The following is a 72,089-nucleotide window of genomic DNA, read 5'->3' on the forward strand; positions in this document are numbered from 1 at the left end:
AGAGAGGGCTCGGCTTTGAACGATGCTTTGACCAGATGAAAGAGACAACTTGGGAGGGTGGACTGTGAGAAAAGGGGAGAACGGAGAGAAGAGAAAGACTGAGGTAGGGCGAAGGATGGCTTTAGAAAGATAACTAGACAGAGACAGAAAAAAGAAGAGAGAGAAAAATGGCAAGCTGTGTGAAACGGTGGGTAATCGGAGAGAGAAAGAGGAGAGGAGGACAGAGGAGGTGAAAGGGATTGCTTTGGAAAGATGAGTGAATTAAATCCGAGTGAGAAAGTGGAGAGGGGTGCGGGGGAAAATGGAGAGGAGAAAAGGATGACTTCAGAGCGACGAGCAGACGGTGTGAGAGGAGAGAAAGGTGTGGAAGTTTGGCGTCGGTGTAAAGAGTGATTTATCCCCAGATGAAGACAGAAGCCGACCCCCCCTTCTTCCTCCCGCTCCTCCCAGCTCGTCCGGCGCGCTGGGCCGCTGGCGTACCTGCGGACAGGCTGCTGCTGCTCTCCGGTCGAGGGATAAGTAAACAAGGCTGTTGCTCGCAGATGGGACCGTCTGAGATGGATGGCCTTGTCTCCGATACAAGCATGCGTGCAAACGCACACAAAAATCCACACGCGCTCACACCATGCCAAGTATGAAAGGGGAAAACAAACACGCGAACAAATCACATTGGAAAATTCACTTTAGGAAAGGGATATTCGGCTTGATTTGCTTGGGGGGCATTTTTACCAAGAGACAGGAGGCCAGCGGCCAGCAGCTCCGTACATGTTTACAGGGTTTTAGGACATTTATACGATTAAACGAAGTTTGTAGGATTTTAGAACATCTCCAGGATTCGGGACATTTCTTAGTTTTAAGGATTGTTTTTGGGGCTTTTGTTGCCTTTAATTGACAGGTCAGTGTGAGAATGAAGACACGGGAGACATGCAGCCGAGGCCGAAGTCGAACCCGCGGCTGCTGCGGCGAGGACACAGCCTCCATACATGGGGCGCCGCTCTATCCACTGAGCCACCAGGCGCCCCAGGATTTTTGGACATTTCTGAGATTTAAGTACATTTCTAGGAATTTAAGATGTTTCGAGTAATTTATTACATTTCTAGGATTTCAGGACATTTTTAGGATTTCAGTGTTTTTTTTTTTAAAGGTTTTTACTGGACTTTTCTAGAATATTAGAATTTTAGGATGTTTTTAGGATTTTATTACATTTCTAGGATTTCAGGACATTTCAAGGATTTTAGGATATCTCTTGGATTTAAGCACATTTCGAGGATTTTAGGACGTTTCTAGGATTTCAGGATATTTCTAGGATTTCAGGACATAAGGGTCTCTGTTATGGGTTGCGGGGGATCACACATTGGCACTTTTTGAGCTCTATTTTGTTGCTGTTTTTTGCACACTGGCACCTCATGTATACTAAAAGTAAAAAAATAATTCCCAGTGCAAATCACTAAATCTAAATTGTCAATTAGAAAATGGTTAGGGGGCCAATCGGCACCCTGTAAAGGGTATCAGAGTTGAGTATCGCTGCTTTAGGCAAAACAAGTCTGTTCTTTTTTTTCGGTTATGGGCAAGGCCACAGAGGAGGAGATGATGCAGTTTTTGATTGAGCAGAGGTGAAGCTGGGACTGAAGCTGGTAACAAACCAGCGTGGCTCGCCTGCTGTGATTGATTGTCGCCATGTGTGTGTGTGTGTGTGTGTGTGTGTGTGTGTGTGTGTGTGTATGGGGGGGAAGGAACAAATTAGATGGTATACTGAGTTCATGTCGGCATGCTCCTGTCTTAGTGTGGCTGAGGTTTTTCTTTCGTTATCCAGAGACCCATTACCTACACACTTCCTTTTAGCATGTCTGTCTGCCGGTATTGTGTTGGTGTCTCGTTTGCATGAGAAACCTGTAATCTTCCAGTAATGTGAGGAAAGCATTGATAACGAGCAGGTACCAAACACAGGGTCCCCGGATAGACATCGCTACATCACGGGAGGAAGCGCGGAGAAACAAATAAAAAAGTCGTCATCGACATTACATTTTTCATTTGTCAGCGAGGCACAAGCGTGACAGCGTCGCTCCCCACATGAAAAGAGGATGTGAATGCAGAGAACTGCAAGCTTTGTCACTCCGCCATCTCACGCGTCGGACAGCCCTGCTCGCCGGGGAGAAAAATTGTAGAGGGGAATTCATTATCTCTAATGTATTCTAATGCACCCAAGTGCCAGGTTTCATCACAGCTGGAGGGGGTATAACACTCCTCTTCTGTTAGCTTTGGTGTGTATAGAAGTTCCTGTACAGTCTCTACTGTAACCGTACAGCTGCTGAAATGTTTCCGATGCAGCAGCTCTGTCTTTACGTGGTCGTCCCTGTTTGCACGCATGACAGTTTAGTGATGAACACACAGTGATGGATGTAAAAAAAAAAAAAAAAGACGCCACGTGCCACTTCAACACCAAAGTGTATCAAACTGACGACTGCATCACTTTTATTTAAGCTCAAGTGTTCGTGGGATTTGGTAGTTATATTCAGTCCAGGATGTGCGATGACAGAGGAGGTAAATGTAGAGTTAACAAACTTCTGTCACAGCTGTGTTCAGTTTCTGTGTTAAGAGGATGTTCAGTTTTTTACAACTTTGCTCGTTTTTTTCATTTTTTGTACCATAATTTCTGTTGATGATTGTAACTTTCTACAAAATAAGTCAGTTGCTGAGATAAAGAGGGTATGCGTTGACGTCACTTCCTCCGTCAACATGGTGGAGTTTAGCAGTGGTTTAACAGCCAAACTGGAAGTAAAACAAACGATTATCTGCTCAAATTAAGTGCAGCTGGACACGACAATGACCCTTATGACTTCCCGAAGAACCAGTGGTCCATGGACACTGACGTGGCCAGAAATCGTTTACACTGACATTTATGTTTATCAGATTTTGATGCCGGGAAAATACACAATGCAAAGCCTGAAAGCATACAAAAGCCTTCATACACACACATTTTAAAATGTATTTATTTAATCAGCCGTTACATTTAAAAATAAAGCAAAACTGATAACGATAATCAGAAAAATATTAAATATCAAGTCAGTTAATCGGCTGATAACAAGTCAGCAAGCTGTAAAACTACCCACTACGTTTCTTTTGCAGGTCAAAATAAATGTACATCCAGTTTGAAACAAGGAAAAATATCATCAAATACTAAACAAATTCTGACCAATTACAAAAGAGGCTACCTTCATCTGAGTTTTCAGTCGAAACCTCCCAAAGTGATAGACATTTCTGAAGGTAGACATTGGGGATAAAGTACAGATGCAACTTAAATGTTATCCTTCTATCAAAAATGATTATTTACAGACTGACATCATCTCTGACTACTGTTTGGCAAAAATTACAGTAATTCCAGTGTTTTTTGTCATGCAACAACAGCTCTGTAAACGATTCCTGTTTCAGATTTTAACTCTTTTCTACACACCAAACCCTGAATGCCTAATTTTTGCTCTGAATCCCTCTGCCTTTGACTGTCAGGATAAGATAGTCCGTCATTTAAAATTGGAGTTCTGTCGGGGGAGATTTGTATGATTTGCACAGGTATAAGCCATGATAGAAATCCCATCCTCTAATCCAGAGTGAGTCAATTTAGCACCAAACCTATTGTATTTTATCACACTTTTTCCAGCATGTTACTGAGATATCTTTCTATATTACATCACGTAACTGGTAGTGCAGTTCCCAGTGAGATGAATGCTATGAGGTAAGATCCCAGTAACAACTGTCACTTTCACATTATCCCAAAAGAGTCTGACTCACTGAGCTTGATAATGAATTCCTATACAATTTAAGTTCACACACTGTAAAGTCGGCCGCTATCAGCAATAAATCGATACAGAAACTCCCCCCCTCTCTCTCTTACTACCTCCACATCACAGAGCAGAGGCAGAGTTTCTTTGGAGAGAGGTGTTTATATATTATATATCGCTGATCACTGCAGATTTCATCATCACAGCTGGTGGTTTCATTTTTCATTGGTTTCTTCTCTCCAGCATCTCTATTTTCTTCTTGATCTAACGAGGAGAAATGCAGACAGTGTTCACTCTGCATCTAAATGTGTCATAATTTCAACTGTTTCCCCCTCGAGGGATATAAACTGGTGTTTTCTTACCAGTGTGAATGAAGCAGTTCATTTTATTTAAAGGAATACTTCACCCACAAAATGACCATTTGTATGTCAGTGACTCGCCTAGCATTACACTGAATTCATGAAGAAATCTCAGTTTGCCTCTGTGGTGAATAGAGAATCCAAAAACTGAGAAAGGTCTTGATGAATTAAAGTAACAGGGATCTTAGTTTAACAACTGCAAAACTATATTAAAACATCTGTTTACAAACTCTCACACAACTCATGTCGAATACTCCAACTCTCAATTGAACAGTCATTTGCTTAGTACTTCTTTAACACTCACATTTTAGCTTAAACTGTACAATTTAAAAAACCTATACAAATAGTCTCAGGCACGGACAACTGGCATGCTTGGGCAGTTCCATTTTATATATACAATTGCATTTTGTGGTCTCTCTCTAATATCCAACATTTTTTGCGGGTTCGTGCGGCGCAACAGGCGGAGTTCTTTTTATCTCCTTGGCAGCTGAATGTCACTCGTGGGCTGGATAATTGATCTGTTTGTTCTGATAAAAAGGTTGTGCCACATCATATGTTGGTGTGACCAACTGAGAAAGTTTGGAGTACCAGTGCTTCCACTGGAGAAGTTCGTCTGGAGCCCTGAATTGGTTTCTTCACACAAAGAGATGGGAAGATTGATATTGGACAGATTGTTACTGATCTTCTCATTTCACTTTTTGCCTAAGCACACAGAGTTTTCCACACATTAATTTATTTTTGGCAGCCCGCCACGATTAAAACATCTGCCGCGATGTTTTGATTTTCTGTTTTGGGAGCTGGGCTGTCATTAGGAGCACTATTAGAATATAAATACTGTCTAGTTCAGTGGTTCCCAACTGGTCCAGCCACAGGGTTCACATTTCTCTTTTGTCATTAGTTCGAGGTTCACACATTAGATAAAATACCGCACTTTCAATTTTATTTTGTAAAATGTAAACAACATGTAAGCTGAGAACACATAAATGAAACATATTGCAAGAATAAATAGAAACTGTACTTCAAAATAAAAGCCCTGTGCTGGAAATCCTGGTACTACAAAATAATGCTTGTTTTTTTTTACAAACTTGACATATTCACAGGTCACTTGCGGTCAGAATGGACTCATGACTCAATTTTGGACTGCGACACTCAAGTTGGGAACCACTGATCTAGTTATTCATTACAACACCGCATTCTTGGAGTGCGGAGAGTACTCTGGGCACAGATGGAGCAGCAGTAAAAGTTAAGCCTAACTGTTTATGGCACCGGGTCTCAAAGTTTGCATAGCATCACCTCTGTAGCAGCTGCTCCTCTTTTCAATCTGTATAGCTGTGACTCAAACTCCACAAACAGCTTCTGAAAGAAACAAAAGATGTCATGAAGAGTTCTGCCTGTGTCATTACATGGGACTTGTCATGCAACACTGATTGTTCCAATTTTGGTGTTTATTAATATACAATATCAGGCTATTCACCTGACTCCTGTCCCATATTTGTGGCACTGACAGCAGCTGGATTGAATCATATGTAGCATGAAGTACTACAAAAAGTTATGCAAAGTAAACCAACATAACTGGCATTCAGGGAAATGCGTCAGTACAGTCGGCACTGAACATGTACTGTATCTTCATGTGAAATATGCAGATGTGAAGCAGAGCAGGTAGCTCTGAAAACAGATGTCGATTTGTGTATTTGTGGCTTGTGTTTTCTCACCCTGTCAGTTAATGCGTTAGCAGATGTGGGTTACGTCCCAGTAGGGATATGAATAGGAATCTGGTAAATCAGGTCCTATAGCAGCAGTGATTCAGAGTCGAGTATGGAGGCCTGCCGCGTGAACTCACCCATAGAGATCAAACCTCTCCGTCATTTACCTGCAACAAACAGCAGCGAGGAGAGACGACGAGGCCTCTGTTGAGATGTTTTCCTCTCAGACAGCTCTTTGTCACAGGAGGGCCTCGCAGCACACGCTCAGGCGCCACGCCTGTTGGTGCTTTTTTAATTTCAGGAGCGAAGTGGCGCCCAATGGGTGACAGTTTGCCTAAATCTGTTTGTTTTGTGTGAGTGTAGGGAAGGTGGTGAGTTTTCTTCACCAAAGAAGATGGATGATTTGTGTCTGTGTAGCTGTAAAAGTATTTTTTTTCTTTTTAGTTTATTTTAAACCAACAGAAGATGCCTCTCAAAATGCCTCTCTCAACATTTCCATTTTGAATCCAGCTGGATTCTTATACAACAGAGAGGAAGTTGACGTCACGTGTCAACCAACATTACATGTAATCCCCCTCTCTACTCCCATGTCTGCATGTGGAAAGAATTAATAACTCTAATTCCACCGTAGGTGGGAAATACGATGCCAAATGTTCTGTATTATAGTTGCTGATCCCTCGTGTCATTTTGTCACCCGCTCTTATAATAAGGGATGTCAGTGGTTACCTGTTAATTGGTTAAACTCCTGAGAATAAATGCGGCTTTTTCAAATTGCCTGAAATTCCACCTCATGTGAGTGTAAAACTTTTTTTATGTAATAAATGTGTTTTTTTTTTTATATTGATGTGTTTTAATCAGGCGTATTTTATAAAAGCAATCTCAATTTGCATAGTTTGAGGGTTAATGGAAACCCTGCCTACAAAACTAGTTCCCACCAGACCCAGGTGGCATGTAGGACAGAGCAGCGTTAGATAACCAGTGGAGACCTCATGATGTCCAGTGGCCATCGTGTTTCCAGTGTCAACATGACTAGCCGGCTGTTTGTCAGCAAAGCCAACAGAAGATGAAATTAAAGTCAAGACGTTTACAAAAGAAAACATTAAAATTTCACCACCTCTAAATGGGTAGCACTTTGAATTGTGGCACTAAAGCTCGCTGGATCCCTGGAGTGCCTCTTGTATTATGCATTATTTTATGTTTTTTTCTTAATAAATTAGCCTGTTAGCTACCAGTTAATGGGTGTCAGGCTATCAAAAGCAAAATTAACCAAAACCGACATCCCCACTTATAACTCACTACGAGCAGAAAGAAACACTATCTGCAAACAGTTTTAAAATGAGCTTTTATTAAAATGTTAAATTGTGAGCCAGTAACACACCCATAAAAACATTTTGTGTGGCCAGACTGTTTGTGTGAAAGCAAATGGTCCATTTTAATGAAAACAGTACTATCTCTGTCAGTGTTTACTGGCAGCATTTATGTAACTAAAGAGGGCATCATCAACACAACACCCTGCCTGTTGAAAACACAAAGATGGAGAGTGCTGTGTTTGTCGCTGGCATCGTTCCCGTTATTAGTGTTGGAGAGCCCATTCACACTTTTTGCCCGAATGAAACTCTGGTGTTGGAAGTGGACATTTCCCTCACTGGAAGTAATCAGAGCTTGAGAGTGAAATTCAAACCACCTGCTGAACAGCACTCAGTGAAAACTTTTTCTAGTTTGACTAACTTTCCTTTTTTATTTTGTTGTGTTCCTCATGGTCCAGCCGGGTTGTTAATGTGAGCCCTTTTTATGATTTCAGCATGTTTAAGTTCAAATCTTTCTGCAAGTTCACTATTTAGACCACACCATTGTTAGATGCAGCTGATGTGCAAAGTGAAGCAGCTTAGAAGTTGGTAGAGACCAATTTAGTGCTAAAAGAAGAGTTACTGTTGTTTATTATGTGGACACAAACACTACACAGAAATCTACTTGCTTGATATGTAAATGAGAAACCGTTAGCAGTTCACCGAATGAACTTTATAAGCCGATCAATACGTCAGTATTGTTTTTACAGCTCGTTGCCTATCCCATGTGGCCAAAAATCAATTAATACAACTCTTACATGACAATTAACCACCAACAGCAGGGCTGTAGCTATGGATTAATTTTGTTATTGATCTATTTATTGATATTTTTATGTAATACTAACATACCAAATGCCAAAACAATCTAATTTATATTGATCTATAATACAGAGAAAAACAACAAACCTTCACATCTCTGTTATAAGGTTTTTTCCCCTGCCATTCTAGTTTTTTGGGGGGGAGTTTTCTGTTAGTTGATGCGAGGGTCCAAAGACAGAGGGATGCTGGATGCTGTAAAGCCCTCTGAGGAAAATTGTCATTTGTGATAATGGGCTTTATAAATAAAATTAACTTGAACTGACTTGACATTTGAATGCCGTAACAGCTAATATTGACATTTTAGCCCGATAAATGACTTTAAATGGTAAATAGATTAGAGAACTTGTTGCCCTTTTATTATCTATTCTGGGACTTTTAGGATTGAGCAAAGAGAACTGCTTCCAAAACTCAGATTTCCAAAGAATCATTAAGAAATTTAAATTTAAATTCTACTTATTGGCTCCTAAACAACTACACCTTGGCTCTCTTTCTGGAGGGTTGCAAATTGTAAGCAATTTCCGTAATCCATTATTGGTAAAATTAACTGTTGATTAATTGATAAATTGTTATTTGAAAAAAAACATAAACTCTTTGCTCATTTCAAACAATAGCAAATGTGTTTTTCCTTTATCAAAGCTTACAGGAACATATTTCATATACTTCGACGGCATTGCTTAGCCTATTAAGTAATCAGTTAAATTGCACATATTCGATTAAACTCTTAAAGAACTATTAATCTATCATTGATTTATTGATATCATCCTGAGCACAAAGCAATACATTTTGATGTTTTTTCTGCCTGTGCTGCCGTGGACAGTACGTTTTTTTCTTTACTACCGTATCTCTGTATCGCTCAACCACACATTTGTTATAACTACACTTTGAGCGAAACTCTTAGGAGGGACTGTACACAACTTTTTGCACCGTCACATCTATTTTTTCAATCTAGACGTGCAGCAGGTGCTCTCATAAGTGAAGGCAATGCAGTGGTGGTGCACATGCGTTACAAGTGCCTAACTTTCAGGGTGCAACGGACGCGCCCTGACATAAACAGAGCTCAACTTTTGGATCACGGCAGATGTCATGTGACAAGAAGAGGCCAATCATGTCTGATTTTTAACCCCGCCCCTCAAAGAATCAGAATCGTTAAGAAGAAGTGTTGATAATCAGAAACAGTCTTTAAAATCCTAACGATTCCTCACCCTATTGATAATCACTAGTGTGTTATTTGCAGAAAAGCACTTGATGATTAATGCACCAGATCCCATCATGACCGAACTGTAGCAGACCCCGAACACCATTACACTCGAGGCTTTTCCTGTAACCTACAGCTTACTGCAGTGAATCCGTCTGAAATGAAATGCCCTCCTGTCTGAAAACATGAAACATGGGCACATTTGAGCTCTCGTGCAGGAGGCTTTTGATCCTGATCCATCCTTTTACTGTGGCTTCCAGGCAGCGGCTGGTATTTACTGTATGTGTCGGCGTGTCTCTGGTGTATTCTGATCTGTCTCTGTGAGCGGTGTCTTGACGCCTCTTTGCTACCTCTGTAGTACCAACTGGGCTGTTTTGGTGATAAAGGAATTTCTCCCCATGAGAACAATAATGTGTTATCAGTCCTGTTTGTTATTCTCATACTGCAAATTTATATTTTCTCATTCATATGCATTTTTACTTCATACTTATTTGGTCTGTTGGAGAGTTTTTCTCACTTTCCATCAGTCAGACTTTTCTTTTGTTGATGAAACCAACGTTAGTTTTTTCCCTGAACAAATCATATGAGTCTTACCTGTCGGATCTAAAAAATCTATCTTCTACTACAAACAAAAAATAAATTGAATATACCTGATGTTTCTTGGCTTGTTCCATGTGCAGTGTTAAAATTGACATCTGTAAACATGGAGTATTAATTGTCTTGATTTTTTTTTAATCACCGTCATGAGACTGGCTTTGGCGTTTCGTTTTTCCCTCTCTCCCCTACAGCTCTGCTCTCACAGACACACACTACATACACAGGGCTTTTGCAGAGCTCCAGAGTGACTATTTAGTCACTTTTTGCGGCCATGGAGCACCGCTATGACTTGCAAATACTATTAATATTTGAACTGGAGAGCTGTTAGTGTCACAAGTGCTTGTTGCATCACTGAAAAGACTGTATGTGACTTGAGTTTACTTCTTTTTTGGGGGCGTCTGGCCTTTATTTGACAGAGTGGAAGTGTGAAAGGGGGAGAGAGAGGGGATGACATGCAGCAAAGGGCCGAATATTTAAGATTTTAATCGGATTTGGCCTTGGACAATAACTATGCAGGTTCACACATAGTCAGGAATGATAATTTTGCTGCCTATCCTGACCAGGACTCCTTTGCAGAACAGATAAAGTATCTCAATGGGACCTTACTGGTTAAATAAAGGATACATTGAGTAAAAATAATTACATTTTTTAAACCTAATCAAAGTGCTAGGTGGGAGGTGTGTACTGTGCAACTGGCTTCAATATGTTTCCTGATTTTTTTATTTAATTTAAAATTTAATTTGATTTATTATATATATATATATATATATATATATATATATATATATATATATATATATATATATATATATATATATATATATATATATTTAATAGCTGAGCTACTCCACAATCTTTCGATATACCCCCTGGCAACTGCAGAAGCCCTGCATGTGGTACCCCTACCCCTTGTTGAGAATCATTGCCCCGAAGCACTTAAAACTGGTGAATGCTTATCACCAAAACAAGGTGAAATATTACTCCATTATCTTACTTGCCACCATTAAAGTTTTCATGAGTGAATAATATACACGTACAGCATCATAATCACCCATAGCTGCTGAAAATATTGCTGTGTGTCTTTGCAAAGATAATAATGTTTTATTTAGCCTCTGAGAGAGGTACATATCTGAGACCATAGTTTGTGCTCTTTTTGGGAATATAATTTAATTGAAATCCTTTAACTATTAAATGTGTCGTGTGGAGAAACATCCCACAATGCAGAATCCATTATGCAAGAGCACAGCGGGGACTTTTAGGCCCCTGAAAGGACATACTGTAAATAGTACAAGATCAAAGGATTGCTATAATTAAGCCTTATTAATCCAAAATTTTGGGATCTCCTCCAGATTGCATCCCTGTTGGAATCGCTGATACCTGTACATTGACAACACAACAATTTGGCGATGATTATCAGCAGTGGAGAATATGTGAAATCCTTTGAAACTGATTCGTATGGCCAAAAGGTTTACAGAGTCTCTTAAAGCTAAATTGTTCTTGATAATGTGCCACTGAGCTCAAATCAAATCACTGGCTTTTTAGAGGTAGAAGCTGTTGTGGAAAGCCACGGTCCATTAGAGCATTCATTTTTATTCTGATAACATGCCATTCGACTCCAATCAAGAGATTTCAGAACATACTGTACAGTTTATGCATCTCATCACCCTTTAATACATGATGCTGTTTCTCTTAACTGTTAAAAGGAAATGAAACCTCTGACGGAGGTTTATTGGTTTGTTTTATCCAATACATTTTATTTTTGTTTATCTTTTACTTGTTTTTTTGTTTCCATATTTCAACAGAGCTCATTATTTTAACTTTTTATTATACCTCTGTGCCAGTGAAAGCCCTGGCAGGAGGCAATATTTTTTTCAGGTTTTCTGTCCATCTAATTCTCGTAAAGGTGATATCTCAACAAGGCCTTAAGGGAATTTTATCAAATTTGGCACAAACCTCCACTTGGAATCAGGAATGAACTGATCAGAATTTAGTGGTCAAAGGTTAAGGTCACTGTGACCTTGTCTATCGTATTCGCGTGAATGCGGTATCCTAAGAAGGCCTTGAGGGAATTTCCTCAAATTTGGCACAGACACCCACTTGGACTCCATGATCAACTTGTCAGTCAAAGGTCAAGTTCACCATGACCTTGCATTCATCTCATTCTCAAGAGTGCCTGTAGGGAATTTTTTTTTGCATTTTGAACAAGCTTCATTTGTATTTAAGGATGAACAGATTCGATTTTGATATTTAAAGGTCAAGGTCACCATGACCTTGCATGTCATTCTTGCAAAGGCTATTTGCCTCAAATTTGGCACAAACATTCACTTTTTGTCAAGGATGAACTGGTTAGAGTTTTGTGGTCAAAGGTCAAGGTGACTATGACCTCATCAGTCCACCTTGAGGGGAGTTCTTCAAATTTGGCACAAATGTGCACTTGGACTTCAGTATGAACTGATAAGAATTTGGTGGTTGAAGTTTAAATTCACTGTGACATCATTATGTTCTGCAAAAATACTTTTCTGGCTGTCAGCATCATTTCTCAGGAACAGAAGGGTAGACATTTGGTCAGATACTGAATTGGTGACGCTAATATGTAAACCGTACTGATTGTAGAGATTTTATGTGCTGCAGGGAGGAAGATGTGTGTGATTCTTCATCCATATTGTGAGTGCATCTTGATGGGTTTTTGGAGGCATATAACCGAAAAGCGGCAATTCGTAGCGGATCTGATCTGTGTGGGAAATAAAGTGTGGGTGAAAATGAGCTTAAGCTGATGTACTATCAGGTATTTTTCTTTAAAAATTTGAAATAAAAACCCGTCACTACTGCTCATATTGGTTAAAGAAGCTCTGACCTTCATAGCTCCAGCGCTTCTGTTACAGAGGCTGATGAACTGAAATCTCAATGAACGCCAGAAACACTGAAGAATAACCATCCTGATGAAGGTCTCCGCAGTAAAACGTTCCTGATATCGATGCTACAGCTGTACTGTACTCAGCAGACAGTTTACAGCAGCTTTTTCCCTCTACGGTCTCCTCCTACGCACCTGTTGCCGTGTCCTCAGGTGTGCTAATGCTCTGCTGCTTTGTAGACCAAATGCCAAAAACTGTAGGGCGTTATATTATTGGACAGTCTTCCTAAATCTGAGACAGATAGTAACTGTAGTCGTTTCATATCTGTTTGTGGTTATATTGTGTCTTTTTGCAGTTGTTTTGGCTTCTCTCTATGGTTGTTTTGTATCTATTTGTGGTCTTAGCTGGTTAGCTGTCTTTTTTTTGGTCATTTTCTGTCTTTGTGGTTTTTCTGAACAGACTGTTTGTGGTCATTTTGAGTGTTTGCTATCATTTTTGTTGTTTTATGTCTTTTTGTGGTTATTTTGCATGTCTTTTTTCGTCTTTTTGTGTTTCTATGCTGTCATTTTATGTCTTTTTATGGAAATTTTGATGAGATTGTAGTTTTTTTTTATAAATGTTAACAGTCACTTCAAACAGAGACTCTGTACATGGTCCCTGTGATGCCTTGGGTCCCTCTGGCCCGTGCCTAGTATTCCCTTTCAGTGATCCTTCGATGATCACACAGCAAGACATAAGCATGTCGCCGCTCATCCTCTGTGATGTTTCTGCATGTGGAAATGCGTCTGTAAAGATTTCCCAACATCAAATGGCCTGCATGTTCAATGCTTTAGCCTTTTGAGGATTCAAATCCTCATTCCATGTACATCATTTAAATGCAGCTCATATAGCTGTGTTAAAACATACGCCATTAGCTTCCAGCCTCCTCAATTATGCCCAGTTATCATTATTAAAAGATTCTTTCAAACATCTTTTGTAGCCTCTAATGGAAGAAAGTACCTCTAATGCATTGCAGCACATCTCTCAATCAGCTGTTAGGAAAGCATCTAATTTTCTTAGATGCCTCTCATTCTCTTGCTGGCCTTTAATGCGAGAACACAAATACTAGTTTTGTTAAGTTGCTAAGATGAGCCAAATACGGCAGATTGTATTCTGAAAATTAGCCCCGGAGGTTGTGCTTTTGTGCTCTAAAAGCTCTTTTATAATTGCGTAACTTTTTACTTTTTTGTGACAATACTGCTTTCATGAAAAGTGACATTATGAAATAAATGTTCACATGAAATAAAAGCATCATCAGGTGAAATTACATTATGAAATGAAACAGAAAAAATACCTCCAATAAAACTTGGTATGAAAATGAAAAATTTGTTTTAATAATTCAGTCAATTGACAGATTTAGTCAGTTTCTATGTACTGTTATGTATTTTATATTTAACATTGCCGTTCCATACTGTTGCACCAGACAACAACAGACTTTGTTTTTATTTTGATGTTATCAAGGCAAATAAATTAAACCAAAATATGTTTTTTATGTCTAAAAAGTAAAAACCCAATCACAAAAAAGTTTGGACGCTGTCGAAAAGTGAATAACTAGAATTACCATCCCGCTGTTGCCTCCACACACCGCTCAAGTTTCTCTTACAGTTTACAGGGTCTAGTTTTTGTATGAAGCATTTTAAAGCTTTGGCCCAAAGCATGTTTTGTGAGGTCACATCGACCTTTGACCTTTGAACAACTAAATTGTAATGAGTTTATTCCTCAGCCCAAGTGGACGTTTGTGCCAAATTTGAAGATATTCCTTTAAGGTGTTTCAGAGATATGAGAGTGAGACGTATGCAAGGTCACAGAGACCTTTGACCTTTGACCACCAAAATATAGTCAGTTCATTGCTGAGTCCAAGTAAATGTTTGTGCCAAATTTGAATTTTAAGACATTTTAGAATTTCAGGATATTTCTTGGATTTTAGGATATTTCTAGGATTAAAGGACATTTTTAAGATATAAGAACATTTTAGAACTTTTATAGGATTGTAGGATGTTTCTCGGATTTTAGGATGCTCTAGGATTATTGGACATTTCGAGGATTTTAGGATTTTTCAAGGATGTTAGGATGTTTCTAGGATGAAATGGTTGGGGGGCAACCCGGCACCCTGTCAGGGGCCAGATTTGGCCTGGGGGCCTTAAGTTGAATATCATTACCTTATAGTTTTATAAGTATTCAACAGAGCAAAATGTATCCATTTCCAAAAACCTCATCCCCTCCCAAAAATTAGCATTTCTTTCTAGTTTCTCAGGAGTTCTCACAGCTTCTCACAAGTTTTCCGAAAGATTCAAAAGAGTCCCCCTGAGGATTAATCAGAAGTGCAGAGTAGTTCAGTAAGCGTGCTGTAAAAACTCTGGACTTCCAAAGTGGGTTCATCTGCATGTTTTATGAAAGCAGCCCAAAGCTAATTGCATGTCCTGTTGCTATCTTCCTCCCTGTGAGCGAAGAGGGGAATTTTTGTGGGATTTTTGACCTTTAATGACTTCAGCGTGCCCCGAGCTCCGTTCGTGATTACAGAGAGCTAGTTATCCTTGAATCTTGGGTGTTAAATCTCTTTTCTCCAGTGCCCCATGTTGTTGTGTTTTCCGGCAAAGGATTTTATCGTAGGGGAGCAGGATGATGGATTCGGTCTATTCCCAGGATCCCCTGCCCAGGGAACGTATCATCAGTGTCAGGCTTTGATAGCGACTCAAGGTGATGGGTGTCAAGGGCTAAAGCGGCAGCAGGGGGAGGAAGGAAGGTGTGGGATCAGAGCAGTAATGGTGTCCTCATCATGACGGAGTCTGCCTGTGGCTCAGCATGGCCTCTGTCTGCGGCCGGACGTCGCTTACCTGAGGACTCTGCGCTTTTCAAAGAGAAGGTGTCATTTTTCATACGATTTTGTGTCTGATACAATTAAACAACCAATTTGACACTTTCATCAGACAGACGCACAACATGAAGTTTAGTGTCTTTCCCAAGGACACTTTGACGGAGTACATGGCTGCTGATGGATGCAACACTGTCTGTAACAGACTGAGCTGAACCTCGGGCCGATCTCATATACTGTAGGACAGACAGGTCCTCTGCTTCATTGTTTCATTATTGTACAGCTACAGTTTATTATTATCTCAGTAGTTTAATATCCTCCGTGCAGATATGCTGAGCGCTACAAAAACACAAGCTCTCTAATAATAATCTGCACCCAGCACTGGTGTTGATTTTGTAGAATAAAAAAAGAAAGAAAAAGAAGTTAAACTGAAAAGAAAATAGCCATTAGAAGAAGTAGTATGTCACAATTTAAATTAAATGAGAACAACACATGGATCCATGGTGATAGCTGATGCCTTAACGACATAAAAATGAAAATCCCATAACTTAAAAGTTTAGTTAGGGCTGCTTGATTATGGCAGTGAAAAAAAAAAATCAGTGAAATCACGATTATTTAACAATTATATGTGATCTTAACAAAACATTTGATGGCACGAGTGCTTTCAGGTAAAATTAGTGTTTCTGGTGGACGGAGGCAGCAGCAAAATGTATTTTATATAAAAACAGGACCACCAAGGTAAAGGAAGGTTAAGACAGCTTTACCTTGCTGTCACACGGCCCTTTAAAACAGGCACAAAATCATTTTGTCTTGTTTATCATGATTTAGGGAAGCCAAAATCGTGATCAAAAAAAAAATCCAGTGAATCCCCGAGCCCTAATTTCAATGACAAAAGCTGAACTAAAAAGACCCTACTTTTCCTTAAAACTAACTAAAACTGAAATGACTACAATGTGGCTAAAATTAAGCTGCTGCAAGTGAATGTAAACTTTTAGACTCAGAATGATGAACGGTTAAGTTTCATTTTCACCAAGTCAAGTGTTCTGCTGCTCCGTCTGTGCCCAGAGCTGCTCTGTGCTCCAGGATTGTGTGGTGCAATGAATAACTGTATGGTTAGTGTCAATCCTGATGAACAGTCCAGCTCTAAAAATATAAAACGTATTAGTTATGTTGGATGTCTTGATGGTCATGGGCTGCCACAAATAAGTGAACGTGTGGGAAACACTGGTCGACCTGTCAGCGCACATTCAACCCGCTTTTGACCCAATCGGAGAATCCAGTCTGCAGAGCAGTTTTTAGACTTCATTTATAAACCAGAGAATTTTAAGAGTTTCTCTCTCTCTTAACACTTGTGTGCTGAACATGTGGCCTGTATCCCAGTAGGAAAGTGAAAATACTGTTTTTGAAACCCCTCCAACACACAATTTAAATAGCCTCAAACTACAGTGAACTTAGTTCATACTGTTATTCTCTTGTGGCCTGTGCTACAAAACTTTCAATCGCTGTAGCACCAGTACTATGAGTAAAAAAGTTAACCCACAACCCTGTATAACCCTTTTCATAATATGTTGAGAAATGACTAATAAGTTCACAATAAAAATGAAAAAAAGAAACTTCCAACGCAAATGAAAAAGTTAGCCGCACAAGTGCAACCAGTGTAAAAAGTTGGTATGGGGCCCTGTGGATGCATATCACTGAAACAGATTTGGGTAACTGTAACTGTTCTTTGTGTCCAAACTGATTGTGCAGAAAACCCCCCTTAATGTGATTCGAGTGTAAGTGACGAGGGACAAATCTACTGACCTTGTTTTATGCAGAAACGCGTTCCTAAGTGAAGTAAAAGCTAATACAAAGCTTCAGCAGTCCGATTTATTTGAATCAATCATCTTCAGAAGTTATCCTTTTTTGCACTTAATTCCCTCTTTGTATGATGTTTCCTCCACCGGCTCAGTGAGGAAACTCTGTCTGCGGAAACAAAGAGAGAATTTTAGACTAAAACGAGTGTTACTTTGTGAGATACCCATTTGATTTGAATGACTCAGACTGCTAGAGCCTCACATGAACTCCAGCTCTACTTAATGATGTATTTTTTGCACAGAGCGAGGACGGTGGATTCTGTCCCCCGTCTTTAATTGGAATTGTGTTAAGAAGGGATAGTTTTGCGGGCAGTGTGGACAGGAAGAATGATTATGGCCACTGAAAACTGTTTCGAAAGCTTCAGAGCGGATGCTAAATGGACCTTATAGTGAGATTGTTTTCTGCCAAATTTATAGTTTTCTCAATAGATTTATCGTCTTTCTGCCACAGTTTCTTTTCCCTTATTTGTGCATCTGTGAAAAGTTGACTCTATTATAGACAGAAGTTTTGTTTTTAAAATAAAAATGACAGTTTATTTGAAAAGAGACTAAACAGAGAAAGTTCAAAAAGTTGGCCGATGACGTCCAGAGAATAAACTAATCAGCTCTTATTTAATTTGTAATTAAGTCTAAAGAACAGCTTTTGTTAAAAACAGATGTTCAGAAGATTTAACGAGTTCAACAACATCAGGACAAATATGGAGAGAGAAGGAGCATGAGTAGGTCACTGATAACAACATGGCTCATTACCCTTCAGGATCTGTTTCCGTTTGTCTTTCAACTGGTCCCAATAATTAACATTGTTTTGCATTAGCGAGGAACTCCATATGGGATCGTTTGTCCAAAGGAGGGTTTGAAAAATGGCCAAAAACCCCAAAAACGTCTTTTTATTTCTTTGGATGTGGCTTGATTTAATCCTTTTCTGGAGCTAAACTGTTTCGTTTATGGATTATTTTATTTTTTTTCTCAGCCATTAGAAATATTAGGGAACTATGATTTTTGTTATGGGAAAAACACAGACAAAATGGCAGAATGTGATAAATAAAGATTGAATCGGCTGTAAAAAGCAGAAAATCGTGGAATTTGCCAAAATGTGGGTGCAGTTTACAAAAATGTTGGTGCCCAAGCCGAATAGAGTTTCTTATGGTCATGAATTTCTGTCCTTCAGTCTCCAAATTGTCCAAATTGACTTGACTATACCTGATAATCTCTGTAAGCTTTACCGATGATGGGTCTTGCTTCTTCCGCATACATTTGCTTGGCTGCTGGCACAGAGGAAATGTGGGGTCGCCACAGAGACTTTGCTCTGATCTGCGTGTGTCTGCAGGGTTTCCCACACATTCATTTGTTTGTGGCGGCCTGCCACGATTAAAACATCTACTGCCATGAATTGTTTTATTTATTTATTTTTTTAAAAATACTACATATTGATTTTATATTTTTGGAGCTGGACGATTCATGAGGAGCACTGTTGGAATATGTATTGCCACCCATTCGGTTATGCATTGCACCACACTCCTGGAGCACAGAGAGTACTCTGGGCACAGACAGAGCAGCAGAACGCCAGGTGCAGTGAAAGTGAAATTTTATCAAATATTGTGCTGGGTCTAACAGTTTGCTTTCACTCGCCACTACAGCAGCTATTCCTCTCATCCATTGAGCAGATCTGATCAGCTCTGATCTGATTGACTGATCAATTATCCATCCTGTAATTCAAATTCCAGAAAATGCTGTGGAGATAAAAAAAAAAGAAAATAAGAGTTCTGCCTGCGTTGCATTTATGGGCCCGCAAAAATGTCTGAATTTAGAGAGGGTATATAAAAGTGATAAAAAAGTTGACACACACAAAAAGAAAAGAAAGGGAAGTTTACTTTTTTCATTGACCACATGAATAGACACTTTCTTATGAAAACATGTTCTTAAATCCTAAAACACAGAATTCAGAAAAATTTAAAGAGATAACACGTAATCTTGGGAAAAAAATTAAAATGTATTTCACAGGGCCCTAAAATAGAAATGTTCCAAAAGTGACGGCAAAGGCTGACAGTCACTGATATTGCAGGTTTCTGTACGAGTTTCAGTGTCTTGGACACATTTCAGTGAGCAAATGATAAACAGCCTTTTTCATCTAACCAGAATTATAGAGTTATATGGGTTTCAGCTGACAAAAGCAGTATTCAAATGCATTGTCTCCTATTGTGATTTGGAGCGGATATGCTACTTCTCTAAGAGATTTGCAAGAATCACTGTCCATTGTGATGCCAGCTTGTTTCCATCAATCTTTATCAGGCTTACAGCTACTATAAATACTGCTAGCCTTAAATAGCAATTTGCCAGTTTGATCAGTTAAGAGCTTTTGACAGCAGTGTCATTGAGCAACTTTAGCGAGATGCGGCGGGGATCACTCGGTTGCCCTCATTGATACTGTACTCTGTTGGTGGGATTAGCTTCAAATCCTCTCCCTCTCTAAAATCCTCTGTAGGGAGCGCAGTCATTGAACCTGCTGTAACGGAGCCCTTTTCTATTTTTATTCCTTTTGCTCTTAGTCAGCCTTGGTGCGAAACATCAAAGCACATTTTTAGTTCAGTAAAAGGAAAACCAAACCTCTCATTTATAACTGGTTCACTGCTGAATTAATTATTCATTCAGATTACTGTTCACCAACAACAGGAAGATAGGACGAGACACACAAACACGGACACAAATTCTCTCAAAGTGCTTCAGAAAAGTGAAGGGCAGATAATGAGAGCGTGTTTTCAGTCCGCTTAAAAGCTCTCACCTTCCAAAAAAAAAAAATGCCTGAAACAGCACAATGTAGAGGTTTACCGCGTAGTCCAACTCCAAGGTGTTTTTAAGCAGATTAGTGCGTGTTTTGAAGCAGATAAGAATACAGATTACCAGACTTCTCTGCAGCGGAGGAAAGAGTTCAAGCCTGTAGTGTCTCTGACGCATAATTGGGCTCCTGGCAAGACAAACAGCATCACACATAATCGCAATCAATGAGGTACAGATATGCAAAGCACATTTAAATAAAACAATGCAAAGTGCTGCAGATGGAGTTAATGGCGTCGTCTATCAGGGACATTTAAACAGGATTAATGCATATAATATGGATGAGTCATCCAGGTCATGAATGGGCATGGTCGCGAATTTTAACTGCGAGTTTGTCAGTCAGAGACGATGAAAATCCTATTTTTTTACACCATTAATGTTTGAAATTACTTTGGCTTTTGCCTGAACGAGCAATTAAATCAAGTTTTGGCATGCATGTGCTTTCATGTTTCGATTTAAAGCAGACTGTCGTCAGGCTGGAAACTGTACCTGCCACTTTTGACGTTGGCATCACACTAGCTGCGTTTCCATGTGACAGTAATGGTGCCTGTTGCCTGCTACTCTTTGGCTAACTGGTTCAAAACTGAATGGATTGTCTGGCCAGCGTGGATTTTTCTCTTTTAAGATTTAAACTGCACTGATGCATATGGAAAGAAAGACAGAGGGACATAACAAGCAGAAAAAAAGTGCATTAATAAACTAAGCTTGGGCCATATATACCTTCCTGAAATTTGACCGGGGTATGCAATCTGTGACCATAAAATTGTATGCTACTTACTTTCCCACAAAATACTAAAACAAAGTAGTATTCTCACACCTATTTCCCTTATTAAACAGAGAAATACAACTGCACACCTTTCGAATTCAAGTTTCTCTGGATCACAGAGGACTGACGAGGCTTAATTGCCTTCTTAACTCTTCATAAAACGCACTTTATTTTAACTCGACAGAAACTAAATAAAACTCACCCTGTAATCTCGTGCTAGTATCTAGTTAGTAAGTCCACTGTTCCAGCGATCACCAGCTCTGGTTTTGTTGAAATAAATCCGTAATTCACCAAGTTAGACAAAAGATATTCGGTCATATGCGTCCCAGACTACCTCGGCAAGTGGTTTGAGTGATCGGATTGGAAATTCATGTCAGTGGCCGTTTATTTTTAGCGCTTTCCAATTATTATCAGATCACCTGAGATGCATGTTGATGTCAGGTCTAAACTTTTTCAAAAGAGAACCAAGATGTGATACATTCCCTTTTTTCTTTGCATCTTTCCTGAAAAAAAGCAACCAGCAAGATAATGATTACTAAAACTTTACTTTTAGTTGTTAAATATTCAGGCGGGTCTGTGTTTTAGCAGTGAATTATGTGGAAGTGATAACGGGACGAGTCCTGTGACAGCTGTCTCATACTGTGTGTCTCATGTTCAGTGGACGAGGTGTCTCAGAACAGTGAGAATCTAAGAGTGAAATAAGAGGTCCAGCACCAAACATGCAGCTCTCCACGCTGTAGCAGTAGCATGTTTTAGCTGGAATAATGTGCTGGTTGGAATAAATGTTTCTAAATGAGGTATTAAGAGGCTCTCCTTATTCAAACACATGGAGGTTTTAACAGCAGCGCTCTGGAGGTGGTTGCTGGCTACTTTTCCCAGCTATATTTAGAGTGAAGAAATTACAGTAGTTCAATATTTCTGTTTACATAACTCCAGTTCACCTACTCATGATATTATTCCAGTCAGTGCCAACTATTCATTTTCTCTCCTCACACACACACACACACACACACACACACACACACACACACACACACACACACACACACACACACACACACACATTCCTTATTCAGAGGCTTTTTAAGTGAATGGAAAATGTTGCATCCTGGAGTCAAACAGTCACGTCAGTCTCCTCATAATTCACATAAAAATAATAGCACTGTGAGACGCCATGAATAATTCAAACACATATATGTAAAACATGGAAAATAAATATTACAGCTGTGTGGGAAGACCTCTGTTGGATATCAGTCTCACACACTGCCGCAGTTATCACCACATGCAAATATGCAAATGAAACGTAAACAAGTGAGACACAAGAAAATAGATGAAACTTGCGTCTTATTACACATCGTGTCTGCAGCACAGCGCCCCCTGCAGAGCAGCGTCATATTACTGTCAGACTCCACAGAGGCCAACACAGATTAAGAATACAGAGGTCGAAAAGTCAGCACACTGTGGATGCTCCCCTGTGCTGTAGTCCATCCACACACACACACACACACACACACACACACACACACACACACACACACACACACACACACACGCCTACTGCCTGGTGTACAAAATAGGGCTGCACAATATGTTGTTTATTTTTTACCTGTGCAGTATATTTATAATGAACGACAGTGATATTGATTTTATTTGATTTAGGTCAAACATTAAACAGAAAATAGAGAAGTGATCATACAAAAAAGCAAACAGACAAAAAAAGTAATATTTACAGATAATGAAAAACATAAATTAAAAGAAATGGTCAAACATGATAACTTAGTTTACACTTTTAAAGAGTTCAGAATAATGTTCAATATGTCCAATAAATGAATGCTGGAAATAATTTTTTATTCAACAAGCAATTTGTCGTGTATATACTATCATTTTGAAAGATGCTTAAAACTAAGTGTGCTTTCATATCTTAAACATGTTTTTCCTGTCATCATGCAGCCCTGGAACAAACGCTGTGCATTACTTTTCAATTGTTTTTATTGTTAAACATATCGGGAGTCAGCTGTAAACCACTTTGAATGCACCAAGCTGCATGAAAGGTGCTTTGCAAATGAAGTTTGATTTAAAAAAAATAAATTAAAAAATAAGAGCACTCATTTAAAACCAGGAACTGAGAAACACCAGAGGCAGGATAAACCTGTATGTGGAAAAAGCGTTAATAATAAAAAATGAAAATAAAATAAATAAATTAATATACAAATTAATTACTCTTAATAGTACATAAAATGTACAGCACAAAATATACTAATAGATAAATAGGTTAGAAATAATAAAATGATATACCAGCAAACAGAAACAGTAAAACAGACTAAAACTTGTAAAGAAAAAGTAAATTAAAAATAGGTAGAGTTCAGTTTTGGCCACTAGGTGGCTGCAGAACAGGTTTCATATCCAGTATTTGCACATTATCATCTTTTAGCAAACAGCAGCCGCTGTACACATGCAGCAACATTAGCATTCAGTTGTCGAATAAGTTGAATTTTTACTTGCCTTTTAGCTCTGATTTGCTCCTCACCAACATCCACCACATCCCTCAGCTCCAGGGCTCTGACGTGCTCTCATTCATCTTGTTTGATTCTCTGTACTCTCTATCATGGATAAAAGCACTTTTTCACTGGCCTCACACAATGCATGGATTAGAAAAAAGGAGAAATGGGAGTGCACTTGTGTAATTACCAGAACACACCGGCTGAATGTATCTTCAGGAGCAGGAGTTTCTCAGCAGGAGGTCTCTCTGCTGCCCGAGTGTTTAACTGCCTTTTTGTGTAAAGCAGCTGAAGGCCCTGCACAGGCACATGGCACCGGCCCAGTTCTCCTGGTTCTACATACCTATCTGCAAAGACCTGTAACACCCGCCAGCTTCCAGCTCACAGAAAGCCTCCTGCTGCAGCTGAGAATGAAATAAACATGTTGTGGTTATTATTCTGCCTCCTGGCAGCCTGTTGGCCACATTACACAACACTACATACCTGCGCAAACAGGCCGCAGACGAGCACAGATGTGTGGCATTCAAAGAGGTGCGAGGGAGGCAAACAGACGCCTTCTGTTTTCAAATATGGCAGAGCAGGTGTTTCTGCCCTGCCCGAAGACGCCATTGCGTTCAGACGCACCTCGACCCCGCTGCAGTTTGCATCTTCTCAGCTGTTAGCGATCGCGTCTCTGCCTGACAGACAGGCGTCTAATGTGAGGACTGGACTGCTTCCATCTCTGGCTCACTGTGTCCTCCGCTGTCTGTCCGCCTCAGTCTGTCCCGGCTTTGATCATCTTCGGCTTTGGAGTGAGTCAGACATGAACACGCACCAACGCACAACCCACACAGATCCTGCACACACACTCACAATATGCACACACACATGTTTGAAGCTTAGAGTCTTGTGTTAATGCGTCTTTGCCTCAGTGCTCTGCCTCCGAACATGCAACTCTCCACACTTGTCACCTGAATCCAGGTGGGCAGGGATGTACATATTCCCATCTGCAACAACTTGTTTTTTGTTTAAATCCTCTAATCCAGTGATACTCAATTTATGGTCCCCGATAGGGTGCCATGTGGCCCCCCAACCATTTTCTAATTCACAGTAGAAATAAAGTGATTCACACTGGGAATTGTTTTTGTACTTTTAGCATACATACGGTGTCAGAGTGCATAAAACAGTATCAAAATAGTTTGTTTATCAAAAAAAGTGCCAGTGAAGCATCCACCACAGTCTCCGACAGAGGTCCTACCTTAGCCCCTAAAATCCTAGAAATGTCCTGAAATCCAAGAAACGTCCTAAAATATGTGAAATTTATCACATATCCCTGTGGTATTAGTACTTTTACTTAAGTAAAGGTTCTAAATACTTCTTCGGCCACTGATAATAACTGAGTGGGTAAAGACAAATAATAGAACAGCTTGAACAGTGTGGTAAGTTCAGAAAATTACATGATTTTACTGTAATTCAGCCTTTAAAATCAGTAAAAGATAAGATAGTTACGATATCCAGAATCTAAGACGATTTTTAATCTCATATCACAATATTGATATAATATTTCAGCCTGTTCTCACACCGAATTAATCAAGTCGCGCTGCTCTGTCAATGCTTTCGGCGTACCAAAAGCCACCAACGTCACTGTAACGGTATCCTGGAGCGTAAACAGCTAACGCAGAAGGATACCTGAAACATAGGTAGACGCTGATGGTCACTGACAGAGCGGCGCCATGCGAAGAGTTTGGAGTGAGACCGTGTTGAATATTGACATACTGGCCAGCCTGACTTAGACATTTGTGAAACCTTTTCCAAGTGAGCCCTGACCACTTTAACGAGAGAGCAGCCCAGGCAAAACAGCAGGGACGGAAATCTCTCAACTGGAAAAAAACAACAGTTTTAACTTTGGCAGATAATTGTGTTCGTGCAGAAACACGCCGCTCACAGTGAGAAACTCATTGAGAAAATAGTTTTTCAGCACTTTTTCCAAAACCCCACAAAGAACTGCAATATCAAACTGTTAAATGATTTTCAAAATTTGTGAATCACAAATAGGCTTCAAAATGCCCAAACGGACATGCAGATTTAAAAAAAACCCTGCCTGCTTCAAGTGTGTTCCTATAAAGACGTGCACTTTCTGCAGTGAGGCTCTTCTGTAAAGGAGACATCCTCCACCATGAAAAGTAGCCAGGCAAACCCACGGGGAAGTTCTCTGTCCGTGCACCAGTGGAGCAGCAAAAAAACCCTTGAAAGGCTTCTTGGCAGCAGGTGACGAGCTGCTGTGGCGAAACAGGAGCGAGAGATTGGCTCTCCGTGAAGTGGTTTAAGCTGGCTCGCTCCGTGTATCTAAAAGGAGGCGTCTGCCATGCTAATGAGACGCAGCCCGCGGTGAGACGATGTTCAGAGTGTGACAGCTGCCTGGGAGTCCATGACTCACTTAAAAAAATAATAATAATAATTCAAAGCCGATAACTGTTGTTCATGTACTACAACATTGCACTTTAAGGCATGAATAAACTTCTGCAAAGGCTGCTTAGTACTTAGTATCCAGATTTTGGGGGCTGAGAGAGGGTTTTTCTAATATTACACGATTTTTGCAGTGACTGCCAGATTATATTGCAAAGGATTATATGTGCTTTTGATCACATCTGTTGTGAAAATGGCCAATAATTATAATCAAACAGGATGTTAAGGTTATTAGGGATTTAAAACTGGTGGTTTGGGAGTTGGTCACATCATTTTTGGCATAAATCGCTGGCTTTTGTCGGTGTTGGACTTCGGAAACCCATATTTTGTGATTTTTTTTTGTTGTTGACTAGTTTGGTCTTCCATCTGTTATCTGCTATTAAAATGCAGGATTTGCTGAGCAGGAGTGCAGGTGTGGATGGAAACAAAGAAATGCATGTGAAAAGCAGGACTTTGAGTTCTCTGTGTGATTGAAACATAAACTGTCTGAAATAATTTCCTGTTTATATGAGCCACTGTTTCTGTGTCTCAGTTTGGATACTCAGTTAGTACACTTCCAAGTGGACACACTGTACTTGTGTTGTGTAGATTTTGACAGTTTGCTGTTTTCTCAAATCAACACAACTGTTGTGTACTTAACATAGATGGTGATCACAATTCTTCTTTTTCTTCTCTGTCTAAATCATCCATTTTTTTCATGTAAAGTCAGAATATTTTTGTAAAAATTCCTCTTCTGCCTTCTTCAAAATTAACTTTTTATGAAATCTTCATCAAAATTTTGTTCTTCTTTTAATTCTTTTTCTTCTAAATGTACTTCAAAATGGTCTTCTTCTTTCTCCTCTGAATCTTATAAATATTCTGTTAAATTTTCTCCTTCGTCCTCTACTTCTTCCTCCAGATTTTCTACATCTTTTTCTTCTAAATATTATGCTAAATTGTCTTCTTCCTGTTTTAAATTCTCCCATTAAATTTTCTCCTTCCAAATGTTCTAGATCTACTTCTAAATCTTTTACTTCTTCATCAAAATATTTTTTTATTTTAAATTTTCTTCGTTCTTGTTCTTCTTTTTCTTCTTAATGGCAAATTGTGATGTGATGGAGCGTTACCATCAACATTCGACCCTGATTGTGGTAGCATACTGCCAGGTTATTTGCTGCTTTACGGGAAAACTGCAACTACAACTGCAACTGCGACCGCTGCAGCTTCCTCAGACGCCATTTTCACATGTTTGGTGGTCCCTCCTCTTCTGCTATGTAGCCAGGATGGCGACCATCAAAGGGTGAGATTTATCCTGCTATACCCACCTAACTTTTTAACCTTTATGAGTAAACCATCTGGGTACTCGTGGTGCACTGCATTTTGCCATACCTGACTGTGTGAACACATCTACACGCTCACAAGGTCTCTTAGAGTAAACTGAATACTAAATACTACTATACTACTACAATACTACTAAATAATGCCCTCAGTGATTCCCACAAATAAATAAAAAAGTTGTGTCCGTCATGCATGTTACTTTCTGACAGTTGTGAGACCCTCCACCTGTCAGTGACGACACACAATGATGATGATTAATGATGATCTCATTTTACTGCTCTCTGTGAACGGCTGAATGCATATTAAATTGTGAATGGTGAATGAATAATCACTGCTGGGCCAATTCAATTATGTCCCATTGTATTGTGACTGTGGAGGGTTTGAGTGTTGTGCTGCGCATGATGCTGTTTATCGGCTGACAGTGCGCCTGTCAGGGTGACATGAACGCTGTCACAGTGTTAAGACTCCGACTCGACGCTTACTGCATTAAAAATGAAACGAGCCGATGTTTGACAGAAGGGATCTGTGCGTGAATATCAAAGTGTGTGTGTGTGCGTCCAAGTCCTGCGTGTGTGTGCGCACACTCAAGTGCGGTAAACAAAAGGCACATCATTAGCACACCAATCACTACACTACTGCTTCTCTCGGTGCTCTTGTTGCTCGAATCTGAACTGTTGCTCCACACTGGAAACTGTTATGAGCTCTGACAAATTGTCAAGTGAAAAGTCAGACAGGCGGCGTGGGTGTGGACTCTTGGCACTAAACAACTTTATTTTATCTTTCCAAACGGGACATACCTGACAACAGCTATTTAGATTTGCCTGTTGGAGCTCTCTGTCTGCGTTGGGTGATAAAACTGGGCTTGCAGATTGTGCGAGGCAGGGGTCTGTTTCAATCAGTCCACCTACAGGTAACGGATATCTGCAGGAAATGATAATCACAGGAATCGTTTTTCTGTAACTTGAGGCTGCCATTAAGCTGTGGATTCAACTGAAGTGTGTTATTTATTATTTTTATTTTTAGAGAAACTATGATTTATGGCTTTTGGTCATAACACAAAACAGTATTTCTACTGTTTCTGTTTACCTCAGGATTGTCAATGAAAAATAAGATAGTTGCCTCTGTGATAACTTTACAGAGTTATGCTGTCATGAAGGGCATAAATCAGGGGCGCCTGGTAGCTCACCTGGTAGAGCAGGCGACCCATGTACAGCCGCTGTGTCCTCGCTGCAGTGGCTGCAGGTTCGACTCCAATCAGCTGCTCTTTGCTGCATGTCTTCCTCTCTCTCTCTCCCCCTTTCACACTTAATCTTAATTAATATAAAATAAGGGCAAAAGCCAATAAAATAAAACAATCCTTTATTAGTCCCACAACGGAGAAATTTGCAGTATTACAGCAGAAGTATGTAAAAGTATGCACAAGATAAATGAAGAAAAAGAACAATATAAGTATTAAAATCAAAATGCAAAACTCTGCAGTAATAAAATATTTCCAACAGTTGCACATGGAAAATAATTGCTCATTGTGATAAATAGTATAAAAAATAGTATATGGTATAAAAAATAATCTTAAAAAAAGGAGGCACAAATCTGGTCCTCTAACTGGACTTCTGGATTTGTATTTCTTACAGCGTAAGATCCCGATGCCAAAAGCCACGTTTCGCATGTGAGATAAAAGTATTGTCGGTGTAATTTTATGTGGCTGAACAGCTGTACGGCACCTGGAGCAGCGGCATGATATGCAGCCGGTCGGCGTCAGTTCAAAATGAGGCTTGACAGAACCTTACACGTGTGCATAAAACGCAGCAGGACAGTGTCAGGTTGAAACAGTAACTTTGTAACATCAGTAGCACAAAGGTCCCTATCATGCAGTTTTGAGGGGCAATGGATGGATCCAACAAACCCCGGACTTTAATACAGGAGGTTGGTGTCTGAATGTGATGTTTTGTTCTACACCTCAAGATGTACCTCTTTCGCCTAATCCGAACCATCTGTGCCAGCATGTGCATTTGTTGACGCCTTGATGTTGGTTGCCATGTGCTTTTGTTGCCTAAACATAACCACGTGCAACGTAATCCCACTATGTGCATTTGTTGACATCACCGTAGCGGCATCCCAGAACGTCAACAGCAGATGCAGAAGGATACCTAGAGTGTAATATGCAAACATGGATGTTCCCTGTAAAGTGGCGATATGAGACGATTTAGGATGAAAACATGTTGAAATCCACCAATGCAGCTCTCTGCAGTGTTTTAATGCAAAGCTGTTAATGAACGTTTTTCTGTAAATAAAAAAATTCAATGTGACACAAAAAGCATTTTCTCCGTAGAATGAACTCTTGGTATTATGGATTTTTAGACTATGAAGATTTCATGTTTGCAATATTTTTCCATGGGATATAAAGTTGCACATGATGATGGATCATCTCTACAGTCGAGCCAACAGTGTGCCTAAACGCCTCTGTGCAGGTTGCTGTGATGTCAGATGTCGTCATTATTATTCAGTGTCAACATTCAGTTACATTTCAGCGACATGTCAGTGTAAACATTTATTTGTCACATGAAATCATACAAGCCACAACTCATTTTCAAGGTAAACTGGTAGCTCCTTCAACTTGTGGATTGCAATTTAAATTGTATGTTGATTTTTCCGTAAAATGGACGAGTCAATCATATTTCATATACAGTTAGCAGCTATAGACTGAAAAAAAAAGAATTCATTGTGCCACTCAAAGGTTACCAGCTGCTGCTGGCGACTTTAAAGGTGGATTAATTTCTTGCATCTTACTTAATGCATGAGTTTATGTTGTGAATCAGTTAACACGCCTTAAATGTCAATATGACAACTTTGACCACCCATTTGTTTTAAGTTTTTATTTTTGCATGGCTTGTGTGTGTGATAACTAGATCTTGTAGCCCTTAAATAATTTGCGTGAATTTCATAACTTTTTTCATATCTGTTATTTAGAAATAAGGTGTTGGGCTCTGGTTTGTTTTTTCCTTGATGTTTGGCAGATCTGTATGATGCCGTCAGATGATAGTAAGCATGTTGGATGTGTTTTCACTCACATATCCTAATACATTGGAGCAGTGCCAGCACACAGTCCTTGCCCTCTTTCTCTGTTGCTGTTGTAGCTGAAGGCTGCAGGCTGCAGGCGACTCTTCCAGACACAGCCTTTTATTTGTGCTCACAAATGTGTGACTAACTTGCACGGTCGTACTAACCACAGCACATGCTATTAACAGCTGACAGCTAAAAGTTCCATCGCAGGACCCTCGTTTGTGCATTATGTGCATCGATCTATGTACAGCGCGAGTGGGCGAGTCCTTAGGTCAAGGCTTGTCGGTGTATAGTTCCAGTGCGCTCTGATAACACTTTAAAGGCATTGCAATCAAGCTGGAGGAGATAGGCATTAGGCTTGCAATATGTATGTAATATTTCATACCTTTCTGAAATATAACCGGGTTATACGGTGTATGATTAAATTAGTCATATAGTAGGTCAGCTGTGAGTGTGATACTAACTCTCAGCTTTTCAGACTAATAAATACACAATATAAACCCGAAAATGGTAATAAAAGTAATATTCTCACACCTTTTTTTTTTAAATAGAGAAATACAATTGTACACCTTTTGAATGCAACTTTATCTCCGTCATTGAAGACTGACAAGCCTTAATTGCTTCGTTAACACATCTTTAAACACACTTAATTCAAACTCAACAGAAACAAAATAAAACTCACCCAAACTGTCTTTGTTACTCTTGCTAGTTAGCTAGTTAGTAAGTCCGTTGTTCCATCAAATACCAGCTCCGGTTTGGTCCAAATAAATCCTCAATTCAATAAGTTAGATCTAAAAACATGCAGTTATTTTCCACAGTCTCTCTCTGCCTGCTGACCGCCGGTTGTTTACAGTCCTGTAACTTCTCCCTCCACTGCTAGGTATCGCTGTGTCTTTCAGCTCAGCTGCCTATTCCACCAGTAGAGACTGGAGACTGAGCTCTGGTGGTGCATGCTGTGCACTACATACAGTGAGTTTAATAGGAAGAGGAGCGCCTGTATTTATGAGATTGGAAAAGATACCCACTGGTATACCGTAATGCCGTGATATTGCCTAAGCCTAACGGACATTTGGCGTACGCTGTGCAGTGCCAATAGAAAATAAAAAATCTCTGAAAAGTACAAGAGAGTCATTGACCACAATCACAATGGATAGCCAAACTAAGCCACAACGTCTGAGCAGAAAAGCCCAATTAGAGTCCAGTATCTACTTCCTCTGAGACACCCAGTGGCTGCATGTGTTTCAGTTGTTTGATTGACAACCGCAGTGTGTTGTCAGATGACGTTGCATCAAGTTGTGCCATTTAACTGGTCGACCCTGCAGTTTTTTGGTTGTGGCCCTTCGTGTTGAGCCCCCCCCCCCATTGCTAACGCAGCGCTCTCATTGAAATGAATGAGCTTTTTTGTCAAAGTGCAAATGTTGTTCTGAATGAAGCCTTATTAAGCACTGAACATGAAATATCCGCCGCCACCCCGGTCACGCTGAATTGACAAAACGTTTGTCCTCCTGCCAGAGCTGCAGATGAACCACGAGCATTCAGAATATAACAAGCTAAACTCCACTTCCAAGCTAACCTGCCGCCCCGGTGTCCCCTTTATGGAGGGTCTGATCCATCCAGCGCTGCGCCCTATAAGTTCAGGACACGACACTACAAAGAGAAGAGGGACTAATCCAATAACCTCAGCTGAACTTTCTCATCTTCAGGCTGTTGGAAGCCACCATACACTCACTATCAGCTACTGAACAGGGACTTGTGTTTTTTTTTTTTGCCACGAAATTGGCTGAGGCAGAGTGGGTAAGTGGGAAATTGTTTGTATGAACGGGGGAGTTGTGATTATGTTTGTGTGCGTACGTGCACGAGCGTACACGTTACTTTGTGGTGCTTGTTTATTTGACTCTGCCGTCAAATGTGTATTCATGTGCTCGCGACTGAGGCACAATGTGCAAGTGTGAAATTGCTAATACAGTATGAATCACACACTGGCTGTGTGTGTGAATCTGCATCATGGCTGTCTGGAGGTGTGTGTCCGAGTGATTATGTGAGCTTATCTGCAAGTAAAACCTTTAAAACCAGCGGTTTCCAACTGGTGCAGCCACTGGGTCCAGATTTCTCCTTAGTCATTAATTCAGTGTCCACACGTAAGAGAAACCACATATTCAATTTTATTTCACAGTGTAAATTGAACATGGGCTTAAAACAGATTGAAATAAAACATATTGCAAGGATAAAGCGCAGCAGTTAAAACCAGGGGCATTTCTAGGATTTGACATTTGGGGTTTTACCTGGAGCTTTGTAGGGACAAAAATAGAAAATTGTCAAATGTTTTTTGTTTTTAACGAAACATGCCACAGGTTTTTTTTTCTAATAAAAATGTTGGGCATTTTCTTTACATTTTTTTGTGATTTAAAAAAGAAACAGCTAATTTTGTTTCTTAAAACTTTTTGGTAATGATTTTCTTTTCCTTGAAAATGTTTTTGATTATTTTTATTTATTTATTTTTCTTGGAGATTCCTTTCCCTCTAAAAATCTTTGCCAATTTCTTTTAAAATCTTTTAATATTTTGGGTTATTTTAAAGAAAACAGGCCTTCAAAACCTGTGGGCCTGCCAAAATAAAATTCACCAGAAACGGCACAATTTATCACAGCCAGAAATTGTAAAAATAGAAATTAATGTTGGATTATCAAATTTCTGATGGTCATTAAACACATCATGTGGGATGAACATGAGTCACTTTTGGAGGCTCAAGAAAAATTATTTGTAGCTTTGGGGAGAGAGGAAAAAAACAACACAACACAACACAACACAACACAACACAACACAACACAACACAACACAACACAACACAACACAACACAACACAACACAACACAACACAACACAACACAACACAACACAACACAACACAACACAACACAACACAACACAACACAACACAGGCTACATAATACCAAGAAAAGGGCAATAAAATAGTTACAATAAAAAACTCTCTCACTCTTCAGTGAGACTTCAAATTAAAATCTCTGTGCTGCAGACTCACTGTTAATGTCTCCACCCAATGACGCGACCCTCTCTGGGCCGCGACCCGCCAGTTAACAACCAACGTTTTAGTCATCACCTCTTGCTTTTACTCACATGTGACTGTGTGTTTTGCGCCGCATGTGTCTGTCGGTGAATTTGTATAGCATCCTGTGTTGATTTGTGTGACAAACTGCAGCCTCTCGGAGAGCCGAGCCCGCAGCTACTCCGTCTCTCAACCTGTCCTCCATCTTCCCCCCTTCTTCCCTTTCGCACTCGCCAGCTTTTATGGAGGCAATAAATAACCTCACACTGTCTCCATGTTTAACTTGGTTTTAGAGGCCAGTGGAGCGCGCTGCGTCTGGCAACATCACACTTTACAGAACGGGGGTTCATCGAAGGGTCACCAAAGATCCTCAGCGTGCCGGAGAGCGCCTAAAACGAACACCTCAACACTTTGAGAAATACACGTGTTTGATATCTTACCAGAAGTTAGATGAAAAGGTTGATAAAAGTTTGATCTCTGTGCATCCAGTCCAAAGACGTGTCAGAAATGTGTGAGCTCAGCTGGAAGGAAGAACTGCCTAGCTTAGCGAAAAAGCATCAGATCTTGTCATTTATATTTTCTATGTTAAGAAATATAGATTTAACCCTTTGTACCCTGAGTAAATTGGCATGATTTCTTTTAAAACGTGGGAAGAAGGCAATGAGCAACTTCAGAAGAAATTACCCCAAAACTCGTAAGAAATTAGTAAAAAGTACAAGAAAATTTAGTAGAAACCTGCCCCCCCACAACAATTAGTTATTATTTTTATTATTTCTATTTATAAATGTAGTTTTTGGGACATTTTTTCTTTTTTTAAAAAATCATTTTCTAAATTTACTTATGTCACCAGCTCTGGATTGGTCAAAATGAAACCCAGATTTACCACCTTAGATGTATAAAAACGCTAAAAGGCCGTTATTCCTTACGGCCCACCACTGCCTTGCTGGCTGCCGGCTGTTTACAGTCCTGTAACTTCTCTCTCCACCACTAGATGTCACTGTGTCTTTCAGCTCAGCTGCCTGTTCCACCAATAGAGACCGCAGACAGAGCTCTGGTGGTGCGTACTGTGTACTACATATAATCGTAGTAGTTTAACAGAAATAGGAACGCCTGTATTTGTATCTATATATATTATTCGTGGTACTGAAAATCATACCTTCAGGGTTTCTAACTACCCTGGTATAACGTAATACAGTGTTACCGCCCAAGCCTATTACTTAGTCACCATGTCAGTTTACAATATATAATATATATAAACCAGACAAAAGCAGCCAGTCTTTACAATTGATACTCTGGAACCTGGCGATTATCTGTAATTTTTGCTTAAAAATGACCTTAAACATCAGAAATACTTGTAATTCATTTTCAACCAATCAATTAATCATTGTATAGTTTCTGCACCAGTTCTCAGCTGAACTGAATTCATGTTTTTGTTTTTATCAATATTTTTATTGGACTTTTGGTTAAGGCACCAAAAAAGTATATTTTCCGAATGAATGAGTTTGGACTTTTTTTTTTTGGGTGTCCGAGCCTGACACAAATACGTGCTTCTGTAAATCCTTTCACTTGTTGGAGGTTTGTGGAAGGTCCCTTTGGGTTTCATGAAACATTGATGGATTTTTTTAAGGAACTTAATGAAGTGTGGTCGCCCTCTGAAGAACCCCTAAAGGTTCCTTGAAGGCCTTTAACTTGTAAGAGACTAGATTAAGCCGGGTTAAAACAAACTTAAAGAGCGTTTCTGAGAGGCGCCGGATCCGATGGAGTCACCGCCGCTAAGTGGATGAAAAGGGATTCAGAGAGATCAGAGGCGACTCCCATTAATTGTGATCTATGTGTGTTTTAGCGAGGATTAACAAGCTGGAGGGAGGAAGCAGCATTTACCTGTGCGGCCGTTTTAAAGCCCTCATGGATCTGAAAGCCAAATACAGTTACCACAGTGAAGGGCTGCACCCGGAAGGCCAGAGAGCGGAGAGGAAAAAGCATTTCAAGGATGTGCAAACGTCTGGGGCTTTTGTGGACTCCTCCACACTTAAATATCTCTTTCATAGGTCAACTATTCATGAGCTTTAGGCTCTTTGGACTCTAACAGAAGATGGATGAATAAGACATTTTATTTGCAGGTGAATGGATATCAAAGTTCATATATAATGAGGTATAACGAGGTCAAAACTCCAGTAACACTTGTAGTATAAAAACACCTTTACTGTAAGACCGACATGTTTTTGCTTGTGGCCTTCAACAGCGTCATCATCAAACACATTACAAACAACATTAAAACAGAGCAGCTATAAATCAGACACATGTGACTGGCAGTCTTGCATATTTATTTATTATTTATGCCTCTCCACCGATGATATCCAAGGCCAGACGCAAAATGTTTTTGGGTTGTCTCTCCATTTGTCAGGCTAGTTGTGAACGCAATATCCCAAACGTGCTTCAAGGGATTTTCTTCAAATATGACACAAACATTTAATTGGACTCAACGATAAGCTGATCAGAATAGAATAGAATTTGTCTTTATTGTCCAAAACGGTGGAAATTTGTCTTCAGTCTAGGCCTGCTTCTAGTCCGCTTTGAATGGGGGACAGTAAGAGATGTTGCTGAGTAATATGAGTTTTTCTTTAGGTGCGTATGCTGAACTGTTTAATGTTTTTATCCAAAGCTTTTTTAGAAAAAAAAAAAAAAAATATATATATATATATATATATATATATATATATATATATATATATATATATATATATATATATATATATATATATAGCTCAATTTTATGCCTTTTCATGCACTATGGCAGTGATACTCAACTTACGACCCGCAGGCCAAATCTGGCCCCTAATAACCATTTTCTAAATGAAACATCCTAAAATCCCAGAAATTTTGTAAGATCCGAAAAATGTCCTGAAAAGCTAGAAATATCCTAAAAACCTAGAAACGTAAAAAAATCTGAGAAATGTCCTAAAGTCCTAGAAACATCTTAAAGTCCGAGAAACGTACTAAAATCTTAGAAACATTCTAAAATCCTAGAAACATCCCAAAATCCTAGAAATGTCCTAGACAATCAGAGGCCGTAACGCAGCGTTGACGGACCCGATGGAATTTAGGAATAATACGTCACATTTGAACCATAATTGGCTTAAATCTGTTTATTTTACCTTTCTTTAAAGCAATAAACTGGAAAAAACGTGTTATTTCAGCCTCCATCTGAACTTGTTTTACTATACGATGATGAGATGGAGTGTTAAACCTGTTGCCGTTCTTGCATACGAACACCATCGTGTATTTTAAACTGCAGTATTATTAGCTTAGTGCTTAAGTGACACATAATTTCTTGTGTCACTTTAAATAAATATTCATGTTATTGCAGCACTTATGTAAATTCAGCTTCTGCCCTCTCCACTCTTCTATCCACACACACACAGATCATTTGCATTCACTTCTTGCGCTGTACTGTTATGTAAATACACAAACATACACAGACTGCAAGATAAATAAAAAAACGGCACCACACAGGCAGCTGTATGAGCTTATAGCAGTCCTAAAACATCAGCCAGCTCACCTTTCTCCTGACACAAATATGTCACGAGTTGTTTTCCCTCAATATTTTATTTCTCTCCTTTCATTCTGGCTTTATTTGGGTATCCAGATTTAGCTTTGATGTTTAGGAAAAAAGCGTCGAGCTTGCCAGCAGTCAGCACAATTAGCCACGTTAGGTTGTGATCAAACCACAGTGCAGGTGCAGACTGAACCATTTGTGTCTTAATGAGGGGGAGCGCTGGGGGGCAGAGGGCCTCACAAACTACTCTTTAATATCAACTTTATTTTTACACCTATTTCTTAGTTTTTGTATCACAGGAAAGTTTTTCTGAAGCAGTTTTTGGTTTCATAATATCACTGTGATAGATTCAGTCGACACTGGGTCCTTTATATTTGGAACATTTAGGTGATAAATGTCGGGTTGTTACTTTTATTATTATTTATTATTTTTCTGAGGTGTATGCTTTTTTAGACCACAGCTCTTGGCTGCACCATTATGGCAAAAATAAATTATTTTTATTATGAATATTCATTGTTTTAACCCTTAAATATGTAGAGCAAGTTTGGGAGGGCGTGACTCTTCCGTATTTATTTTGATTTTCTAACCCATTCAAGGAAGAACCTGAAGTTTCTGTCTGGCTCATTGAAAGTCACAATTTTAAACTTGCTTCGTTTTGCTTCGTCTTTGTCCTATAGATACATATCCACTGCTGTATTTTTTATTTTTTTGTGGCAGTCGAGGTACAGTAAACTGGTTTCCATTACAGATTTGTACGAACCCTAAGTTATATTTTCTAAATGTTGATAAAACACAATTGCAAGATGACTGTGTTTCCACTGAGTGATGCCCTGAGACTTCTCCTCTGGTGATAACATCCCAGTAACCATGGCGATGGAGGTTCAAAACATTAGCAGCTTTATTTCTATTGCAGCCACCGCACTAACCGTCATCATATCCAATCCAAGGCCACGTAGGCGTGTTATGGAGCCATGATGGAAAGGCGAGCCCCTTATACGCGGGAGAGGCCACGTATGAGGGATTTCTGGGAGCTGATAGTCCACGATTTCACAGAGGAGCTGAACTTCCAGATGATCTGCTGAATTTTTGAAGAGTTATGTGATGCAATAACAGCTCTTGTAGCTCCTGCTGCATCATGAGGGAGCCAGTTCCTTCTGACAAGCACATAGCCGTAACATCATGTGACCTAGAAAAGCAAAAAAAAAGTGTTTTTATTGCAGTTTTGTGAAATATGTTTTTTTGAATCACCTGAAATAGCAACTAATGCGAGCATGAAACTTTTTTATGGTAAAGGGGAGTTTTTGTGTTTCCATTAGGCTTGTTTTAATATTTTATATTCACATTTCAATATGCACGATTTGAGGGTTAATGGAAACCCACCTATTGATGCACTGCAGCATCACTGTCATGGATTGTCTGATGTCTTTTCACTGGACAAAGATGGAGATTGAATGAGGTTTGATCAGTGTCATTAAATTTCTTTGGATGTTCTTTGCCTTCATGCATTTGTTGTTCTGCAGATTGTAGAGTTTTTTAGGTCTAGAAAGTTAGTTGTGTTGCTTTGTGGTGCAGACACAAGTCTGATGCACTCTTTGAAAATGATTTATCCTCTCTTGAATCTGAAACATTTTCAAACAACTGATGATGACAGATGATTATTGTTTTGCCCATCTAGTGGACTGCTCTTCAAAAGTGGAAGCTGATTGTTAGTTTAGGAAGTGGTTGATTTGATGAGCAGTTTTCTATAAAAGGAACACACATCTTAAATGTAAATATCACAGACCATCATGTACTTTTAATTATGACAAGCCAAAACTATGATGGTGATTATTTATTGTGCAGCCCTCCTCATGAGTCATTATGACGAATAGCTTTGACTTTTTACTTTCTCCGACTTCAGCACCAGCTACCTGTCTCACCCACACGCATACGGATGGGGAGGGTTTTGCTGCGGGACTATCGTCTCGTTTGATACGATATGAAAATATGTTTAAAATCCAGTGCCATCCATGCTCCTTGTCTTCTTCAGAGCGGTGGCAGCAACGTAGGCGGCTAATTATTTTCTCTCCCTCTTCAGAATCAATTGATTGCACGTCTTTTGAGTTGTGAAAGCAGCCCGAAAGGGAACGTGCTGTCATATTCACATCATAAACGTTATTATTCCGCACACATCGCACACAGACACAAGGTTGACATTTTCTAATTAAACGTTTCCTTAAGCTGTGTACATCTCCCTGGGAAGTCTGAAAGACGCAGACGCCCTCACTGCCAAGATGAAAGAACTCATTATTTTCCCTTGCCCACTATCGTCCTCATGTTTCTCCCCTTTTTATCCAGATAACAGAACTATTCTATTTAATCAATGCTGCCTGCGAGAGTACAGCAGAGCAGCCGCGGTCAAGAAAATGCACCTCAACAACTAAGCATAAAATTCAATTCTGCCCCCCCCCTCGCCCCACGCCACCCCAAAACAAACAAGCACACAGAGCAGTGGGGCATTCATCATTGCTGTTTCTGGTTTGACAACTCGCTCTGTTTTAGTATTACAATCATAAGCCCTGAATTGGATAAGGGCAGCAGGAGAGGTTGAAAAATGGAAACGCAATGGATTTGGCCCGCCACCAACAGAAAAAAGCCCTTTCCTGTGCGGTTGGAAATGATAGCACTGCACAGAAGTTGCAAGGAGTCGGAGATTATATTCTAATCCTCAACTCACACTTTAGTGGCTGTGTTCGAAGGCAACCCGCGAGCATTGTAAAAAAGCCTTAATATGGAAATGATTTAACAAAGGGGAAAAAAGAGACGGTATTCAAAACTTTTTAAAATTTTTTTGTTCTATTCTCAGTGTGTAAGGTTTGATTAGTGTACTGTATCAAATTTTCCGTTAAATTATGGTAAACTACTGGCAGCTGCAGGTACTTCAAAAAATATCACCGTTAAATTTATTCTATCGTAGAGTGTAAGGTTAAATTGACTCCAAAAAGCATAAAGATTTACGATGTTTTACTGTAATTTTTTTAAGTGAACGTTAAGTTAAAGTTTAAAAAAAGTACATTACTGTTAAATTTGTCCATGTTTTTATAGAAGTAATATTGGCGTTAAAAACCATCAAGAATAACAGTTTGGTTTTTTTTTTCACTGTATTTTGAAGAAACCGTACAGTACTACAGTGATACACAACTTATGGCCGGCGGGTCAAATCTGGCCCCTGATAGGGTGCCAGGAGGCCCCCCAACCATTTGTTAATCCCCATTATCCACATCGTACTTTAAGTATACATAAGGTGCCACAGTGTACAAGACAACACAAAAATAAAGCTTGTTTATCAAAAAAAGTGGCAGTGAAGGATCAGAGGATCCTAATGTCCTTAAATCCCTGAAATGTCCTACAATCCGAGAAACGTCTTCAGATCCTAGAAACATGCATGGACCTGCTGTGACTGGCCCCTGGTGCTCTTTCATTTTGCAAAAATGGCCCCCAAGAAAAGCAAGTAGAGTATCCCTGCATTACTGTAAGATTTTGCCTGTATTTTTACAGCAGTTTTATTCAGAGTAGATTTCTGCTGAATAATGTGTAGTTACCATCATCCTACTGTTATTTTACAGTGTCACTACTTCAACAATATATATCACAGTATTCTACAGTAGAATGTGAAGTTATTTTGGCTCTAAAAAGTACATTACTGATAGAATTTGGGCATATTTTTTCAGCATTATTTTCCAGTGTAGCAGCAAGTGATTAAAAAACTGCAGAGAAAAAACTGACAGATGTTTAAAAAAAAAAAAAAACTTTACCCAGTGTTATATGAACTCCATCAAAAGCATGAAGATAAACCAGACGTTGCACAATGTGTAAAGCACATCACAGGATATATGATTCAAAACCAGCATATCTCCGCATTGCTCGTAGGATTCAGTTTGAAACTCCATCAGATCTCCCGCTGACAGACGGGCAATCATATATCCAAAGCCGTGTGCATTAGTGTGCATTATCTGTCACTGCAAACTGTGCAGCTTCTTTGGTTCACACACAGAAAGTTTCATTGTTTCTCGGAGACTGAAGAACGTCCATAGTTTTCACAGACAGAAACTAGCATCAAATTCCCAGATAAGTGACATTTAAATCACAGCTCTCCGCAGCAACTGCAGGGTGGTGGAGTTTGCTTTGGAACAGATAGCTGTTATTGCAAACATATTGGTTATCATAGGCAAATATTATCTTAAGAGAGCTGAAGAAAGGAAGCTTGGTGAGCAGATTCTTGGAAAATGCTTTAATGTGTTCTTCTGGGCAAATATGCATCATTTTCACACGGTTCATTTCAGTCCAAAAGCATTTCACTGCAGCTTTTTATGTTTCCCGCCCACTCATCAAAGAGAATGCGCTTGAATAATTACAACTTCTTTGAAAATAATTCTACCATATCTCTGAAAAATCCTAGCGTACAATTATGTAGACGGCAGTTTAAGTTGCTTTTTTTCACTTTTTATTTTTTAAATTTGGAGTGTGTGGGTTGCCAAATGAATTGCTAATACAATCAACATTAGCATTCAGTTAGATTTTTGTTTCTGACCTGATGAATTCACCCTCCCACGAACGAGCCTTCCCTCTCACGGACAGATTGAATGTTTGGAGGAGCGGGCACAGGTATCGAGTCAGGGCGTGTTTACGTCTGTTTCTGGCCAGCTGGGAGTGGAAATGAGTCTTGTGCATGATCCCTGTTCCATAATGATTGAGATTTATGAAACAGAACCAGACTTATGCTTATAAATCTGATGATGAGAGTACAAATTTCTGCAATTGTTTGGAGGTAGAATTATATGCACCTGATCCCAGGATACTCCTTATACTGCGACAAAGCTCCTGAGACAAAATCAAGACTCATGCACTCGTCCAGCACCTCTATATTCATTTTGTCAAACTGACACCATTAAAAGTAAGAGCTGGGCAATAAAATATTATTTTGATATTATAAGGCTATATCACAATACACAATATGTATCGCAATATTTTCAAATGTCCTTCAAACTACTTTTAACTACTAAAATATATTATTGAATAAACTGAAGTTACAATAAAGTTAAATTAAGTATCTACTATCATAATAATTATAAATAATAATAAAGGTGAATACTTTACTGTTGTCATAGCATTTAATCAAATACGTCTATAAGGAAGTTAAGTAAAGTACTATTTTTAAGAAAAAGTGCAAACTAACAATATATTAATTTGGATACAAGTAACACAACAAGCAGATCAAAGTATCTTTTTTCACATAACATCAAATTCAGTTTAGACCTCCTTTCAGAGGGCATTAAACGCTTCAACATAAGGTGTAAGAACCTTTTTATTTTATCAGAGTACCAATTTTGTGAAGGACAAGGAGTAGCATTTTGGGAGGTTTTTGTAACGCAGAACTCTTGACAGTCTCCCTGTGAGACAACACAACATTTTGGCAGAGGAGTCGACGCACAAGGAACAGGTCGGGCACATCAGCGCAGATAATGTCACTGTATCATCCTGCAGAAATACAGCAACAACAACAAACAGCTTCTCTCACCACAGAGCCTCCTTAATGCAAGCTTGCATATTTCTAATCTGCCATCAGAACCGGCATAAAAGCTGCGCCGAGCTTCTGCTGTTATCAGCGCTTCACACATCCGACAACGGTAGTGTTTAGGCACGGCGCTCTCACGGAAATATATGTCACGGATTCCACAGGAGCCTGAGATTCAGAGCATGTTGTTAGGACACGATGAAGCACACGTGCACCAAATGGAAAATGAACACCTTGTTGATTTCATCATGTTCACAGTGAATTTAAAAAGACGGTTTTCAAGGCGAAGTTTTTACCTGCAGCTCAGTTCACAAAAGATTTCCCCACATGCATTGTAATGTTCATGTAATCTGTGTGAGCTCTTTGTACTGAGGAAGGTGCCATTTAAACTGTCAGAAGGTCATACTCTCTGTTTGAGCTGAGGCATTTACTGAAGAAAGGATACAAAAGCTTGTGTCAGCTTTACCACAAATGATTTTTCAAGTGATTTCATTGTCGCAGAAAAACTTCCAATGTCAGAATAAAACCTTGAGGGTTTTACCTCAGCGGTTGTGAGCTCCCATGATATCGATCATTTGGTGTAAGGTGGTCATAAAAACTCAGTCTGAGCAGTCTGTTTCTTGTCTTGAATCACTGACGAAATCAAACATGTTTCACCCTTTGAAACCGAAGCAAAATGGCTTGATTTCTCTCAAAATCACAGGAAGACGTCAATGAGCAATTAAAGAGGAAATGACCCTCCAAAAAAGTACAAGAAAATTACCAATAATTAGTCGGAAAAAAAGGACAAAAAAGAAAGGAAAAGAAAAAGAAAGTCAAAAACAAAACTAAACAGGGAACAGGGCTGAACACTTTGAAACCTGAGCTAATTGACTTGATTTCTTTCAAAAACATGTGAAAAAGGCAATGAGTAAAAAAACAAGTAAAAGAAAATAACCTGAAAAAAAGACAAAGAAAATTTAAAAAAAACAGTAAACGACCACAACAAAGTGCCCAAAATAATAGTAATTATGTGAAATAATTTTCAATATATAATTATATGTACAGTATTTAGAACTTTTTTTCTAGCTTTCAAAAAAATAATTTTCCAAATCATATAATTTCTTGCAATTTTACTTGCAACATTACTTGCCAAGTTGCTCAGTGCCTTTCCCCCCATGATTTTGAAAGAAATCAAGCCAGTGCTCAGGTTTCAAAGGGTTAAAAAAGGCATCTGAACACTGCACAAGAAATTTATTTTGTCCTCAGCTTTTTTTTTTTTTTTAACAAAATAATTTTCTAAATCTACCATTTTTTTGCAGTTCGTGGAACATTTCTGACAAAGTTACCTTCTGCCCTTTTCCCCACGTTTTCATGGGAAGTCGCACCAATGTGCTCGGGGTTTTTAGATGGAAAAAGGTGTCAGACTTTAATCTTCTAAAAGTCTCTTATTAAATTCATATATATTTCATATAATATATTCAATTCATATAATTAAATATTATATTTATATTTCATATAATATATTCAATTCATATAATTAAAGATTATATTTATATTTCATATAATATATTCAATTCATATAATTAAATATTATATTTATATTTCATTCATAAATATATAATATATATATAATACTCCATATTAAATTGATTCAGTGTTTTCTTTGCTCGTAAATATCATTATCTCGCTGTGATTCACTATTTATACCCTTTTTGCATCAATCCTAATTTACAACTTTATTTTTCTCATCACAGTAGTCATCAATCAGAATGAGATTCTAATCACGAATCAGCATGAATGTACAGATAGTGTGAGAACTGTGTTACAGAAACATCATGGTTTCTTGCTGAGTTTAATGATTGTTTTGACAAACATTGTTTAAACACAATACGACTCGAACACACACAGCAAACCGAGTGTGGCAGCCTCCTCGCCCGTGTCCGTGTCTGCCGAGGCTGTGAGTTCAAGCAGCGTGGCAGGCAAACGCGATCCAAGCGCTTCATTGAGGCAGCAGTTTAATTGCATAAATTAAAGCTCAAGGCGAAGTCTGAATGAAAATATCAATGAACCGTCGGCCTCCAATCAGATCCTAGCACCTTTTCCAGGCACCAGGCGCAGGGTTTTATGTTTGGCTCGAGGGCACGTGAGCAGAGATTCACTCAGTGCATTTACTGTGTTGAACTGTGCTTTTCAAATATGTTTTCACTTTAACTGACTGCGTGTAATTTTAAAGGGGCACTGCTGTGTCCTCTGTGACTCTAAAGAGAGCTTCCCACAGTCTGAAAAACAATCCAGATGATTGTAGTGCAGCTAACCACCGACACTCTGATGCAGCTCGTTGTTTTTGTTTTGTTGGATTGAGGACCCCTTGTCTTCCATTGAATCCCCTCATAAAGTTGGGGATAGCTGTTCATGTAAACCAGTCATAGGCTGCCTGCCTTTAGCAACCTAGAAAGACCAAAATATTGAAATTAACAGATAGGAGACAAAGTCCAGGGTCGTAAAGTACCTCTGAACATTGGACTTGCGCTAAACAGGTAGAAATATTTTATATACGTTTTCCCTTAATGTGCAGTTTCAGTAGAATGATTGAGGCATTTCTTTGTCACACACGATGGAAAACTCAAATCTTTGAGGGGTTGTTCACATGGCTGTGGTTCTTGCAAAAGACATTTTGTTTTGGTTTGGCTGCTAAATGTTGGCGATAGACTGCATTTCCACTGCCAGTGAACTCAAATATTCAAAATATTGTGTACACTTCAACTGATGTTGATTTTTTTTGGTGGCAAAAATATGTTTTGCTACTGCCCCTGTCCACAGCAGTACATTGCTTAGCTTCCATTGCGGACTCCAGTCTACCTCCCAAAACTTTGAGTAATACACAATGGAAGGACTTTGGTCAACCCCACTTTAAAAGGTTTGAACTATCCCTTTAAGTGCTAATATAAAGACCATTCAGTTGTAACTGAACTCACACTGAAACCAAATAGAAACCTGAAAAAAGTTAGTGATGAAGCTGTTCTGCAGTTTATTTTCGGCCGCCAAGTTGTCAAATATTGCTTAATGCGGCTCTAAGTTTGTAAATCTACTCGGAGGAAAAGTGCCAAGCTAATGTGGAGTATCTGCGGGTGAAGCAGCGGTGAGCAGTGTGAAAGCAGCACTATTTGAAGTAATTTAGCTTTACTGCCTCTGCACCTGGTGCAGTGTTTCTCCGTGACTGATCCATTGTAAAGGCGGTAAATATATACATCACCCTCCCGTGGCGAGCTGAGAGACTGACTGTGGTCGGGATAGCTTTGTAATGGTGGTGCTCATTTTATGTGTGTTTGTGAGCCTGTGAGGATGTATGCTCATGTATGTTTGGGCATGCATGTGCACCTCTGTGTCCTGCCAGCTCTTGTGGGATGTGTATAATATACTTTATGCGTGTATCTAAGTGAGTGTGTGCAGCTCCAAAGACACATTCATGGAACAGTGTCCTGCAGGGCGGGCAGGTGTCGGGGGATCTGCCTGGGAAGAAACTGCCCGACTGTGGTAATAAGTGTCTTCCTTGTTGGAATAATGCTTAAGACTGAAAATGACTGGAGTGATTCAGACTTGCCAGCATGGTCCGCTGAGCTCCCACTCACCACAGCGTGAAAATATAGGCTGCTGCAGCACAGTGAGAAATGTTATGGTTTCACTGTTTGTGACTCTGTGTGTGTGGGGAGGGGAGGCAGTGAGAAAGGCCTCACACAGAGCCTGGCTAGTAGAATTACCCCTGGAGAAATTAGCACATAATGTTCTCAAATTATAATTCATAATGTTCTTTTAAAGGCTTGTTAGCGCTGTGGTTGGCTGTTTTAAGAAGAAAGGGCTCCACAGAGAGCGTAGAGGGGTATTAAAGGGTTTACATGCATGCTGTTTAGTACAGACGCACCTCAAAAAGATGTGGCACAGTGACACTAAACTCACAGCCTGCAGGCCAAATCTGGCCTCCAGTAGGATGCTGGGTGACCATTTTATAATTCACAATAAAACTAAAAAGATTCACACTGGGAATTATTTTTGTACTTTTAGTATACATAAGGTACCAGAGCGCATAAAATGGCATCAAAATAGAGCTTGTTTATCATAGAAAGTGCCAGTGGAGGATCCCCGACACACCCCGCCAGAGGTCCTAGTTAACCCCCTAAAGTCTGAAAATCCTAAAAATGTCCTAAAATCCTAGAATATGCTGAAATCCTAGAAACGTCCCTAAAATCCTGGAAATGTCTGAAAATCCTAGAGACTTCCATAAATCTGAAAAAAATCCTAGAAATGTCCTAAAATCCAAGACATGTCCTGAAATCTGTGAAATGTCCTAAAATCCTATAAATGTCCAAAAATCCAAGAAACATCCAAAAAATCCTAGAAACGTCCTAAAATCTGAGAAAATCTTAAGTCCTAGTAATGTGCTAAAATCCTATAATTGTCCTAAAATCCGAAAAACATCTTAAAAATCCAAAAAAACATCCTAAAATCTTAGAAGCGTACTAAAATCCTAGAGATGTGCTAAAATCCTAGAAGAGTACTAAAATCCTAGAAATGCCCTAAATCAGAATTGAATTAGAATTGTGTTAAAATCCGAGAGACATGCAGAAATACAAGAAACATCCTAAAATCCTAGACACACGTTTATTCCTGGCCCCTGACCTCTTGGCATTTTCTAAAAGTGCCCCCCAAGCAGAGCAGGTTGAGTGTGGCTGATGTTGCGGTTACATGTCTTTTAGTCTCTGCCCACAAATACTGAACTCACAGATAATTCACAGAGAGAGTGGGGTACTCCAGAGATGTTTCGACACAACTGTTGATGGCAAAAACGGCGGCATAATTGAGGTCAAGTCATGTCAGATGTGTTGGAGTCATTTCAGTGTTCTTTGAAAAGCGGGAAAAAAAAATCATGCACTTATCAATGAGTCATAAACGTGTTAATGGACAAAAGAAGCGTGAAAAGTATGCAGCAGACAAAGCACACTCCCACTGCCTTTGTGCCTATCTACAGTAATGCATTTCTAGAGCGCTTTCATATTTCAATTATAATATATAATGTGTTTCAATTTAAAGCAGAAATCTGACTCTGAATAATGAATGCCCTTCTGTCAATCAAAAGCACATTTCGCAGAGTTGTGTCGGAGCTTTCCACTCACCTTTTAAAACTTTTAAAGTGTTATTTCATGTACACAGAGCTGTCGTGTGTATGGTGGATGTGTTTGTATGTGACTACATGTTGAAGATTACACAGCTTTAGGTGAGGCTTCTTTAAGTGCTAATTTTTCGTCATGCTTACGTAGTTTAGGCAAGCTAGTTAGCTTGGCTGACCTTCCAAATTCAATCTAACCACAACTTCTAGCTGTCTACTCACAAGGCAGTGGAGGGTATATGCACTTATGTTTCAATGGTTGTCATAAAGATCAGTGTCTAAATTATTATTCTAATGCTTCGTTTTTTGTTTTTACCAGTAAACTTGTGGAGGAAACTGAAAGGAGGTGGCAAACATCTGTTCTCAGCGTAGTCAGTGATCCTCACTTCAAGCAATTAAATCGGCCATCTGAAGAGAAGAAGGAACAGGTAAGACGAATTTTGAGTGTTTTTCCACTGCTGGCAGCTGTAGACAAATGCTTGCTTTGCATCTAGTGAAATGGTTCAACTCATGGCCTTCTGAGGTATTAATAACATACATGCTATAGTCCACCTTCCACCTTCTCTTCCCTCTCTCTTTCACTTTCTCTCTCACACACATGCAGAGGCACTAAGTCCTGCAACATATTCCTGGAGGTATAGTTCAATAAAAACAGATTTGAGTGGTACAGCCTAGTTTGCTAGTTGGTTTAGTTAGCTATCTTATCAAGTAGGGTCCATTTTAAAGATAAAGTTATTTATTCTGTGGCCGTTTATGGTATTAAAAGGAAGATATCATGGTAACATTCATTGAGCTAAAAGGGAACTGTCAATGAAGCGTGATGTGATCTCACGCCTGCAGTCCTGAGAAATGGTTTGAGCAGCCAATTTAAATGTTTTTGAACTAGGTTTCTCAATAGTTAAGAGCACTTATTTTCACTGAGATTATTTGTGGATGCTTGATTAAACACACATCTTTAGTATTTCAAGCAAAGTTCACAGTGGCTTTTGCCAATTGTTTATGTTGTTGTTTCCAGTTATTAGAAAAAAACAAAATCGGATTTGACATGTCAAACTTTTATGAAACAGCATATCGAAATCGGCCAAGGAAGTTGCAACCTGTGCATCTCTCAATTACAGTCAGGAATACTGTTACCTTTCAGCTACTTTTACAGCCAAAACAGATGAAATAACTATTATCATACTTATTATTTTAAAAATTAATCCTTAATACTTGACAAGAGCAGAGACAAGAGATGTTTTTTCTGTCTTGTTTCTGTTGGTTCAGCTGTCACATTACATAGATTTCTTTGAAACAGCCTCCAAGTTTAATAAATGCCGTCATACGTTCCAAATGCTGCATGTCTCTTTGGAAATGATATTGCTTTTAGTAACAACATCTGTATTTAACAAACACAAATGACTCCCCAAGCAAAAATGTTTCCAGCAAATTATTCCATGAACTTTATTAACCTTTTGTGCAAGCAACAGTTTCAGCATGCAACCAACAAGATAACGTGTCACATCAGCACTCACATGAAAAAATTAAAAACAGCACAGAGTAGGTATGTTTTTATTTCGAAGTGTAGCCTCGGTGTTGCATATAAATACCTAGCGTGGGTTTTTTTTCCGAGCTAATAAATCAATTCAAAAACTAATCTTTGCCATGAGAAGGGTGAAAAATTCATGACCATCTGGCTCAGAAAATTTTAATCACTGGAGCTGCAGTCGTAGAGGAGGACTTCTGCTCTCCTCTGCGGCTCTCAAACCGAAGTCCATGGATGTCCAGGGGTCTGCTAGGGCTTCCTCGGGAAAGTGGAAAATAGTTTACTTACATGATAAACACATTTAGAGAATTTATAAGACTTGTAATCTCATTCTAAGCACACCTCAGTGTTGATAATTCTGCTCAAATTAGGAATGCAGCGATAGTAATGTTTTTTGGCGTTGTTTATGTTCTTGTTGTTCCCTCCTTCTTTGGGTCCAAGGAAACAAAATAATCTTTATTCAACAAAATGGGGAAATAAATCCAACTGATGTAAATCATTCAATAATTGATTACAAAATCTTTTAGAAAGCACAAATTCTACCATACTCCATTATGAAAGAACCTTTTAAATTCCTTCTTTCACAAGAAAAAGAACGGCTTCAAAAGTCTTTTTACTAAGTTCAATATGTAAAAATACCTTCACCCATTACTCATTTGTAGGATAGCTTGAACTCATCATAGTGTAACTCAATGCAGCCTGCAATAACAGATAACGTTAATTCGCCCCCCTTCTGCCGATGTCAGCATGAATTAGTTGTTCATAATGTAGCCGTTTCAGGGAAACAATAGGTTGTGTCATCTGATAGAGCGATATTGAGTTTACTGCGTCATTATGCCCTGATTTCTGTTTGTCCAAAACACATTTTCTGTTGTCCACAGGACAATGGGACGCTGATAGTCTCAGGCTGGCTATGTAACCTTTGCAAAATTAATGTGACACAACAAAAAAACATCGGCTACTGTCAGTGGTATATGTCATCTTATTTGCCAACAGGCTCATGGCAGTCTGCAAGGCGAATATCAGCTGTTACCTTTGTGTCCAATAGACTTGGGTGTTATCAGGGTATTGCAGTATACCAGGGATTTTAGGGATCCCAAGGGTTTGTTTTTCAATACCGTCATAAATGCAGGCGCTCCTCTTTCTATTAAGCTTATTGTATGTTGTGCACAGCATGCACCGCCAGAGCTCAGTCTGTGGTCTCTACTGGTGGAACAGGCAGCTGAACTGAAAGACACAGGGACACCTAGTGGTAGAGGGAGAAGTTACAGGACTGTAAACAGCCGGCAGCCAGCAGGCAGAGAGAGACTTTAGAGAATAACAGCATGTTTTTTACATCTAACTCGGTGAATTAAGGGTTTGTTTGGACCACACCAGAGCTGGTGATTGTTGGAACTAATTAACTAGATTACTAGCAAGAGTAACAAAGATGACTTGGGTGAGTTTTATTTTTTTTCTGTGGCGTTTGAATGAAGTGTGTTTTATGATGAGTTAATGAGGAAATTAAGCCTCGTCAGTCTTCTGTGACTGAGAGAGCGTTCGGCTCAAAAGGTGAGCAGTTGTGTTTCTCTGTTTAATAAGGAACATAGGTGAGATAATATTACTTGTTTACTATTACTTATGTATTTATTAGTCTGAAAAGCTGAAAGTAAGTAGCACACTCACTGTCTGAAGTTTCGTGTTGTATGAAGGTATGAAATTTTACATACCAGCCAAACTTTGCACCCGATAGTATGATCCATCCCTAGTACAAAATATACTCAAATGGCAACATGCAGACTAATATCCAGCTAGTGGTTTGTGACATTTGAAAAACAATTTTAGAATTCTTGAATTTTCACTGAAATTGTTTATTTAGGCTGTTGTCCACTTCTATAAACATCATGGTATATTCACTCAGAAGCTCCTGTCTGGCTGTACACCCAAATATAGTCCAGGAGGATGTCGGCCTTTTGACGCTCTGCTGAAAAGTTCAAAGCCTCCCAGTTTCATGGATTACCTTTGATATTAAATCAAAACACACAACGACCGCAGCCACTGCAGGCGAGACAAGCAGAGCGGCCTGTCCAATCCAAATATTCAGACAGATGAGGTCAGCGAGTTGAGGGTTCGTCCCGCCGGTCTCAGCCTCTTTTTCCAAGTCTCTGCTTAAAAAATCAATCAAATAATGAGATAAGTCCGAGTCAGAGACACAAACAACTCTGTCGCCTCCCCTTCACCTCCCGCTCTGAGGGTGAAGAGTGCACACCCGTCTTTGAGTCCTGGTATTCAGTGAATGACAATGAATCAGGACGGTGCGGAGACAGCCGAGGACGTCGTCATGCTTCAGCGCTCGGCCCCTCTGGATCTCCGGGTTACATTTGCTCAGTGATGTGGTCAGGCGTACCCAGCGTGGTCCAAAATGTTATTCCATCTCCCAGTTTTCTGATGTTTTTCAATTCTGTCCCGCAGACAGAATAATACACTGTTTTCACATTCAATTATGCAGCAGCTGAAACTGCTCAGGAGAGGAAGAGGAGGAACAACATTATGTATTAGGCTCGAGAGGCCAGCACAGTTATCTCTGCTGGTAATGACAACATGAAACTCCACCGATACCATTTTTTTAGCATTTATTTTATCCCTTTGTGTCCCTGCCATGGCCTGTTGCACCACACGCATTTGAATTATGATATTTTTTCTCTGCAAAGTGTGAAGCTCTTCCCTCAAATCCAATAAGATGTATTATTTACCGCCTTCTGAAGGAGTGGGAATCCTTGAAGGCCCTAAGCTTCTCTCTGCACCGTGCGTTATGTGCTTAGAATATCACCGCAGAGAGGAGGCAAGTGTTTAATAGGCATTTGGATCACTTATTAATGAGGGGATGCACTAAATACACAGAGCCGGCTGTTGCTGCAAGATAACGCACTAAAATCAGATGACTCCTCAATAATGAACAGAATAAAAAATAAAAGAATCAATAAATTACAGTCCTTGTTATTTCGAATCATTTCTACATCAGTGTGGTGCCCCTGCCAGCCAGCGTAGATTTCAGCTGACACCCTCCACTCACCACGCTCCGACACAATCCCAAATATCATTAAATATTTACTGTGGCCGACTCTAAAGAGGAAGATTCATCTTCCCGTAATAAGGTGCTTTTCTAGTGAGTTATTCCTTGTCAACGCATGAAGTTTTTAAAATGTTTTTTGTGATCTGTCATCTGCACAAAAAAAACCCAACAACATTAGGATGTGACGTATGGTTGAGAGGAAATGCCCAACTTGCTGCGTATCACCCAAATCATCAGGATGGAACAAGTGCTAATAGCTAAACTGTCAGTTTGATGTCCGTCATGTAGGTTGCTTTGCTAAAAATTTATTATTTTTGGTTGCTGTCATAATGTTTTGGGGAATTTAAAAAAGGATAAAAAAAAAAGTTTGGAATAAATTATGTGGCTCAATGTGTAATACTTTTCCAGTGGTCAGTGAAAAGGATTTAATTAACTTGTCAAACTCTGGATTCCCAGAGCCTCACGACCATGAGATCGAGATAGGGAGAGATGTTTTTTTATTTAACGTATTTATTATTTTGTGCCCCCACACCAGCAAGGCAGTGGCAGAGGCGTCTGTCTTATTCTTGTGAATGGAATATCTCGAGAACACGTTGAGGGAATTTGTCCAAATTTGGCACAAACATTCACTTGGTCTTAAGGATGAACTGATTAGACTTTGGTGGTCATAGGTCAAAGGCCAAGGTTACTGTGACCTGGTCTGTTTCATTCTTGTGAATGCGTGGTCTTAGGAACACTTTGAGGGATTTTTTTTGGCATTAACAGTTACACGGTCTTAAGGATGAAGTGATAAAATGTAGGTGGTTGTAGGTCATAGGTCACGGTGACCTTGTGTCTGTCTCATTCTCTCTCTTGAATGCGATATCTTGGTGTTCAACATCTTCACCTTGAAGGAATTTTTAAAAATTTGACACAAATGTCCACTCAGTCTTAATGCACAGATTAGAATTTGAAGGTCACAGGTCAGGGTCATTGTAACTTTTCATCCATCTCATTCTTGTGTACACAATATCTGAAGAAGGCCTTGAGGGGTATTTTGCAAATTTGGTCACTTGGACTCAAATTTGGGCCACTTGGACTCAAGAATGAATTGAGTAGAATTTGGTGAGTGCATGTCAAAGGTCAAGGTCACTGTGACCTTGCATCTGTCTCATTCTTAGTAATGCGATGACTTGAGAACATGAACAAAGAGAATGTTTTCAAATTTAGCACAAACATCAACTTAGTCTAAACAATGAACTGATAAGAACTTGATGGTCAAAGGTCAAAGTCATTGTGACCTTTGGTGCATCTCATTCTTGTGAATGGGATATCTGGAGAAGGCCATAAAGGATTTACCTCAGTTTGCCACAAACGCCCACTTTGATTTAAGAACAAACTGAGTAGAATTTGGTGGTCAAAGGTCAAGGTCACTGTGACCTTGATTCGTCTCATTCCTGTAAACAGGATATCTCAACAACCCATGAGGGGATTTTTTCAAATTTGGCACAAACGTCTACTTGGACTCAAGGATGAATTGATTAGATTTTGGTAGTCAAAAGTTAAGGTCTTTGTGGCTTTGTATCTGTGTCATTCTCATGAACGTGATATCTTGAGGCTTCACCTTGACCTTGAGGTTATTTCCTCATATTTGACACAAAAGTGCATTTGGACTCCGACATGAAATGAGTTCAATGTGATGGTTGAGGGTGAAAGGTCAAGGTCACTTTGACCTCATATAACATGTTTTCGGCCACAACTCAAGAATTCGTTGGCTAAAATTTCAGGCAAAGAGGATAAATTTATAAAGCAATGACCTTTCATATCCAAGAGGTCAATAATGTCAGAACAGAAGGGGAGACTTTTGGTCCGATACTGAACTGGTGACTCTAATCTTGAAACTGTGCTGACCGTGGAGATCTTCTGAAGATGAAGCGACCGTGTTTTCACAGACATGGATGTAAACTGTAAGTGCAGCTGGACGGCTGCGCGGAGACGATCTCGTGCTGGTGATTCTGACCTATCAGGCAGCCTTTTTTTACTGGCACTGCTCACACCTTTGCCCCCCAGTTGAATCTCATGGTTTCTAAGTGTTAGCTCACACCAGCAGTGACATCATGAGAAAAAGCGTCAGGCACTTATTCTTTTGAAATGAGTGGAGGGATACGAGGGGCGACAGAGTGTGACGAGGAAGCTGGAGGAGAGAAATCGGTGACTTAGCAACACCTGAAAGCTGAGTTCAACTTTATGCAAATGGTGAGCGATGGATGGTGGTGATGGACAGGGGAAGGACACCGCTAAGGCCTCAGCTGTAAAGATGCTTTTGACTTTTAATCTGTCAAAACATTGAAAAAAAGATGATTCATGTCAAACAGCATTCTGGTTTGTAGCTTTAAAAGTGTGTTTCATTTGATTTAAAAGGTTGTTTTTTAGCGAGGTCTGGTCTGAGCGTGGTGGGAATGCTGGACGAGGATGTGCAGCTGTTTTGTTCACTATGTTTTATGCCAGTGGAGAGCAGTATCCATTTTCAATGCGTAAGTGGAGGCAATCTTTATTTCTTTATTTCTGCTATAAAATGCTGCAGTGCACAGTATCTGTGCAAACTGATAATATCACCTTGTCAAATTGCTGCAATCTGAATTAGAGAGTCGAATACTGTGCTCACTTCTTCGATATGGAAGAGCATAAAGTCTGTACTGAAGTATCGAACAGAAGAGTAAATGTAACCATTCCCATATTTTTTATCAACATTTTTAAGAAACATGCAAAGTCTGCAAAGTGACAGGAGGCCAGAGGCCGGTCGCAGCAGCCCCATTCATGTTTCTAGAATTTTAGGACTTTTTTAGGATGTGTTTTTTGGATTGAAGGACGTTTCTGAGATTTTAGGATGTTTGTAGGAATTTGAGATGTATCTAGGATTTTAATAGATTTCTCACGTTTTTTTGGACATTTTTAGGATTTTAGGATATTTCTAGGATTTAAGGATATTTTTAAGATTTTGGGATGTGTTTTAGGATGTTTCTGAAGAAATGTGCAAAATGTTCACCCTGAGTTTACCTGCAGAACAGTCACTTCTAATGTATCAGTGTGTTCCCTACAATAACTGCTCATGGCAGATAGAGTATGATTTTAAAGTTATGTCTAGGTGCTCATAAACAGTTGGTTAAAGTAACAGAAAGATAACAAAAAAGGTTGTCTTAAATCATGCTGTTTATGTGACCCACAACAAACTCAGAATATTGGCATGTTTGGAATAATGGGGGAATAATTGTGTGCATGTAACTGTTGCCAATGAACCTAATACATCTGTTGGAGTGAGTTTTGAGCTGTAATTTGGCAGTACATAAGCATCATTTAATTAATAATAAATTGATTTTAGGTAACATTTTTTTTGCAGCAGATGGTTGTGGAGAAAACAGTTTCATTGTTTACTGTAATAATAATAATAATAATAGTTATTATTATCATTATTATTTTATAATAACAATTGTAGTAATAATGATAATTGTAATAATAACAATATATATATTTTTTTTTTTTACATAAAACCTAGAAACTACCTAGAAAAGGTAGGTAAAAAGTCCTATCTATTATTATTATTATATTACCTGACAAAACCAATGAGTAATTGTATTTTCTTACAGACAGTTTTGTATGGAGTGTGTGCATCTCGGAGTAAATGGAGATATCCCTCCTCTATGTGAACGCCAACAAATGGTTAACTTTGCTGTTAGCACACAGCAATTTAATGTGCTCGCACCAAAAAATCATTGGTGGATAAAACACCATTGACACACACACATAGTGGAGTGTTTTAAATGCAGGAGTACGTGGCTCAGAGGCGGCCCTTTATTCCCCCGCCGCCGTACGGCCATCGACTCCTCGAGGTCGACCCTCCACCACCGCTCAGCGGGAGCTGATGAACCCGGCTGGAGGCAACAAATCACATTTTCTCTCATTAACGAATGACTTAATTCTTCCACCTGACTGCTCTCCCAACCTTCAGGAAATCAGCTTTTGCCTCAAATAATTCACTGTTCCCGATCTCCTGGAATTGGAGAATGTAATTAGTTAACACCCAAATAAGATTGATTAACAAGCCTAAACCAGGAGACGTCCCCGGCAGATTAAAAGAAGGCCGCATATAATCTCTACCTGCACTCTGTGAGAAAACACTTTTAATTAACCGTACCTACAGGGAGGAGAGAGTACGATGCGCTGAACTGGATGTGTTGAGGTTTTGGTGGGATGAACACTGCTTCATTTAATAACACTGCAGCGCGGGAGAATCACGGCTGCTTCTGAGAGCCCAAATTTCTCCCAAATTTCTCCAGGTGTCGCTGCTATTCATTTGTGTGGAAAGACAGAATAAAGGAAATCCACGGGCCCTGTGGGATGCTCTACAGCGATCATTCAGAGGGGAGACTTTTATTGCAGCTGCTAATTAAATATTTTCCGTAACAACACCTCGCATCCCGCAGGCCTGCAGCAGCACCTCGTGTTATTTCTGCAAGAACGAACGCAGGGAGAGTTAGCGTTAGCCGCAGATGCCGGTCTGTATTGACCGTGGGTTGTGTTTGCTGTTGGTGTGCTAATGCAGTACCTGCTGTTTCCAACACTTCCTGAGGGATATGTGGAAACCAAGTCAATATTTATGAGTATTGCTGCTGTGGGCTCTTCCCTAATGGCAAATGGCTGCTGAGGTGTCCGTGCAGAGCGGTGAAGGCAGGACGCCCGAGGCTGGCGATGATGAGAGAGGCTGAGAGAGAGAAAGAGAGGATGTGTGTGTGAGAGAAGGACAAGAGCTTCATACAGCACATATTGACCTGGCCTTTGTAATGGTGATGCTGCAATCTCTGTGACCTGGCTCCAGGATTAGCAATGTATTCAGAGAGAAACTGAGTGTTTATGTGTGTGGGTTTGTGCTCAGGTAAAGTCAGACCTTGTGTTCTTCTTGCAGTACAATAATGATATAACAGTGTCTCGGGTGCACTGAATATTTACGCTGGAAAAAAACAAAATAAAGTAGTCTTCAAAAATGCTGGCATGCATGAATACTAAAAATCACTTTTTCACCTTGATTTTATTTCCCTTTTTCTCCTCAGCCTGTTATGGGCAATGAGGTCGATGCCATTCCCACTAAATTTGGGCAGTGTATTGGAATCCCTCACCTGCGTCCCAAATACTGTCAGTTCTGATCGCTGGCACTAACATAACTGCAAATAATGATTATTGTCATTATTAATTTGCCATTTATTTACTTCTGCGAAATGACGGGGAGCCAGCGGTCACTGGGCGCATAAATGTTTCCGTGATTTTAGGACGTTCCTCTAATTGAAGGACTTTTCTAGGATTTTAGGATATTTCTCAGATCCCAGAACTTTTCTAAGATTTTAGGATGTTTATAGGATTTTAGGACATGGAGAAGTTTCTAAAATTTTAGGACGATTCTCAGATTTTAGTATTTTAGGAGGTTCAAGGATTTTAGGACAATTCTCAAACGTTTCTGGGGTTTTGAGAACTTTTTAGGATTTTAGGACGTTTCTAGTTCTTTAGAATGTTTCCCAGATTTTGGGACATTTTTAGGATTTTAGGACAATTCTCAGATTAGAGGATCTTGGGACATTAGAGTCTTAGCCAGGACCTCTGTTGGGGGGTGTGGTGATCCTGCACTGGCACTTTTTTGATAAACAAACTCTATTTTGATGCTGTTTTATGTACTCGGGCACCTTATTTATACTAAAAGTACAACAATTCTCAGTGTGAATCCCTTTCTTGTCATTGTGAATAAGAAAATGGTTGGGGGGCCATCAGGCATCCTATCGGGGGCCAGATTTTGTACTTTGGTGATCTGACTTCTCAAACAAATTTGGTATTGAGTAAATTACAGGTGATCTACTGTATATGCAGCTGTCTCAGGCTGTGTATAGTCTGCTTTTGTGGCGTATTTGATTGAACGCAGTCACGTTCTCTCTTTTGCTTGTGTGTGTGTGTGTGTGTGTGTGTGTATGCAAATGTGTATTTTACCAAGTACTCCAGGTCCTGGAGCCAGATGCAAAAAGCTGTGTGTACACACGGTTTTGGTCGTAAATCTGCAGAGACAGAAGTGTGCATCCGCATTGTTTCTGCCAGATTTATAAAGCAGCATATAGGCACGTTTGCACGAGCCTCATTTCCACACTCACAGTTTGCCAGAAAGGGATGCAGAAATAACTGTTTGCATTTTGATACTTGTGCACACTCCCACACTCATTAGACCTGAAGAAGTGTAGTTTCACTGAGTGTTACGTCCAGAGCAGCTGTTATTGCACACGGCTGCAGATTTTTGTGCTGTCCGTTCCACTTATTCATCACAATTCTGGAAACCATCACTGCTGTAAAATCTCAATCATTTTTAAAATTAAACGACAGAAAAGAAAAAAAAGAAATCAATGATTCAATCATAGTGGCCGTGTCAAAACAGACTTTACAACGTGCAGCAGTCACCCACAGCTCTCTCAGCTCAAACTGTGTCTAAGGTGTGCACGTTCTCACCTCCTGCCTTTATAACAGGGTTTGGACAAGGTGCTTGAGGTGCTTGAAGTACTTGAATTTGACACTCAGAAATTTAAATCCTGGAAAACCTTGAAAATCAGACATATTTGAACTTGGTCCTTGAACAGGTTCTTGAATATAATTAAGAGAAGAAGAGTGATAAATGATTTTATGAAAGGTATTATGTAACTGTCTTACTGGCAACTGTGGTTGCATTTATTTGTGAATGCTGTATTGGCGCCAGTTGGTTGGTACATACCAGCATGATTTTACACACCGATGGCAGAGCAGTGTCAACAAAATAAATATATACATGAATAAGTAAATAAGTGAATATGTAAATAATAACTATAATAATAATCTAATAATAGAAAAATAGAATTAAACATAATACATACTGAATAAAAGAATAAATTAAAAGACAAACTAAAATAGATTAATTAAAACAGACAACATCACAAGTCCATGAAATGGGTTTTACGTAGTGATTTAAAAGAAGTCCCTGATTCTGCAGCCGTATCTCCTCAGGCACGTCGTTTTAAAGCCGAGGGGTCCTGATGGCAAAAACACGGTCATCTTTAGATTTAAGCCTCGACTTTGAATGACCAGAAAGGCCCCACCTGACGATCTACGGCTGCGCACTGGCTCTTAAGGGGTTAACATTTCTGTTTTGGGTCAGACCCAATTGAGCTTTAAAAGTAATCATAAAATCTTAAACTCAATTCTAAAACAAACAGGGAGCCAATGGAGAGGAGCCGGGATGACGTGGTTTTATCTGTTAAAACCAGTGAGTGCTTAAAAAGGTACTTGAAAATCCTTGAATTTGACTCTTCCTCGTCCGTATGAACCTTGTTAGAAATAGCCGTTTATATTCGAGAAAAGGCGCACACATGGCTTTTGTTCCCAAGCGTCATTTGCATCGTCTGCGCTGCACTGAGGTCGTGCTCCTTCTGTGTTTCCAGCTAAAAAAGAAGCGCAGCGACACTTGAAGTGCTCATACTCAAATAACTCAGATGAAGGCCACCTTAAATAAAACAATTTAATTAAAGTTTCCTTATTTATCTTCAGCAGCTGCGGCTGACCTCCCACCATTTAACTGGAGCCGTCTGAGAGAACTGGAGGGTTTTGTTCCTCTGTTTATTATTGGCACAGACATTATGCGCTCGCTATTTAAAACAGTTATTTATAATCTGCTTACACGCACTCACGAGTGTCTAATTAATGTGTAACTTTTGAAAACACATATCCATTCCCTCCATTCATATCTGATTTTTAGCTGCGGATGTGGGTCATAGCTGTCATGGCAGAAACTATGCATGAATTGTAAATATATTATTAATTTAATTATCTTTAAATATTTATCTGCTGACTGAGATATAAATATATTTTTGGAGAAAGTATTTCTATCTTCCAGTAAAGGAGAAATATCCTTGCAGTTGCAAATGATAACGATACTTTTATTTATTAATATTTATTTATATAGTTTATTTGATAGGGATAATGTGAATGAGCACAGTACAACTTCCGCCTGTTACAAACAAACTGCAGCAACTGATGTTTCAGAGATTATTGGGCTCGACCGATATCGGTTTTTAAGTGCCGATACAGATACCATTTATTAGTAGTTAATGAGGCCGATAACCAATATTTGGAATTGATATGCATGTACAATAAAAACAAAAAATTTTCTGTCAATATTTAGAATCTGGAAAAATAACAAAGTCCAACACAAAACTTTGATTAAATGCCTTTAGCAAATGCTAAATAAAAACTGAAAGTTTCAACATCATATACAGCAAATTCCCAGAAGCTTTTTTTTAAAAAATAAAGTTAAGTGAAAATAATGAATAAAAAATGAAGAAATAAAAATAGATCCCCCGAGGTTTTACAAAGTAACAGTTTCTCCCATCCTTTTAATGAATGTTATCAGATCATCAAAACAAAAATAACAACAATATAGATAGATGGTAAAAAATATCGGCCCCGTGATAATCTGTCAGCCCATAGAGACTATAGCTGTTGCCAGTTTTCAACTTCTGTGCTCAGTCAGTCTTTTAGTAAAGAAAGAGAATATATTGAGGTTACAAACAAAAGCATGCATACAGAAACAGTAATGTTTGAGAAAAAAAAGATAAATATTTACATCATACATAGAACTACAACAGACAGTTACAGTAAAAAAGACAAATATCAATGTTACATACATAAAACTTACTATACAGTACTTCATTATAAAATGCAGCACTTTAATAACTTAGATTAAATGTTACTGTGCAATAAAGACACAGACTCGGTCCATCTGTGGTAGAGACAGAGCCGAAAATGCTCCAAAAGGTAACAGAGCTGTGTGGGATCTCGTTTGAAAAATGCAAAACTTTATCTCTCGTGTTTGTGGCAGACGGATGATATCCTCATGATAATCACCAGCTGGAAATCCGACTTTGTCCACTTACTTTATCTCTACGAGCTTTTATCACAGTGGAAAACACATTAGCACAAGCTCTATTTTTCACTTCTTGCGTGTTTTTGTCAGGAAGCTAATAACATGAAGGCGGCGAGGGAGGGGCGATCCCGGGCAGACGCCGCACACGTGGCTGTCGTCTCGGCTTTTCATGTCAGCGTGCGTGTTCTCATCTGCCTGCCGTGACGCATCATTACTGGCTGATGCACTTGTGATTGCAGCCATTGTTTGGACTCGGGTTCCTATAGAGCTCATTTATTTCTCGATCACAGCTGTTGTCTCATGAAAGCCTCTAAGTACGCCTTCTGATTGCCAACTTTTCCTGAATGGCTCATTTATTAACTGCTCGAGCCCCGTTTCTCCGCTGCCAACACTCGGCTTTAATTGGAGGTGCATCTTGTCTTATTGCCTGATATTGATTGTAGCTATTTAGGGTTCGATCACTCCTACAGCTCATTCTCCAAACCGCTGTAGCAAAGTGCACTTTGTTGGCTTTTCTTATTTTTTAAGAGTCCGAGTGAACTCAGCTGCTAAACAAAACTCAGATGGAGATTACAGAAGCAGCGGCAGGGTGGTCGAAACAAATTTCACTCCGCTCCCTGCAGCATGACAGACCCTTCTGCATGCTTTCTCTGCTGTTTATATTCATTCATCAGCGCCGACTGCAGTTTGTTTATTTTACTTTTTGTTGCATCTTTTCCAAGTTACTGAACTGCTCCATATAAATGTACTGTTTGTGCCCTTGTAGATGTAAAAACTTTTATATTTTTAACCGTCACCTTTATAGTTTTCATTACATTTTAGTCACTTTTGTCACATTTTTAATGCAGTTTCATTTATTCATAAAGAGAAACTTAAGTATTTAATTATCACAGCTGTAGTATTAGGCACTTTAATGAAAGATAAGATAAGAAGAAAAAAAACTTTTAGTATTTAACTGTCACAGCTGTAGTTTTAATTAGATTTTTTAAAACATTATAGCTATAATTTAAATCAAGTTTTAGTCACTCAGTCACATTTTTAATGCACTTTAATACATTATTAAAAATATTATTACTAATTATTACTTATTATTTTTTCTTAAAGAATAAAAAAACTTTCACGTAGTTAACAGTCACAGCTATAGTCTTAATCAAATTTTAATTACTCCAGTTACATTTTTAATGCAGTTTTACTTTTTCATGAATGCTCTTGTACATTATAAGCAGTAATATTAACTCTTTGAAACCTGGTAAAGTTGGTTTTATTTCTTTCAAAAATATGAGAAGAATCAAGTGAGCAACTTAAGAAAAAATGAGCAAGAAATACTTAAAACAAACAAGACAATTACTTCAAAATTAGCAAAACAAAACTGACATAACAACAAACAAACACCAAAAAAACAAACAAACAAAAAGGTGCTTACAAATGATAAGAATTATGTAAAATAATTTGAATTATTTATAAATTTAGCTCTATGGACATTTTCCTTTAGCTTTAAAAAAAAAATCCAAATCTGTTAATTTCTTGAAATTTCTTGAAGTTTCTCATTGCCTTTTTCCCCACGTTTCTGGAAGAAATCAGATCACTTTGCTCAGAGTTCAAATGTTTAAACGCGTGTGAAAGGGGTGTGAATGAAGCACAAGAAAAGTGATGTCAGTGTAGGTGTAAAGCGGTTAATGAGAAGCCTTTTACAGTTTAAATAGTATACGATGAGACGTGTTACTGTCTCTGGGTGTAGATCGTCACGTCCGCTGCTCATCGCTGTGAAAGTGTGACAGGCCGACATTATAAACGAGCTCTGCCACAGTCCAGCGTTCTCTTTATTAAAGTGAGCCGTGATGAGCCGGCCCTGTTGGGTTTGAATCATGGACCCCGGCCCTCCCTCATTAACGCCCTCAGAAAACTGACTCCACACTCCTGCCTGCCTCCCTGCGAGGGGGCGGGGGGGTGCACTGGTGGTGGTGACAAAGAAGTATTATATATTTTTAATCAGCTGTGTGCATGTGTGCTTTTCATCTGCACGCACATTTTTACGCAATATTTCTGCGTGCAGAGGCTCCGTCTTGTCTGTGCTTACGTGGGTGTCGTGGTGTTCATTCCTCTGTACTGAACGTGTGTGTGTGTGTGTGCCTGTAAAGTGTGTGTGTGTGATTTCACTGAGAGAGATCATTAGCAGTAATGTGCACTGGCCTGATTCTCTGGCCGTCCTCTGCTTCTGTAGACGTATTAATATTTTGAAGGAGTCACCTGGTGAAACTGAAAGCTTATGCAAGCACAATCACCACGAGAGCGTGCGTGTGCTGTGTACTCTGAGCCTCATTATCAGGACAGAGACTGGCGAATTTGCATGCCCGGTATTTTAGTGTACACATGTTGAAAACAAAAATTGATTTTTAATGTGTTGCACTTTTGAACCGAGGCTTTGTCATACACGACTTTGCTTTTATTGCTCCTCTTGTCCGCTCATGCACCAGAGTGATTTGTCAGTAGTGAAACAGTTTAATGATTTTAGCTGTAAAGCTGCAGTAAAAAACAACATAAATACACCTGTTAAAGAAAATAACGTAATAAGAGTTAGGGCTGTGCGATATGATGAAATAAATCCTGTCGACAGATTATCTGCCTGCCAAATTGTCTCAGCTAATATTTGGCATTGTGCTGATTATGTGTATCAGCGTTTTATTTTAATGATCGCCAATAAAATGAATTGATGAAAAAGTGAGTGTAATACACTCAACCAACACCAGGGAGGGCAGTTTGCAATACATGCAAAGAAAGTGACAGTATGGGAGGGTGGACATGTTTTTTTAATGTAAATTTTTACTGAACAAAAAACTGAAAACTGAAAACTGAAAAATACTGTTCAAACTAAATGTGACAGAAATATTTTCATGTTTATTGTAAATGTGTATTGGTTCAATAGTAATCAGTACTAATAATTGGTATTGGTATTGGCCCTGAAAAACCAATATTTGTGAACACCTACCAAAAAACGTCTTGCGTTTCATATTATACTGTATTGTTTATCTTGTTTTCAACAATTGAACAAGTTTTGCGTTTGTCCGAATGGCCGAGGGGGCGTCTTCACGATGCACGGCATCACAACTAACAAACATAGAGGACCTGGAAAGCTAAACTAAATTCAGGGATTCAGCACAAGACACTGACTCAAAATGAGGAGGAGCTCGCACCCAAAAGAGGGACTATTTCTGTCGTTTGGACGTGATTTGGATATGAAAAGTCATACACAGAAGTAGGGGTGGAAGTAAGAAGTAAGTGGGGGGACATCGTCCATCTTTAGATAGTCTGTGGTCCAGACTTCCCACATGAAAGTAACTAAATAAGTTATCCTTTATGTTTTTTTAGAAAGAGAAACATTTTTTTGTTAGCTGTAATTGTTTATTTAAATGTTCATTTTTACAATTAAACATAAAAATTGAGAAAACATGCTCTCCCAGTCATTAAGGACGAGCTCGATCTTCAGGTAGGTGGACTCGGGCCCGTAAGGCCGACCCACATCACCACAACTCGTTATTATTTGTAGAAATGTATCATGAAGCCATGAGTGACAACAGTGAAACAAAACCTGAGTAATAAATGCCCACCCCTAAAGTTCACCGTGCAATTGTTTGCTGACTTTTTAGATGCAGCTGCTTCTGAGAGTAATAAAAGCATCATCTAGGTTTCCAGCATCTGTTGCAGGAGCTGGTGTCGGCCGTGGAATAACAATAGAATTGTACTGTGGGATATTGTGCTTCTCATATTACTTGTTGCTGTCTTGTAATACGGTAGAAATTGCAGGTTTTTCTAAATTTAACTGCTGGTGTTTGCTTTAGTTTGGAAAATACAAAATTGTAAATACAAGACATTCACAAACTATGTTGTTTGGAAAATCAAATCTAGAAGACAAATCCAGCAAATATGGACGTCATAAAAGGATCATTTGAAAGTGACATCTCTTTGAGTTTATTTGAGTCTGTTTGTATCATTGTTCCTCATAATTATTATCAAAGACGACTGCAGAATAAGATGTTTACTACATCAGTATCCCAACAGGAATGTAATCATAGGACTGACAAAAAACGCACCCACCTCCAGTTTATCCAAACGCAAACAAATTCTCTGTCTCAACATGATACAAACACAAAAATCTCATCTGTGAGCACGCCTAATCTTCGCACCACTCTGACATGCACACTTCATTTATCAAAGTAAGTCTCAATCACTGCATCGCTTTTATCTTCCTGATAAACAGCCTCCGTTTTCCCTGGAAGAAATGGTCCCCGAGTCAAATGTAATCTTCAAAGGGAAGCACTGAGGCGTCCGCGCGGCTCAGAGTCGAGTCGTGTATCCAGGACGTCTTTTGTTTGAATCTGGATCACGACCTTTGTCACATGTCATCCACCTTGATCCTTTTCGCACCATCTTTTTCATCTTTTGGTGCGGATTAGCAGAAAAAAAGACAACCCCCATTCTCCAAAAAGAGCACTGATCTACGTATTGGATCAAAATCTGACTAAATAAATCTTCGCTCTGGCGCTTCCTTCATTTTTCTGCTTATAATCTGCTGATACATGTATACATTTACTCTAATGAACCCCATAGGGAAGCAGTGAAATAGTGACCTATATACATTAAAACGCAATTAGGATGAGAAATCACAGCAGCAGGGGGATACTGTATCTTTGTGGGTTAATATGGCGGTTACATCTTCCATCACTGACTTGCATGTGTGTCTTAAAGTCCTGATTAAACTGCGAGACTTCACTGCATGTGCAGCCTGCTGGTCTTTGCAGCAAAGGTCACTGCAGGTCACTGAGTGCAGCTGAAACATGATTAAACATGAGAAAAGGAAACAATTCTTAACAATTACAATATCCGAAATGCAGGGTCCAAAATACTTTTTTTCTATGCACTGGTGCATGAAGCTTTTAAATTACATGCACCACTGCATCACTTGGGGTTTTTGTCTATGAATCCTCCAAGGCCACAAATGTTACATGGTCAAAGGAACATTTCGACTACAGCTGGCTTGAGCCAGGATTTGGAACTTAACTGCTCATTAGGAGTGCTGTTGAAATGTAAATGCTGTTCGATTATTCATTGCACCTCACTCTTGGAGCGCAGAGCGTGCTCTGGACACAGATGGAGCAGTAGAATTTTGTGCAGTGAAAGTGAAACTAAATCGTTCATTGCACTGGTACTGAAAGTTTGCATTCTCTCTCTTCTCCAACAGCTCCTCCTTTTATCCAAATCAGTTATCCACCCTGCAAGTCAAACTTCTCAAATTGCTGCCGAGGAATAAAAGGACTCATGATGAGTTCCACCTGCGTTGCGATCACTGACCCAAAAAAACGTTGAAATTTCACGAACTGGTTGACAAAAATCAGTGTGATTTCGTGATTTCTTTGTGTTAATCTGCTACAGGAAGTATGTGAAAATCCCTCACAAAACAAAACCCCAAAAACAGAAAATAAACTTGAAAAGTGCTCACAGTCCTGAAAAAACTAGCATGCAGCATGTTGGTAGAAACTTTCCCTTACGGAGGCAATATGTGGACTGAGTTTCTCTTTTACCAGTGGAGTGATGGAATGGTGAGGCGTTTTGAGTGTTTTCCATTAGTCTGAGAAATACTCAAGAGACATAATGTACCAGTTGAACACCTCCCCTTGGAGCGTGTGAGAGTATTGCAATGTAAGTGTTCTGGGGAGCTGGAGAAATGTGAGCGAGGCAGGGGGAAAGAGAGAGGAGAGGAGAGGAAAGTCACGGCAAGAGGAAGACAAGAGGGTGAGAGCAGGGGAAAGATCAAGGGAGAAGAGGGGAGAGAAATGAGGTGGGAGAGAGAGGATCGAGCCAGCGACGGAGAAATGGTACGTGAGAGAGAAAACATCTCTGAGTGTGTAGGTTCAGAGCAGCAGCACATCAGCCTCCACGGGGGACCGTGCTCAGAGGCTTCTTGGCTGACCGTGCCTTGTGCAAAAACTGACGTTTGATTCCTAACACAACCTCACAGTTGCATTTGGCCAGCAGGCCGAGTCTGTGAGAGCAGTCTGAGAGGCTCTGGAGACGGAAGCTGCTCGCTCACACCAAAGCTTTACGCAACGCTGTGCTTCAGTTGTTCAAGTTCCCAGAAAAGGTGCAAATTACAAGGTGTTATCTGTTGGGGAGCGCTGACTTTTGGCAGCGGATCCATGAAGTTGTGCATGAATCAGGCGCTTCTGAGCAGGAGACACTGCAGAGATCGTTTGGCAGCGATTAAGTCGCTACATGGATTTGTAAAGTTGGACAGTTTCTGTTAGATAACGGCAGCTCATCAAATGATCAGTCTTTGGACGTGACTCACATGTTGTGACCAAACATGGGGCTCTTCCCCGAGGATACCAGAACGCTCTGACTGATAACACACGGTCTGATGAACTGTTAGTGTTAAAGTGGGGAACTCATAGTGACAGTTTTATGTACAAAATGTCACTTTTTTTGGTACATTATAAAGGCAACTTTGGACAAACTCTCAACAAAAATGTCCCTCTTACCTCTTTTAAGAAATATATTTCACAGATTCTCACACAAACCTGGGCTGTCTCTGCAGTAGGAAGATGCAAGTACTTTTGAAATTGGTGCAACATGACCAGTAAAACCGAGAAAAAGGACAGTGGCTTTTTTTGTGGTGGTTTTGCGCATATAGAAACTTACAGTAGGTATCTCATTGGTTGTTGCTGTAAGCTCGCCACACGTGTCTGCGCAGGCGCCATGACATGGAGGTCAGGATCCACTGGTAAACAAATACATGTGTATTGAGCGATGCAGATTTCTCTACAAAATCAGCTTTAACTTGCTTAATTCTGAACCGATTAGAAGCTGCGCTGCTTCCTGACATTTTGGGGAATGTTCCTCTCTATAGTTCCACTATACCTTAAACAAAATATTATTTTCGGCATTATTTTTGTACAATTCAAATTGAGATAAGAAGATAAGAGGGGAAAAACCCAAAATATAAAAATGAAGTAGATTTTACTCTTGAAAATGCACAAATTAAATTCATCCGTACTCACCATATCTCAGCCTTTCATAACCTCAGGTAATGAAAAGCAGACAAAAAGAAATTATCGGTTATGAGTATCTTATTGGCCACGAGAATCTGGAAATTATCGGTTTATCGGTATCGGTTCATTATCGTGCATCACTGGTTTTGTTGTGTGTGTGTGGTACAGTTGCGCTCTGGATGAGCAGCTCTCTTGAAGTTCAGACTCGGCCTCATTAGAATACAAGTGTTTAATAAAAGGAGATTTGCACATCGCCATATTCAAACAGGGTTACAGCGCATGAACAATATCTCATGTTAATTTACAAAATGCAAGGCTAGATTGCCAATAAGCCAAAGTGGATATGTGCCCCGGGGCCCGTGACCCTCAGCGGCCCCAGAAGTGCCAGTTTCACAGCATGTGAGATGACTTTTTGTACTTAAATTAATTGCAAACAACAGCGAATCTTTGCCCGAGGGCCTTATAGAAGGTCATGACTAACTGCAGGGTTAAAAGTGTTGCAAAGCTAACTGTCAAATATTACCAAGCTAGTTTTGATAGCTTCATGCATTTGTATTCAACCCTTAATGACTGTTTGGGGCATTTTACATGCTTTATATTCTTAATTTTTGATCATTTTGGCTCTGTTCATGCATATGGCATACATTTTGGCAAGATTGTGTATTTTTCGTTTAATCTTAGAATTTCCAGCTCAGCTCGTACAGTAAGTCTAAAATACACTGTGGAAACTAAATTATCACATTTATCCTGTTGAGTGCAAAAAATGCACCATTGAAAGCAATTCAAACTGCAATTTTTTGATCCCATAGCCATCAAAGCATAAAGACATTTTATTTTTGGGTGTCATTCTGAGCTTTTGCCTTGGAATTTGTGATGTATACTACTTTCCACCTGAGGACGTCATTTATTTTTTATTTTAGTATATTTTTTTGCCATATTTGGCGGTGCACTTTCACAATCAGTGTTGCTCCAAATCATTGACATATCACAGGCTGTGATATAAAAAAAAATCTACCCTGCATGTATAAAAATAATTTTAAAAAAAGTTTCATCTCAAAACATAGTGGCATCCTGCCCCGCCGTAAAGTTTTCACAGACCTCTGTCCTGTCCATGCTGCTGTTTACCTTTTTTCTGGCTGTGACGTTGAATGGACACCAAAACAATTCACACACACACAGAAAGGCATACTCGTCTGCTGCAGCGCCATGTACACAGTTCTGGCAATGGGAAAGCAGGCTACAGCCTATTTTTAGTGGATTTACCCGTGTTTAAAAACCTGCATGCACATCCTAATTTTCAGCAGGCTTTGTCTGCTTGATGCGTTGCCTTGCTGTATTTGTGCTTGTTTTTCGCTGCTGTGTCTGTGATTTTTGTACCTTTTTATGAAGCCCCAGCCTCACCTGATATTGGCCAGAAATGTCTCAAACACAGTAAAATAAAAAGAAAATCAAAAAAATACAGGCAGAGTCTTTGCAAATAGATACACCACCACACGCTGAAAGTGGGTCAAAAGTGTTGATCGGGGGGGATTACTTGTATATGAATCTAAACATATTTCTTTTTGGAAATCTGGCATAGTTTACCTTTAAGAAGGAGCTGACACTGGAAATGGATTTCTGAACAGCTGCTCCTGTAGAGCACATGGACGGCCTGCTGGACCCTGGGTGTTTGTATTAGCAGTGTTTGCAGCTGGAAAAGATTTATTGGATCACATGTAAGATGATGAGTAGGGCAAAAACAGTGAAACAGTTGATCTTTGGAGCACCCAATTTCAGCTGAATGGAAACTGGCTGAATTGGATTCTTGGTTGTAGTACTGGTGCCGTTGATCGATGGTGGGCTACATCGCCGCCGTTGCTTCTTCTTTCGCCGATCTGATCTCGGCCGACCCGTTGGGAGGGAGTTAATGGCCGTGCTGTGGAAGCAGTCCCGCACCGATCTCCGCTCCCGAGGTGTTCAGTCATGAAGGTCGTTACCGTAATGGAAAAGGTTTGTTAAGCTCCTCTTGCCTGTGTGCTCTACATGACTTGTGGGTCGACCCTGGACACAACAGGAGAGGGACCGGGACAGATGGGAGCGGGATGCCGGGTGAACTTTGCTGCCTGAGGGCAACATCATTTGCCCTCACCATCTTCCTCTCTCTCGCTCCAACTCCTCCCTTTTTAAGAGTTTAAACCCACGGGGCTGAAACTCTGTTGTTTTTGCTTTGACTTCTTCTTTTTCTTTTTTTTTCCTTCAGAAATGTTTTTGCAAATTCCTGTGAGATGTTTCGTCGCGGAGACATGAAACTTTCACCAACGATTGGAAGTTGTGTGCAAATGCAGCTCATCGCATGCCCGTCAGACGGATGGGAGCACTATAATTAGGTTAATTAATTTTTTGAAAGGCCATCACGCTGTAAATTGACTTGAAGAAGAGTGACTCCACTTCAGTGTCAGTCCACACACAAGATTCTCCCCTGTGATGCACCGTTGTTGTTGTTGTTGTTGTTGTTGTTGTTGTTGTTGTTGTTGTTGTTGTTGTTGTTGTTGTGCCTTTTCTGGCCATGACTTCAGGCTTCTGATTGACCAATGTTGCCTTACGGTATTTATTTATTAATTTATTAATATTTATTGTTTATTTGATAGGGACAATGCAAATTAACATAGTACACCTTCCACTGTAACTGATGTTTCACATATAGAGATTTTAGCTATCGCTAATTGCCAACTCTTCCCTTGTTAAGTTATTAGTAAAGAAAAAGAAGGAAAAATAATAAAAAAAAATAAAATAATGTGTGTACAATAACAGTTATTGTAAAAAAAAGAGACAAAAAGGTCAATATTTACAACAGGATTACATGAATTTGCAACATAAAGACAAATAAATAAATAGATAAAAAAAACATACATCAATATTACATACAGTTACAACAATCAGCTAAAAGACATTATAAAATAGGTAAAATGCTCACATCTCTGATTATGCTGAGCCAACCTTTAACACTTTTGTTAAAAATCTTAATATCTTGTGTTAATTTATTTCGGTTGGTAGCGTGTTTACATATTTTATGGAAAAGGCTGACTGCCCGAGGGAAGTCTTCCACTGTGTAATTTTATAGCTGCTGCTCGCTGTGCTCTGGTGTTCCTAACACTATTTGCCTGCTGATAAATTTGCATAAAATATCTGTTGTTAAATTGTGAAGGCATTTAAAAACCAGTTTGAGGGATGAGAATTTTAGAAAATTCTCAAAACTGAGTAGAGGGTATATTGCCACCTGTTGCTTTGGCACGTTCCTGACTTTGCTTTTGTTTGTGTTTTGATTTGGACAGAGATGGTTTTTTTAACACTGTTGGTGTGGACGTGATTTTTTTCTAAACCGTAGGAGAAAAAAATGTGGTTTTAAAAGTACCTGTGTACATGTGGACTAGGCCTGATTGACATTAAATGTGTTGATTATCTTTACTGCAGGCGTTTTTAACCATCAAAGGTCTTGATTCTTCCCATCATTCAAGTTTTAAAGGTCCATGCCGGCGTGAACCTCGTAATTACAGCTTGAGGCTATATTTTCTTGTCTGTGTTTTGTTTTTTATTAATCTGTGTTTGATTTCTCTCTATGCGTGTGTGCTATAGTGTGCCTCTGTTGGATAAATGTGGCTAATCATCTCCTAAAACACTTTTAATACACTTAATTTACTGGCAAAAGAGCTACTCCTCTGTAACATAAAATAAGTCCCAGTTTGCTTTGCTAAGAGCTAAAAATCATTCTGCCTTCTTAGCTGATATCTAGGATGAGCCACAGAATCGCACGACTGTTTAGAAATACTTGTACGCCTGCAAAGCAATAACCCAAACAGTATTTAGCAGGACTTAATTTGACAGTCAGGAGTCTTCAATCTCCACACAGCGTGCTCAGGCATCTGTACCCTGCAAGTCGCTGCATCCTA

At 39.4% G+C, this 72,089-nt stretch overlaps 1 long non-coding RNA gene across 1 annotated transcript; it reads right to left on the reverse strand.

The window, feature by feature from the left end:
* Positions 1 to 22,495: 22,495 nt before the first annotated feature.
* Positions 22,496 to 24,188, reverse strand: LOC148187393 (uncharacterized). The gene is made up of 3 exons (XR_015778696.1): positions 23,934 to 24,188; positions 23,641 to 23,854; positions 22,496 to 23,552 (listed from the first exon to the last, which is right to left on the reverse strand). It is a non-coding gene; the product is annotated as an uncharacterized LOC148187393 (long non-coding RNA).
* Positions 24,189 to 72,089: the final 47,901 nt, after the last annotated feature.

This window comes from Plectropomus leopardus, chromosome 14 (assembly GCF_026936395.1).
Source record: "Plectropomus leopardus strain MGB_pleo_1.0 chromosome 14, ASM2693639v1, whole genome shotgun sequence".
NCBI classification, from domain to species: Eukaryota; Metazoa; Chordata; class Actinopteri; order Perciformes; family Serranidae; genus Plectropomus; species Plectropomus leopardus.